Source organism: Triticum urartu, chromosome 5 (assembly GCF_003073215.2).
Source record: "Triticum urartu cultivar G1812 chromosome 5, Tu2.1, whole genome shotgun sequence".
NCBI classification, from domain to species: domain Eukaryota; kingdom Viridiplantae; phylum Streptophyta; class Magnoliopsida; order Poales; family Poaceae; genus Triticum; species Triticum urartu.
Genome location: NC_053026.1, coordinates 157,714,408 through 157,786,496, shown reverse-complemented (window position 1 = coordinate 157,786,496; position 72,089 = coordinate 157,714,408).

The following is a 72,089-nucleotide window of genomic DNA, read 5'->3' as shown; positions in this document are numbered from 1 at the left end:
ACTATATTATCTTGTTATATTAATGCATCTATATACTTGGTAAAGGGTGGAAGGCTAGGCCTTTTCCCTAGTGTTTTGTTCCACTCTTGCTGCCCTAGTTTCCATCATATCGGTGTTATGTTCCCGGATTTTGCTTTCCTTACGCGGTTGGGTAATAATGGGAACCCCTTGACAGTTCGCCTTGAATAAAACTCATCCAGCAATGCCCAACCTTGGTTTTACCATTTGCCACCTAGCCTCTTTTTCCCTTGGGTTTCCGAAGCCCAAGGGTCATCTTATTTTAAACCCCCCTGGGCCAGTGCTCCTCTGAGTGTTGGTCCGACTGAGCTGCCTGCGGGGCCACCTCGGGGCAACTTGAGGTTTGGTTTTACTCGTAGCTAGCCTCATCTGAGTGTCCCCTGAGAACGCGATATGTGTAGCTCCTATCGGGATTTGTCGGCACATTCAGGTGGTGTTGCTGGTTTTGTTTTAACTTGTCGAAGTTGTCTTGTAGAACCGGGATACCGAGTCTGATCGGAATGTCTCGGGAGAAGGTTTATCCTTCGTTGACCGTGAGAGCTTGTCATGGGCTAAGTTGGGACTCCCCTGCAGGGATTTGAACTTTAGAAAGCCGTGCCCGCGGTTATGAGTAGATGGGAATTTGTTAATATCCGGTTGTAGATAACTTGAACCTTAACTTAACTAAAATGAATCAACCGTGTGTGTAACCGTGATGGTCTCTTCTCGGCGGAGTCCGGGAAGTGAACACAGTGTTGGAGTAATGTTTGTCGTAGTTGGTTCTCTAGTTCTTCGTTCGTGCTTTGCCTTCTCTTCTCACTCTCATTTGCGAACAGGTTAGCCACCATATATGCTAGTCGCTTGCTGCAGCTCCACATATTACCTTGCTTTTCCTATAAGCTTAAATAGTCTTGATCGCGAGGGTGCGAGATTGCTGAGTCCCTGTGGCTCACAGATTACTTCCAAACCAGATGCAGGGCCTGATGACTCCGTTCCAGATGAGGCACTTGAGCTCAAGTGGGAGTTCGATGAGGACTCACGCCGTTACTATGTGTCTTTCCCTGATGATCAGTAGTGGCGCCCAGTTGGGGCGATCGGGACCGTGTCGCATGTTGGGTTGATCTTTTATTTTGGCACCATAGTCGGGCCATGAGTGATTGGATGATGTTATGCTATTTATGTACTTTGTTTGACATGGCGAGTGTAAGCCAACTATGTACCTTCCCTTTTATTATCTATTTACATGGGATGTTGTGAAGATTGCCTTACTTGTGACATTGCTTTCAATGCGGTTATGCCTCTAAGTCGTGCTTCGACACGTAGGAGATATAGCCGCATCGAGGGCGTTACAAGTTGGTAATCAGAGCCTTCCTCGACCTTAGGAGCCCTAATTGCTTGATCGTTTTTAACAGCCATTGTTGAGTCTACAAAAATGTTTTGAGTCATTTAGGAATTGTATATCGGAGAGTTTAGGAATTCTTTTTACTCCCCAGTCCCTTCATCGCTCTGGTAAGGCATCCTGACGTAGAGTTTTGACTCTTCTCTTGTCAAATTTCACAAAAAAAAATTAGGATCACGCGGGTATCTTGGAGTCGTTCCGATGGTTTTGTGAAGAGAACATTATTCTTGGTGCCTCCTGTCATTTAGGGGTTGTGGCAGTGTCCCGGGGAGTTGAGCTCCGAGGTGTTGTCGTCACAATTTTATCGTTGCAGTTCCGGAATACCTGAGTTTAGTTCGCCGACATCGAAAATCTCTTTTATGCAGTTGTTGGTGAGATAACCTCGACGCCACCCAGTACTGGGGCGGGAGTTCGGGAGTATTGCCATAACTTGTATAACGGATGCTTTTCGAAGGTTGAGGTAGATGGTTTCCGAAGTTTTTCTCGGTTATGCGTTGAAGGATGGATACAGCTGGATGTAGGATTTGCTAGATTGGGTGAGATATTATGCTTCCCCTGTATCCCCAACACCTGATTGCATAACCGGAAAGGTTCGAGAGTTTCATAGGTGGGAATTCTTGTAGCTCTAGCTTTTCTTCCATGGATATTTGGTTTGAGATTGGGATTTCTGACCGAGTATTCGTTCTTTCTCTGTACCTTGTTGATTTATTCCTCTACCTAAATTCTAAGTGGCTTCTCAATTTATGGATATGTGACCATTTTAATTGGAATGCATTCGTTCATTTTGTTTGGATGTGAAGACTATATGTTGCAATTTCATCCCGTTTATTCAGCTTCAATTTGTCTATCAATGTGCTAATGGATGTCAACCTCTTCAGGATGGCTCCTCCAACGCGCACGACTCCGAATCCTGATCCACCACCACCTCCTCCTCCTCCGGAGGCATGGCAAGCTGTGATGGCCGCTACCAATGCAAACACGCAGTTGATCAAGAAAATTCTTCAAGAGCGCAACCAAGCGAACCAAGGCAACCAAGGCAACCAGGGCAACAATCAGAATCACTTTGCTACACTCAACCAGTTCCTTGCTAACCAGCCAAAGACCTTCAGCAATTGTGTTGAGGCAACTGATGCTGGCGATTGGCTTGTGGACTTGTGCAACCATTTTGAGTGCAGTAACATCAGGCCTGACGACTTTGTCAAGTTCGCTTCCTCCCAACTCAAAGACCAAGCTGCAGAATGGTTCCAGCAGTACAAAGATTCCAGAGGAGGCCGTGTGATTACCTGGGATGAATTCCGTCAAGACTTCAAAGCTCATCATATTCCTCAGAGCGTGGTTGAAAGCAAGCGTGAGGAATTCCGCAACCTGAAGCAAGGCTCTTTGTCTGTCTATGACTACAACAAGGTGTTTCAGAAGCTCGCCCGCTTTGCTAAGCAGGACGTCCCTGACGAGAAGAGCATGATATACCAGTTCAGGGGTGGTCTCAAAGAGGAAATCCAGCTAGCTCTTGTTCTCTTTGAGCCCTTGAGGTACGATGAGTTCTACAACATCGCATTGAAGCAAGAGGCTGCTCAACTGAAGTGTGATGCTTCCAAGAAGCGAGTTAGAGATGCTACTCCTTCTTCCTCTACTCAAGTGGCTAAGTAGCAGAAGTATTGGCTTCCTCCTCCTCCGTTCCGTCAGCCGTATCAGCAGAAGAGCAAAGGTGGCAGTGGATCTTCCCACCCACCTAACCCTGGCTTTCAGAACAAGACTTTGTCTCAAGCTCCAAGATCAAGTGCTCCGTATCACCGTCCGCTTTCAGAGGTCACGTGCAACAAGTGCCAACAGAAGGGTCACTATGCCAACAAATGCTTCAATCAGAGGTGTCTCCCTCCTCCTCCTGTGAGATCGGCAAGTACAACTATGGTCAAGCATAACCCCAAGCACGCCAAGGTCAACATGGTGAATGCAGCTCAAGCAAAGGACTCGTCAGATGTCATCATGGGTAACCTTCCTGTTAACGATGTTCCTGCAAAAGTACTTTTTAACTCTGGTGCATCGCATTCCTTCATGTCATTCCCATTTGCATCGGAGAACAGTTTTAGTACTAAGGCATTACCTAGAGCCATGCAAGTCGTCTCTCTGGCTAAGCGTCTGAGTTCTAGCATGATGGTTCCGGATATTTCTATCATGATGGGTGATTTCAAGTTTCTGGCTTCTCCAATGGTTCTTGGTAACTCGGATATTGATCTTATTCTCGGGATGGATTGGCTTTCTAAGCACAACGCTCAGCTTGATTGTGCAGCCAGGCAGATTCAATTGACTCATTCATCTGAGGATGTTATTGTCTTTGCCGCTCGGGATAATACAATCCGTCTATTTTCTCTCAATGAGAAGGGTGAACTAGATGCCATCTCGCAAATTCCAGTCGTTTGCGAATATCAAGACGTCTTTCTAGAAGAGCTTCCAGGAATGCCTCCGCACCGGCCAGTTGAATTCGTCATCGATCTTGAGCCTGGCACGGAACCGGTTTGCAAGCGTCCTTACAAGCTCGGACCTGAAGAGTTGAAGGAGCTGAAGAAGCAACTCGATATTCAAGAGCAAATGTGTCTCATCCGACCTAGTTCCTCTCCGTGGGGTTGTGGAGTACTTTTTGTGAAGAAGAAGGATGGAACGGACCGACTTTGTGTTGACTGCCATCCATTGAACAAGAAGACTATCAAGAACAAATACCCACTTCCCAACACCAACGAGCTGTTCGAACAACTCAAAGGTGCCCAAGTATTCTCCAAGCTTGATCTCCATATGGGCTATCACCAGATTCTAATCCGTGAGCAAGATATTCCCAAGACGGCTTTCAGGACAAGCTATGGTTCATATGAATACACTGTCATGTGTTTTGGCCTCGTCAACGCTCCTCCGACTTTCTCTTGCATGATGAACTTCATCTTCAACGCCTACAATAATGACTTTGTTTTGGTCTATCTCGACGACATTCTGGTCTTTTCGACGAACAAGGAAGATCATGCCAAGCACTTGCGTTTGGTGCTCGATAAGCTCAGGGAACATCAATTCTACGCCAAGTTTTCAAAGTGCGAGTTTTGTCTCGATGAGGTTCTTTATCTTGGGCATATCATCTCTGCCAAGGGCATTGCGGTGAATCCTGAGAAGGTGTCTGCAATTGTGAATTGGGAACCACCTCAGAACGTGAAGCAACTCCGTAGCTTCCTCGGTCTCGCAAGCTACTGTCGAAGGTTCGTTGAGAACTTTTCAAAGATCGTGAAGCCTCTTTCAAACCTTCTCCAGAAGCACGTCAAGTACGTTTGGTCTCCGGAATGTGACATCACTTTCAACACTTTGAAAGAGAAATTAGTCACTGCTCCAGTTCTGACTCCTCCTGATGAATCCAAACCGTTCGAGGTCTTCTGCGATGCCTCTCTTCAAGGTCTTGGTGCAGTGTTGATGTAAGAGAAGAAAGTTGTGGCTTATACCTCTCGCCAATTGAAGCCCAACGAGAAAAACTACCCACTCATGACCTCGAGTTGGCGGCAGTTGTGCATGCTCTTTTGACTTGGAGACATCTCTTCTTGGGAAGAAAAGTGGACATCTTCACTGACCACAAGAGTCTCAAGTACATCTTCACTCAGCCTAATCTCAACCTCAGGCAGACTCGCTGGGTCTAAATGATTCAAGAGTATAATCTGAGTATCAAGTATACTTCAGGCAAGGCCAATGTGATTGCTGACGCTTTGAGCAGGAAGGCTTATTGCAACAGTCTGATTCTCAAGCCTTACCAACCCGAGCTTTGTGAAGCTTTCCACAAACTCAATCTGCAAGTTGTTCCTCAAGGTTTCCTCGCCAACCTTCAAGTCTCTCCTACCTTGGAAGACCAGATTCGCCAGGCTCAGCTTCTTGATGCTATGGTGAAGAAGGTGATGATTGGGATTGCCAAGAGTCAACCCAAGTACAAGTGCTACCGCCTTGATGACAAGGATACTTTCTTCTTCGAGGATCGTAACATTGTGCCCAAAGGTGACCTTCGTAAAGTGATCATGAACGAGGCTCACAATTCACTCCTCTCCATCCACCCTGGGAGTACGAAGATGTATCAGGACCTCAAGCAGGCTTATTGGTGGACTCGAATGAAGCGCGAGATTGCTCAGTTCGTGAATGAGTGTGATGTCTGCAGAAGAGTGAAGGCAGAACACCAAAGGCCAGCTGGTCTCCTCCAACCTCTTGCCATTCCAGAATGGAAGTTTGACCACATTGAGATGGACTTCGTGACTGGGTTTCCAAAGTCCAAGCGTGGTAATGATGCTATATTCGTTGTCATCGACAAACTCACTAAAGTGGCTCGCTTTCTTCGTATCAAAGAGTCTATCAATGCAGCTCAATTGGTGGAGCTTTATACCTCTCATATTGTCTCACTGCACGACATTCCACAGGTCATCTCTTCAGACTGTGGCAGCATCTTTACCTCCAAGTTTTGGGATTCTTTTCAGAAGGCCATGGGCACCAACATCCGCTTCAGCACAGCTTTCCATCCTCAAACTAGCGGTCAAGTCGAGCGTGTCAATCAGATTCTTGAAGATATGCTCAGGGCTTGTGTGATCTCCATCGGCATGAAGTGGGAAGATTGTCTTCCATATGCTGAATTCTCCTACAACAACAGTTTTCAAGCCAGTTCGGGCAAGGCCCCATTCGAAATTCTGTATGGCAGGAAGTGTCGTACTCCACACAACTGGTCTGAGACCGGTGAATGTCAACTTCTTGGGAATGACTTAATCACAGAGGCAGAGGAAATGTGTAAAGTCATTCGAGATAACCTCAAAGCAGAGCAATCGCGCCAGAAGAGCTACTATGATAGTAAGCACCGTGATTTGGCTTTCGAGATCGGAGATCATGTGTACCTCCGTGTCTCTCCAATGAAAGGTACTCATCGCTTCGGTATCAAAGGGAAGCTTGCCCCTAGATACGTGGGACCTTTCAAGATCGTCAGCAAGAGAGGCGATCTCGCCTATCAACTCGAGCTTCCTCCAAACTTTGCAAATGTGCATGACGTGTTCCATGTTTCTCAGCTCCGCAAATGCTTCAAGACTCCTGACCGCACCATTAACTTCGAAGACATTGATCTCCAAGAAGATCTCTCTTATCGTGAGCACTCCGTCGCTATTCTTGAAGAGACTGAACACAAGACTTGCAATAAGTCAATCAAATTCCTCAAAGTCAAGTGGTCACACCATTCCGATCGTGAAGCCACCTGGGAATGCGAGGATCACCTCCGTTCTGAGTACCCGGCGTTCTTCCAGTCCTAGATCTCAGGACGAGATCCCTTCGTAGTGGTGGAGTGTTGTAACACCCCAGATGTAATTTACCTAATATGTACTCCAACTCTTGTCGTTTCCGGCACTAAGTTATTTTATTTCCTCGGGTTCGGGTTTTTGTCTCCGTGTGTTGTTGTCGTTGTCATGCATCTCATATCATGTCATCATGTGCATTGCATTTGCATACGTGTTCGTCTCATGCATCCGAGCATTTTCCCCGTTGTCCGTTTTGCATTCCGGTGCTCCGTTCTGCTCCGGTGGTCATTTCTACCTTCTTTTCATGTGTGGGGATTAAACTTTTCCGGATTGGACCGAGACTTGCCAAGCGGCCTTGGTTTACTACCGGTAGACCGCCTGTCAAGTTCCGTACCATTTGGACTTCGTTTGATGCTCCAACGGTTAACCGAGGGACCGAGAAGGCCTCGTGTGTGTTGCAGCCCAACACCCCTCCAATTTGGCCCAAAACCCACCAAAACCTTCTCCATCATCTAGAGCGTTCGATCACGATCGCGTGGCCGAAAACCGCACCTCATTTGGACACTCCTAACTCCCTCTATGCCTATAAATACCACCCCCTCCGAAATCCGCGGGTTCTTCTCCCCCGAAACCCTAATTTCCCCGCTCCTCGCCACACCGGACACGTCCGGCCCGGCCGGATAGTGTCCGCCGCCGCCTCTGGCCAACCGGGGCTTGCCACGTGGCCCCGATCCCCACTTCGCCGCCACCACACCGCCGGCCCGCCCGGGCCCAACGCGGGCCCTCTCCTCCCGCGATCCGGGCCGGCCCCTCCTGCCGTTCGTCGCCCCGCGCGCCTGGGAACGCCGCCGCCTGAAGCTCCGCCACCGGACACCAGCCGCACAGCCGCACCGGCCTCCCATTCCGGCGAGCTCCGCCACCGGTCGCCTCGCCGCCAACCACCTCACCTCGCCGCCTCTCCGTCCGGCGCCGCCCCAAGACCTCGTCGCCGGCCCCCTCCTCCGCGACAAGTCCAGCTCCGGCGAGCTCTTCCTCGAGCTCCGGCGAGCTCCCCGACGAACCTCGGTTTCCGCGCGTGAACAGTGCCCCGGCCAGATCTGGATCTGAAAATATCTCCTCGGTTGACTTTCTCCCAAAACCCTAACTTAATTGCATTCTTCATCGTGCCGTAACTTTGCATCCGTAGATCCTTTTTGGGCGTGTAGCATATCAAAACATTCGGCTCAGAGAGTACATCATTTCATTTCATTGCATCATTTTCATTTGAGATCATCTTGATACCCTAAATGCTGTTGGAAGAGTGCTATTTGAGTTAGTTGTCAGATCTGCTGCACCAAATAGCTATTTGTCATTTTTGCCATGATTAATGTGTGCATGATATGCTCATGAGCTCTACATGTATTTTGTTATATGCTTTGCCATCTTTCTAGAGGTGCTATCCATGTATTTTTGTGATATGTGTGGTGACTAGCACAAGCTTACAAAGTAGTGCACTCGTTAATGCTGATTTCAGGGACTTAGGAATTTCACTAAGTCATTGATCTGTTTTTATCAATATGCCATATGTCCATGTTGTTTCCTAGTGATCCGTGCCTCTTTTGAGGATGATCAGTAAGGATAATTTGTTAATCTTGTAGTGTTTTATCCATCCATGTCTTTGTTTGCAATTATGGAGCACCCTAGCTTGAGTCAATCGAGCTCTACTTTTGCTATTTCGTGAATCTGGGCAGATTGTCTACTTGTTAGCGATTTTGCCGAGGATGTTGTAGTTGATCCGTGCATGCTATGTTGTTGTTATTGCCATGTCTAGCTTATATAATGTGTATGCTTGATGGGTGTATGCTTAGTTTGTCATGCCTTGCTCTGTAGTGAGTGCATCGAGCTCGTGAACATGCCTACTCGTTAAGATATTTGCATGCTCCAGTTTTTCTCCAAGTCTGTGATCTGATTGTGTTTTTGCCATGTTCACATGCTTGCAATTGTATTTTCTGATCCCTTTTGGCTCAAGGTCACTAAGGGACTTTTGTTAATCTCTTTGAGTAGCTCCATGTCATGCCCTGCTTTGCCATGTTAAGTCTGAGATCTGTTTACCAATTGCACTTTTGCCATGCTTGTTTGAACCTGTTAATGGATGAATTGGTTGTAGCTCAGTGTTCATCTTTTGTCAAGCATCATGAATGGATCCCTGCCATGTTTGAGTGCTGTAGCATAATTATCTTGTTGCATTTAGATGGCTACTTGTTGTTTATCGCAGACCGGTGCCATATTTGTTTCGCTTGCCATTTCCAAACCGTGCATCCAATTCCGGTGTTATTTATATCGATTTCAACCAAAATCACATCACCTCTCCAGTTGCACTATTGGATTTCCAAGTTGAGGCCAGGTTCTTTCATTCCTTGTCAAATCTTGCATATGCATCACATACCGCATCCCGCATAGCATACCATGTTTGCATCATGTTGTTTGAGCTTTGCACATGGTTGATTGTGTTCCTCTTGCTTGTTTGTCTTGTTTGGGTAGAGCCGGGAGACAAGTTCGCTAATGAGGAGCCCGTTGAGTTTGCTTTCGAGGATCCAGTCAACTCTGACAACTTTGTAGGCAAGATGATCATACCCTCGAAATCACTTCTATCTTTGCTTTGCTAGATGCTCGCTCTTTTGCTATGTCTATGCTACGATGCCTACCACTTGCTTATCATGCCTCCCAAATTGCCATGTCAAACCTCTAACCCATCATGTCCTAGCAAACCATTGATTGGCTATGTTACCGCTTTGCTCAGCCCCTCTTAGAGCGTTGCTAGTTGCAGGTGAAGATTGGAGACCGTTCCTTGTTGGAACATTATTTTCTTGTTGGGATATCGCTATATTATCTTGTTATCTTAATGCATCTATATACTTGGTAAAGGGTGGAAGGCTCGGCCTTTTTCCTAGTGTTTTGTTCCACTCTTGCCGCCCTAGTTTCCATCATATCGGTGTTATGTTCCCGGATTTTGCATTCCTTACGCGGTTGGGTAATAATGGGAACCCCTTGACAGTTTGCCTTGAATAAAACTCTTCCAGCAATGCCCAACCTTGGTTTTACCATTTGCCACCTAGCCTCTTTTTCCCTTGGGTTTCCGGAGCCCAAGGGTCATCTTATTTTAAACCCCCCTGGGCCAGTGCTCCTCTGAGTGTTGGTCCGACTGAGCTGCCTGCAGGGCCACCTCGGGGCAACTGAGGTTTGGTTTTACTCGTAGCTAGTCTCATCTGAGTGTGCCCTGAGAACGAGATATGTGCAGCTCCTATCGGAATTTGTTGGCACATTCGGGCGGTGTTGCTAGTTTTGTTTTAACTTGTCGAAGTTGTCTTATAGAACCGGGATACCGAGTCTGATCGGAATGTCTTGGGAGAAGGTTTATCCTTCATTGACCGTGAGAGCTTCTCATGGGCTAAGTTGGGACTCCCCTGCAGGGATTTGAACTTTTGAAAGCCGTGCCCGCGGTTATGGGCAGATGGGAATTTGTTAATATCCGGTTGTAGATAACTTGAACCTTAACTTAACTAAAATGAATCAACCATGTGTGTAACCGTGATGGTCTCTTCTCGGCGGAGTCCGGGAAGTGAACACGGTGTTGGAGTAATGTTTGCCGTAGTTGGTTCTCTAGTTATTCGTTCGTGCTTTGCCTTCTCTTCTCACTCTCATTTGCGAACAGGTTAGCCACCATATATGCTAGTCGCTTGCTGCAGCTCCACATATTACCTTGCTTTTCCTATAAGCTTAAATAGTCTTGATCGCGAGGGTGCGAGATTGCTGAGTCCCTGTGGCTCACAGATTACTTCCAAACCAAATGCAGGGCCTGATGACTCCGTTTCGGATGAGGCGCTTGAGCTCAAGTGGGAGTTCGACGAGGACTCACGCCGTTACTATGTGTCTTTCCCTGATGATCAGTAGTGGTGCCCAGTTGGGGCGATCGGGACCGTGTCGCATGTTGGGTTGATCTTTTATTTTGGCACCGTAGTCGGGCCATGAGTGATTGGATGATGTAATGCTATTTATGTACTTTGTTTGACGTGGCGAGTGTAAGCCAACTATGTACCTTCCCTTTTATTATCTATTTACATGGGATGTTGTGAAGATTGCCTTACTTGCGACATTGCTTTCAATGCGGTTATGCCTCTAAGTCGTGCTTCGACACGTAGGAGATATAGCCGCATCGAGGGCGTTACAATTTTGCTACTCAATTTTAAAACCGTTGATGTGCCTTTGCCAGCTGTCCCAAAATATCTACCCACCTAACGGTCATATCATTGAAGGGCATTGATGTCTTATCATGTCGGGCTGCTTCCTAGGCTATAAATAGCCACCCCCTACAACCACTAGCTGGTTGGCTGCTCCGAGAGAAACTGACACTTGTCATTTGAGAGCATCCCATCCTCCGAGGACTTTGAGCGAAAATCATCAAGTGAGGAAAACCCAAACCCAAACACCTAAAAACCCCAAGTGATTGAGCATCACTGAAGAGATTGATCCTGCGTGGATCCGATGCTTGTTACCTTTGAAGAATGTGCTTCTTCCAGACGGTTAGGCATCAATGTCTTGAGCATCCAAGAGGAATTGTGGATCGCCGAGTGACCAAGTTTGTGAAGGTTCGGAAGTCACCTGAAGACTTACCACGAGTGATTGGGCGAGGTCTGTGTGACCTTAGCTCAAGGAGAATACGGTGAGGACTGTGTGTCCGGGACTGTGTGTCCTCAGGTTTAAATACCTAGCCGCTCCAACCAGATGTACAACTGAGACATCAGTTGGAACTGGTCTACCAAATCATTGTCTTCACGAAGCTCACTGGTTCTATTTCCTCAACTCTTTCATTTCCTCATAACTGTGTTGAGTGCTTGTTCGTATATGTGTTTGAAGACTTTGACTGAAGACTTTCTCAATTTCCTCAGTTCAATTTCTTCAGTCTGTTTGTCTTCATCCTATGTTGTCATGTGTTTACGCTTTATGTACTCAGTGCTTGTCTTCAGTTCATCATGATGACTATGATCGTGTTCTGTTATGTTTACTTTTGAGTACCTACTCCGCTGCTAGTAGCTCTTCACTAAGGAATTTCCTCACCTGCAAATTCCTCAGTGAAGAATTCATAAAATCGCCTATTCACCCCCCTCTAGTCGATATAACGCATTTTCAATTACTTAAGAACTCCCACTTAGATAGCCATCCCTCTAGTCATCTAAATGATCACGTGATCCATATCAACTAAACCATGTTTGATCATCACGTGAGATGGAGAAGTTTTCAATGGTAAACATCACTATGTTGATCATGTCTACTATATGATTCACGCTGGACCTTTCGGTCCCAGTGTTCCAAGGCCATATTTGCATATGCTAGTCACGTCAAGTTTAACCTAAGTATTGTGCTTGTGCAAAACTAGCTTGCACCCATTGTATGTGAACTTAGAGCTTATCACACCCGATCATCACGTGGTGTCTCAGCACGAAGAACTGTCGCAACGGTGCATACTCAGGGAGAACACTTATACCTTGAAATTTTAGTAAGGGATCATCTCATAATGCTACCGTCGTACTAAGCAAAATAAGATGCATAAAAGATAAACATCACATGCAATGAAAAATGTGACATGATATGGCCATCATCATATTGTGCCTTTGATCTCCATCTCCAAAGTACTTTCATGATCTCCATGGTCACCGGCATGACACCATGATCTCCATCATCTTGATCTCTATCAACATGTCGTCACATGGTCGTCTCGCCAACTATTGCTTTGAAACTATTGCTATCTAATACGTCTCCGTCGTATCTATAATTTTTATTGTTCCATGCCAATATTATACAACTTTCATATACTTTTGGTAACTTTTTATACTATTTTTGGGACTAACATATTGATCCAGTGCCCAGTTCTAGTTCCTGTTTGTTGCATGTTTTTTGTTTCCAGAAAATCCATAACAAATGGAGTCCAAACAGGATAAAAACTGACGGAGATTTTTTTGCAATATATGTGATTTTTGGGAAGAAGAATCAACGCGAGACGATGCCCGAGGGGGCCATGAGGCAGGGGGGCGCGCCCTGGGCCCTCGTGGCCACCCCGTAAGGCAGTTGGTGCCCTTCTTTCGCCGCCAGAAATCCAATATCCGGATAGAAATCATGCTAAAATTTCAGCCCAATCGCAGTTACGGATCTTCGGGAATATAAGAAACGGTGAAATGCCAGAATCTGGAATGCAGAAACAGAGAGAGACAGAGAGACATATCCGATCTCGGAGGGGCTCTCACCCCTCTCCCACGCCATGGAGGCCATGGACCAGAGGGGAAAACCTTATCCCATCTGGGGAGAAGGTCTAGGAAGAAGAAGAAGAAGGGGGGCTGTCTCCCCGTCTCTCCCGGTGGCGCGGGAATGCCGCGGGGCCATCATCGTGTGACGCGATCTACATCAACACCTCCATCATCTTCACCAACATCTGCATCACCTTCCCCCATCTATCTACAGAGGTCCACTCTCCCGCAACCCTCTGTACCGTCTACTTGAACATGGTGCTTTATGCTTCATATTATTATCCAATGATGTGTTACCACCCTATGATGTGTGAGTAGATTTTTGTTGTCCTACCGGTAATTGGTGAATTGCTATGATTGGTTTAATTTGCTTGTGGTTATGTTGTTGTCCTTTGGTGCCCATCATATGAGCGCGCGCGTGGATCACACCGTAGGGTTAGTTGTATGTTTATAGGACTATGTATTGGAGGGAAAGACTGACAGAAGCTTCAACCTAGCATAGAACTTGATGCATATGGGATTGAAGGGGGACCAATATATCTTAATGCTATGGTTGGGTTTTACCTTAATGAACGTTAGTAGTTGGAGATGCTTGCTAATAGTTCCAATCATAAGTGCATAGAATTCCAAGTCAGGGATGACATGCTAGGTGTCGCCTCTCCCACATAAAACTTGCTATCGGTCTAGTAAAGTAGTCAATTGCTTAGGGAAAATTACGCAACTCCTACCACCACTTTTCCTCACTTGCTATACTAACTTTATTGCTTCTTTACTTAAAATAGCCTGATAACCCACAAGTATAGGGGATCGGAACAGTTTTCGAGGGTAGAGTATTCAACCCAAATTTATTGGTTCGACACAAGGGGAGCCAAAGAATATTATCAAGTATTAGCAGCATAGTTGTCAATTCAACCACACCTGCAAACTTAATATCTGCAGCAAGGTATTTAGTAGCAAAGTAATATGATAGTAGTGGTAACGACAGCAAAAGTAACGGTAGCAAAAGTAATATTTTTGCGTTTTATAGTGATTGTAACAGTAGTAGCGGAAAAGTAAATAAGCGAAGAACAATATATGAAAAGCTCGTAGGCAATGGATCGATGATGGAGAATTATGCCGGATGCGATCAATCATCTAACAGTTATAACTTAGGGTGACACAGAACTAGCCCCAGTTCATCAATGTAATGTATGCATGTATTCCGAATGTAGTCATACGTGCTTATGGAAAAGAACTTGCATGACATCTTTTGTCCTACCCTCTCGTGGCAGCAGGGTCCTATTGGAAACTAAGGGATATTAAGGCCTCCTTTTAATAGAGTACCGGACCAAAGCATTAACACATAGTGAATACATGAACTCCTCAAACTACAGTAATCACCGGTAAGTATCCTGATTATTGTCACTCCGGGGTTAACGTATCATAACACATAATAGGTGACTATAGACTTGCAAGATAGGATCAAGAACTCTCATATATTGATGAAAACATAATAGGTTCAGATCCGAAATCATGGCACTCGGGCCCTAGTGACAAGCATTAAGCATAGCAAAGTCATAACAACATCAATCTCAGAACATAGTGAATACTAGGGATCAAACCCTAACAAAACTAACTCGATTACATGATAAATCTCATCCAACCCATCACCGTCCAGCAAGCCTGCGATGGAATTACCCACCCACGGTGGTGAGCATCATGAAACTGGTGATGGAGGAAGGTTGATGATGACGATGGCGACGGATTCCCCTCCCCGAAGCCCCAAATGGACTCCAGATTAGCCCTCCCGAGAGAGTTTAGGGCTTGGCGGCGGCTCCGTGTCGTAAAACGCAATGAATCCTTCTCTCTGATTTTTTTCTCCCCGAACACGAATATATAGAGTTGGAGTTGAGGTCGGTGGAGCATCAGGGGGCCGATGAGGTAGGGGGCGCGCCCAGGGGGTAGGGCGCGCCCCCACCCTCGTGGAGAGGTGGAGGCCCCCCTAACGTGGATTCTTCTTCCAGTATTTTTTATATATTCCAAAATAATTCTCCGTTGATTTTCAGGTCATTCCGAGAACTTTTATTTCTGCACAAAAATAACACGAACTTTTATTTCTGCTGAAAACATCGTCAGTCCGGGTTATTTCCATTGAAATCATGCAAGTTAGAGTCCAAAACAAGAGCAAAAGTGTAACGCCCCGATAGTTAAGTGATAGTAAAACTCTGCTAATGATGCCACATCACCTCCGTCACTGTTTGATCTCGCGTCGGTTCGAAACTTCTCAAATTCAAAATTTAAATAATGTCAAACAACAAATGGATTCAAACATTGAAACAAAAATGTTCGGTGGGTGCCAAATTTTGCACTGGTAATTATTATGGAGAAAACTCATTTTTAGAAAATGCTTGAATATTTTAAAATGTTTTAAAATAGAAAATAAAATAAATAGAAAGAAAGAAAAACAGAAACAAAACTAAGAAGAAAAAAGGCCCCCTAGCCAACCAGGCCAGACGGCCCAGATCACAGGCCAGGCCGGCCCACCTGGCCTAGCCAGCCGACCCACCCCCCTCCATATCCCCACCAGGGGAAACCCTAAGCCACTACCGCACTCCCACTTCCCCCCACAACGCCACTCCCTCTCCCCCCTCTCCTCTTGATCCCAACTGGAACGGGGAGGGGCCCGACCCCGGCGCCGCCGCCGAATGCCGTCGCCACCTTGTCGGCCTGCACCTCGTCACTGCGTCGCCGTCATCCCCGTCTCTTCCCCGCGCCCCATTGCCACGTTCCCTACGCCCGCAGTGAGGGCCCCTCCTCTCTCCTTCGCTCCCGCGCGCCCCACACTGCCCCATGGCCGCGCCCCCGACCAACCCCATGCGTGCCCCTCCATTTCCCCTGCGCGCCGCTGCTCCCACCGGCTACGGCCCGCGCACGTGCCTCGCTCGCCCTGCCCGTGCTCACCACGTCGTGGCCACACCCCGTGCCCGCCGCTGCGCTGCTGCCGGCCGCCCGTTGCGCCCTGGTCGTGGGGCCTGCGCGCCCGGCCATGCCACGTGCCCGTCGCGCCCATCTTGGCCTCCCCCGCACCCACTCTCGCGCCCTGATACGTCTCCAACGTATCTATAATTTTTGATTGCTCCATGCTATATTATCTACTGTTTTGAATGTTTATGGGCTTTATTATACACTTTTATATCATTTTTCGGGACTAACCTATTAACCCAGATCCCAATGCCAGTTTCTGTTTTTACCCTGTTTTAGGGTTTCGAAGAAAAGGAAAATCAAACGGAGTCCAATTGACCTGAAACTTCACAGAACTCATTTTTGGAAGGAAAGAAGGCCAAAAGACTTGGAGTGCACGTTGGGGGATCTGCAAGGAGGTCACGAGGCAGGGGGGCGCGGCCACCACCCTGGGGGCGCCCTCCACCCTCATGGGCCCCTCGTGGCCCCCCTGACGTACTTCTTCCACCTATATATCTCCATATACCCTAAAAACATCGGGGAGCACAATAGATTGGGAGTTCCGCCGCCAGAAGCCTCCGTAGCATCGAAAGCCAATCTAGACCCGTTCCGGCACCCTGCCGGAGGGGGCAATCCCTCTCCAGTGACCATCTTCATCATCCCGGTGCTCTCCATGATGAGGAGGGAGTAGTTCTCCCTCGGCGCTGAGGGTATGTACCAGTAGCTATGTCTTTGATCTCTCTCTCTCGTGTTCTTGATTTGGCACGATCTTGATGTATCGCGAGCTTTGCTATTATAGTTGGATCTTATGTTTCTCCTCCTCCTCTACTCTCTTGTAATGAATTAAGTTTCCCCTTTGAAGTAATCTTATCGGATTGAGTCTTTAAAGATTTGAGAACACTTGATGTATGTCTTGCCATGGATATCTGTGGTGACAATGGGATATCACGTGGTTCACTAGATGTATGTTTTGGTGATCAACTTGCGGGTTCTGCCCATGAACCTATGCATAGGGGTTGGCACACGTTTTCATCGTGATTCTCTGGTAGAAACTTTGGGGCACTCTTTGAGGTCCTTTGCGTTGGTTGAATAGATGAATCTGAGATTGTGTGACACATATCGTATAATCATACCCACGGATACTTGAGGTGACATTGGAGTATCTAGGTGACATTAGGGTTTTGGTTGATTTGTGTCTTAAGGTGTTATTCTAGTACGAACACTAGGGCTGTGTGTGACACTTATAGGAATAGCCCAATGGATTGATTGGAAAGAATAACTTTGAGGTGGTTTCGTACCCTACCATAATCTCTTCGTTCGTTCTCCGCTATTAGTGACATTGGAGTGACTCTTTGTTGCATGTTGAGGGATAGTTATGTGATCCAATTGTGTTAGTATTGTTGAGGGAACTTACACTAGTGAAAGTATGAACCCTAGGCCTTGTTTCAACACATTGCAATATTGTTTACGCTCACTTTTATCATTAGTTACCTTGCTGTTTTTATATTTTCAGATTACAAATACCTTTATCTACCATCCATATACCGCTTGTATCACCATCTCTTTGCCGAACTAGAGCACTTATACAATTTACCATTGTATTGGGTGTGTTGGGGACACAAGAGACTCTTTGTAATTTGGTTGCAGGGTTGCTTGAGAGAGACCATCTTCATCCTACGCCTCCTACGGATTGATAAACCTTAGGTCATCCACTTGAGGGAAATTTGCTACTGTCCTACAAACCTCTGCACTTGGAGGCCCAACAACGTCTACAAGAAGAAGGTTGTGTAGTAGACATCAAGCTCTTTTCTGGCGCCGTTGCCGGGGAGGTGAGTTCTTGAAGGTATATCTTTAGATCTTGCAATCGGGTCTTTTAGTTTCTTGTTTTATCACTAGTTTAGTTTATAAAAGAAAATTACAAAAAATGGAATTGAGTTTGTCTCATACACTTCACCTTTTTAATATCTTTCGTGAGTATGATGGAAAGGATAATTGTGCTCAAGTGCTAGAAGAAGAAATCTATAAAATGTTTGGCACTAAATATTTGAATGATGAGCATGATTGCAATGTTGTTAGTATGAATTCCTTGAATATCTGTGATGCTAATGATATGCAAAGCCACAAGCTTGGGGAAGCTATGTTTGATGAAGATGATATTTTTTGTCCCCCAAGCTTTGATGAGCAAATTTATTATGATGAAAGCATGCCTCCTATCTATGATGATTATTGTGATGACATGTATGCTTTAAAGAACAATGATAACCATGAAACTTGTCCTCTTGATCTTAATTTTCAATCACATGATAGTTATTTTGTTGAGTTTTCTCCCACTATTATTCATGAGAAGAAATTTGCTTATGTGGAGAGTAATAAATTTTCTATGCTTGTAGATCATGAAAAGAATGCTTTAGGTGCTGGTTATATTGTTGAATTCATTCATGATGCTACTGAAAATTATTATGAGGGAGGAACATATGCTTGTAGGAATTGCAATAATATCAAGTTTCCTCTCTATGTGCTTAAAATGTTGAAGTTATGCTTGTTTTACTTTCCTATGCAAGTTTATTCTTGTTCCCATAAGTTGTTAGCTCACAAAATCCCTATGCATAGGAGGTGGGTTAGGCTTAAATGTGCTAGTCATATTCTTCAAGGTGCTCTCTTTATGTTTCAATTCTTATCTTTTATGTGAGCATCATTGACATCATTTATTTGAGAATTTTATGAGTTCCAGAAGTATACGTTTGATCCAGATTACTACAGACTGTTCTGTTTTTGACAGATTCTGTTTTCGATGTGTTGTTTGCTTATTTTGATGAATCTATGGCTAGTAAAATAGTTTATAAACCATAGAGAAGTTGGAATACAGTAGTTTTAACACCAATATAAATAAATAATGAGTTAATTACAGTACCTTGAAGTGGTGATTTATTTTCTTATACTAACGGAGCTTACGAGTTTTCTGTTAAGTTTTGTGTTGTGAAGTTTTCAAATTTTGGGTAAGGATTTGATGGACTATGGAATAAGGAGTGGTAATAGCCTAATCTTGGGGATGCCCAAGGCACCCCAAGGTAATATTCAAGGACAACCAAGAGCCTAAGCTTGGGGATGCCCCGGAAGGCATCCCCTCTTTCGTCTTCGTCCATCGGTAACTTTACTTGTAGCTATATTTTTATTCACCACATGATATGTGTTTTGCTTGGAGCGTCAATTTATTTTGTTAGGATTTTCTTTCTGTTATTTAGAACAATGTTTTGCATCTTTTATTTCAATAAAAGTGGCATTGATAGCCTTTACTATGCCTATTTTAGAAGTCCACATGTGGCTGTTTGAAAACAGAAAGTTTACCGCTGTTGCAATAATTCCCTAGAAAAGTCAGAATGTGATAAAATGTTGAAACCTTTTGCATATTAAGCTCTGATAAATTTACTACAGTGGGAATTTTATTTCATAATTTTTGGAGCTAGGGAAGTATGGATGTTGCTGCATTCTTTACAGACTATCCTGTTTAGGCAGATTGCTGTTATGTTTGCATTGTTTGCATAAGTTTGCTTCTTTAATGATTCTATTTGAGGATAGGACTATTAAATATGAAGAGGAATTTTGTATGAAATGTTGAATAATAATTTTAGTGATTTGCTACAGTAGAGTATGATAAGGTTTTGGCAATGGTTTATACTAACTTATCTCACGAGTCCTTGTTGAGTTTTGTGTGGATGAAACTTTTGAGATTTAGGGAGACCGTGATATGAGAGGAATTAAGGAGACACAAAAGCTCAAGCTTGGGGATGCCCAAGGCACCCCAAGATAATATTTCAAGAAGTCTCTAGCGTCTAAGCTTGGGGATTCCCCGGTTGGCATCCCACCTTTCTTCTTCAACAACTATCGGTTAGTATCGGTTGATCCTAAGTTTTTGCTTCTTCACATGATGTTTGTCATTCTTAGAATGTCATTTTATTTTGCTTTGCTTGCTGTTTGAATAAAATACCAAGATCTGAAATTATCAGATGTTAGAGAGTCTTCACATAGTTGCATAATTATTCAACTACTCATTGATCTTCACTTATATCTTTCGGAGTAGTTTGTTGTTGCTCTAGTGCTTCACTTATATCTTTTAGAGGATGGTGGTAGTTTTATTTTCAAGAAATAGATGAACTCTCATGCTTCACTTAGATTATTTTGAGAGTCTTAAATAGCATGGTAATTTTCTTAAAATCCTAATATGCTAGGTATTCAAGAATAATAAAATTCTCTTATGAGTGTGTTGAATACTATGAGAAGTTTGATACTTGATAATTGTATTGAGATATGGAGATGGTGATATTAGAGTCATGCCAATTGAGTAGTTGTGAAGTTGAGAAATACTTGTGTTGAAGTTTGTGATTCTCGTAGCATGCACGTATGGTGAACCTTTATGTGATGAAGTCGGAGCATGATTTATTTATTGATTGTCTTCCTTATGAGTGGCGGTCGGGCACGAGCGATGGCCTTTTCCTACCAATCTATCCCCCTAGGAGCATGCACTTAATACTTTGCTTTGATAACTTGTAGATTTTTGCAATAAGTATATGAGTTCTTTATGGCTAATGTTGATTCCATGGATTATACACACTCTCATCCTTCCACCTTTGCTAGCCTCTCTAATACTGCGCACCTTTCGCCAGTATCATACACCCACCATATACCTTCCTCAAAACAGCCACCATACCTACCTATTATGGCATTTCCATAGCCATTCCAAGATATATTGCCATGCAACTTTCCACTGTTCCGTTATTATGACACGCTTCATCATTGTCATATTGCTTTGCATGATCATGTAGTTGACATCGTATTTGTGGCAAAGCCACCGTTCATAATTCTTTCATACATGTCGCTCATGAATCATTGCACATCCCGGTACACCGCCGGAGGCATTCATATAGAGTCATATCTTGTTCTAAGTATCGAGTTGTAATTATTGAGTTGTAAGAAAATAAAAGTGTGATGATCATCATTATTAGAGCATTGTCCCAGTGAGGAAAGGATGATGGAGACTATGATCCCCCCACAAGTCGGGATGAGACTCCGGACGAAAATAAATAAATAAAAGAGGCCAAAGAAGCCCAAAAAAGAGGCCATAAAAAAGAGAAAAGGCCCAAATAAAAAAATGAGAGAAAAAGAGAGAAGGGGCAATGCTACTATCCTTTTACCACACTTGTGCTTCAAAGTAGCACCATGATCTTCATGATAGAGAGTCTCTTATGTTGTCACTTTCATATACTAGTGGGAATCTTTCATTATAGAACTTGGCTTGTATATTCCAATGATGGGCTTCCTCAAAATTCCCTAGGTCTTCGTGAGCAAGCAAGTTGGATGCACACCCACTTAGTTTCTTTTGTTTAGCTTTCATACATTTATAGCTCTAGTGCATCCGTTGCATGGCAATCTCTACTCACTCACATTGATATCTATTAATGGGCATCTCCATAGCCCGTTGATACGCCTAGTTGATGTGAGACTATCTTCTACTTTTTGTCTTCTCCACAACCACCATTCTATTCCACCTATAGTGCTATATCCACGGCTCACGCTCATACATTGCGTGAAGATTGAAAAAGTTTGAGAACATCAAAAGTATGAAACAATTGCTTGGCTTGTGATCGGGGTTGTGCATGATTTAAATGTTTTGTGTGGTGAGGATGGAGCATAGCCAGACTATATGATTTTGTAGGGATAACTTTCTTTGGCCATGTTATTTTGAGAAGACATAATTGCTTAGTTAGTATGCTTGAAGTATTATTATTTTTATGTCAATATGAACTTTTGTCTTGAATCTTATGGATCTGAATATTCATACCACAATTAAGAAGAATTACATTGAAATTATGCCAAACAGCACTCCGCATCAAAAATTCTGTTTTTATCATTTACCTACTCGAGGACGAGCAGGAATTAAGCTTGGGGATGCTGATACGTCTCCAACGTATCTATAATTTTTGATTGCTCCATGCTATATTATCTACTATTTTGAATGTTTATGGGCTTTATTATACACTTTTATATCATTTTTTGGGACTAAACTATTAACCCAGAGCCCAGTGCCAGTTTCTGTTTTTACCCTGTTTTAGGGTTTCGAAGAAAAGGAAAATCAAACGGAGTCCAATTGACCTGAAACTTCACGGAACTCATTTTTGGAAGGAAAGAAGCCCAAAAGACTTGGAGTGCACGTGGGGGATCTGCGAGAAGGTCACGAGGTAGGGGGCGCGCCCACCCCCTTGGGCGCGCCCTCCACCCTCATGGGCCTCTCGTGGCCCCCCTGATGTACTTCTTCCGCCTATATATCTCCATATACCCTAGAAACATCGGGGAGCACAATAGATCGGGAGTTCCGCCGCCAGAAGCCTCCGTAGCCCCCGAAAGCCAATCTAGACCCGTTTCGGCACCCTGCCGGAGGGGGCAATCCCTCTCCGGTGACCATCTTCATCATCCCGGTGCTCTCCATGACGAGGAGGGAGTAGTTCTCCCTCGGGGCTGAGGGTATGTACTAGTAGCTATGTGTTTGATCTCTCTCTCTCGTGTTCTTGATTTGGCACGATCTTGATGTATCGTGAGCTTTGCTATTATAGTTGGATCTTATGTTTCTCCTCCCCCTCTACTCTCTTGTAATGAATTAAGTTTCCCCTTTGAAGTAATCTTATCGGACTGAGTCTTTAAAGATTTGAGAACACTTGATGTATGTCTTGCCATGGATATTTGTGGTGACAATGGGATATCACGTGATTCACTTGACGTATGTTTTGGTGATCAACTTGCGGGTTCCGCCCATGAACCTATGCATAGGGGTTGGCACACGTTTTCGTTGTGATTCTCCGGTAGAAACTTTGGGGCACTCTTTGAGGTCCTTTGTGTTGGTTGAATAGATGAACCTGAGATTGTGTGACGCATATCGTATAATCATACCCACGGATACTTGAGGTGACATTGGAGTATCTAGGTGACATTATGGTTTTGGTTGATTTGTGTCTTAAGGTGTTATTCTAGGATGAACTCTAGGGTTGTTTGTGACACTTATAGGAATAGCCCAACGGATTAATTGGAAAGAATAACTTTGAGGTGATTTCGTACCCTACCATAATCTCTTCACTCATTCTCCGCTATTAGTGACTTTGGAGTGACTCTTTGTTGCATGTTGAGGGACAGTTATGTGATCCAATTGTGTTAGTATTGTTGAGGGAACTTACACTAGTGAAAGTATGAACCCTAGGCCTTGTTTCAACACATTGCAATATCGTTTACGCTCACTTTTATCATTAGTTACCTTGCTGTTTTTATATTTTCAGATTACAAATACCTTTATCTACCATCCATATACCGCTTGTATCACCATCTCTTTGCCGAACTAGTGCACCTATACAATTTACCATTGTATTGGGTGTGTTGGGGACACAAGAGACTCTTTGTTATTTGGTTGCAGGGTTGCTTGAGAGAGACCATCTTCATCCTACGCCTCCTACGGATTGATAAACCTTAGGTCATCCACTTGAGGGAAATTTGCTACTGTCCTACAAACCTCTACACTTGGAGGCCCAACAACGTCTACAAGAAGAAGGTTGTGTAGTAGACATCACGCCCCCTGCTTCTCCTCCGTCGTCCACCCGCCACTGGCGCCCACGGCTAGTGCTCCGCCATCGTACTCCCCGCGTGTCCCTGGCCTCGCCCTCTCTCGCGCGCGCACACGCTTTTCGTGGCTGCCGCTCTTCTGTGGTTGCTCCGCCGCCGCCACGTGCCGGCCCTCGTCCGTCTGCGCCCACACCACCCCATCGCCTCCCACTGGCGAGGTCGTCGTCACTGTGACTGCAGTTGCCGCCTAGACCGCACGTGAGCCCCAATCGGGTGCACCCCGCCCCGACGACCGATAGGTCGTGCCCGCTAGGCCTCCCCAGGCCAATGACAGTGGGGCCCCACCCCCCAGAACATATAAAAAATGAAAAAGAATTTAAAAATAATAATAATAAATTAACTTAATTAATTTTTATTAATTAAGCTAATCAATTAACAAACTAATTAAACTTGTTTAGTTTAGTCTTGGTCAATGACAGTGGGACCCACATGTTCATTTGACTTAGTCAACTGACTGTTTGACTGCTAACGTCATGCTAACATCAGCAAGCACTATTCTGGATAATGTTGAATTAAAATAATTAAATAAATCCTAAAAATGATTTAAATCTTTTAAAATTAATATAAAATAAACCGTAGCTCGGATGAAAAAACTTTGTACATGAAAGTTGCTCAGAATGACAAGATGAATCGGGATACGCAACCCGTTCGTCCGCCACGCATCCCTAGCATAGCAAACATGTAAGTTTCCCCCTCTGATTCATCTGTCCGAAAACGCGAAACACCGGGGATATTTTCCTGGATGTTTCCCCCCTTCACCGGTATCACCTCCTGCTGCATTGGGGCACACCTAGCACCGTTACTGGTCATGTCATGCATCGTTATGCATCTGTTTGCATTGTATTCATTGTTTCTTCCCCCTCTACTCTCCGGCAGACTACGAGACTGATGCCGCTGCTGGTGCCTCGATCGACTACGTTGTTGATGACCCCTACTTGGCAGAGAAACTAGGCAAGCCCACCCCCCTTGATCACCAAATATCGCCTATCCTTCTCTCTACTGCTTGCATTAGAGTAGTGTAGCATGATACTACTTTCCGTTAGTCCTATTCTGATGCATAGCCTGTCATTGTTGCTATAGTTGTTGATACCTTACCTGCAATCCTAAATGCTTAGTATAGGATGCTAGTGTATCATCAGTGGCCCTACATTCTTGTTAGTCTGCCATGCTATACTATCAGGCCGTGATCACGTCGGGTGTTGATCACGGGTATATATTATACATATTACACATAATACATGTTGTGACTAAAGTCGGATCGGCTCATTGAGTACCCGCGGTTGATTCACGAATTGGGGGATGAAAGGACATACTTTCCCAACGGTCCTCTGTGTGGATCTTTGTGGCGGAGCGACAGGGCAGGTTGAGACCACCCAGGTGAGTGGTGGGCCTGACCTGGTCGGCGTTCATGGTTACTTCAAAATAACACGCTTAACGAGATCTTGGTATTTGATCTGAGTCTGGCCACTGGCCTATATGCACTAACCAACTACGCGGGAACAGTTATGGGCACTCGACGTCGTGGTATCAGCCAAAGCCTACGTGACGTCAGCGACTAAGCAGCGCGCGCCGGTTTGGACTATGTAACGCAACTTCCTTTGTAATGGAGGTTGCTAGGTCCGCTCACCAGCCGCGTACGCAACGTGCAAGTGTGCAATGGGCGATGGTCCCAGACCCCTACGCCATAGGATTTAGACCGGCGTGCTGACCTCTCTGTTGTGCCTAGGTGGGGCTGTGACGTGTTGATCTTCCGAGGCCGGGCATGACCCAGAAAAGTGTGTCTGGACAAAGGGGACCGAGCGTGTTGGGAAATGTGGTGCACCCCTATAGGGAAGTTAATCTATTCGAATAGTTGTGTCCCTCGGTAAAAGGATGACCCGGAGTTGTCTTTTACCTTATGACAACTAGAACCGGATACTCAATAAAACACACCCTTCCAAGTGCCAGATACAACCTGTGATCGCTCTCTCACAGGGCGACGAGGGGAGGATCACCGGGTAGGGTTATGCTATGCGATGTTACTTGGTGAACTTACCATCTACTCTCTTCTACATGCTGCAAGATGGGGGCGGCCAGAAGCATAGTCTTCGACGGGACTAGCTATCCCCCTCTTATTCCGGAATTCTGCAGTTTAGTCCACATATACTAACCCCTTTCATTGATACCAATGCATATGTAGTGTAGCTCCTTGCTTGCGAGTACTTTGGATGAGTACTCACGGTTGCTTTGCTCCCCTTTTCCCCTTTCTATATCTGATTGTTGCGACCAGACGTTGGAGTCCAGGAGCCAGACGCCACTGTCGATGGTGACTGCTACTACTCGGGAGGTGCCTACTACTACGTGCAGGCCGCTGACGACAACCAGGAGTAGTTTTGGAGGATCCCAGGCAGGAGGCATGCGCCTCTTTCGATCTGTATCCCAGTTTGTGCTAGCCTTCTTAAGGCAAACTTGTTTAATTTATGTTTGTACTCAGATATTGTTGCTTCCGCTGACTCGTCTATGATCGAGCTCTTGTATTCGAGCCCTCGAGGCCCTGGCTTGTAATATGATGCTTATATGACTTATTTTATTTGTAGAGTTGTGTTGTGATATCTTCCCGTGAGTCCCTGATCTTGATCATACACGTTTGTGTGTATGATTGAATCGGGGGCGTCACAAGTTGGTATCAAAGCTGATTGCCTGTAGGAATCCCCCTTCCTCACTCTTTGGCCAAAGTCGAGTCTAGACATTGCAAAACTTTTTACTAACATGGTTGTGTGTCTTACGGTCCCACATCACAATTTGGGTGGTATTAGGATCTTTTACTCCTTGATCTTTACTCTGGGACTCTAGACTCTCTTCTACTCGGGTTAAACGAATTTACTAACTCTAACACTAGGATCTCGTGACCATGTTCACCCCAAAGTTGGATAAGCCCTAGTTATTTCTTAGAATAGTACATTGAACAATATCCACATTGTCATTTGAGTCCTTTGAAACATCTTTGTTTTCAGATGGAACCCATGAGGCAGGTCGTGCGCCACACGGTGGCCATTGGTGTCTCGGGATCACCTTTTGTGTTAGTTGAGATGATCTATCTATGTTATCGCTGGCACCCTGAGTACACCGTCTATGAGGAGTACCAGGACTTTAACCAGGAGCAGTACTGTGCCATCGTCCACCTCTACTCTCGGGAGTATGACTCCACTACCGTGCTACACACTGCTCATGGTGTTGGAGTGACTATCGACATGGCAGTCCATGATGCTGCTTATGTTGCTTTGACACGTCTTTGTGGAGAGTATCGGGAGTTGGACAGCTCCCCTTTCAGACACATTGCTATCACATCCGATGTTGGTGGGGAGGGATACTACACTGCTGCCTACTCCACTATCACCCGAGAGCCCTTCTACCATCAGAACCTGGTTCTGCATGCTGATGGGCTGGATAGAGCTAATCGACCTCTTCGCCACGAGTTGTACACCACCCATCAGTACCCGTACCGTGCTCTTACGCTGTTGCACCCCCTTGTATGATCTAGTGATCTGTCGCGTTCTATGATCTACCCTGCCAGGACCGTGATGCCCCAGGGTCCACTTCTGCCTCCAGCGCGTCGGGTTCTAAACCAGAGTATCCGCGGACCCCAGGCTACTGACGTGGAGGACTTCCCATCGCGTCACTACCAGCTGTCAGGCTACACCTACCTCCACAGTTCCTCCTGGGACTGATGTAGGTTTGCTTATTAGTATTTGATGCATTCGTCGTGAGCCTGTGTGCTGCCTATGATCTTTAGTCTGTGTACCGAACTCTATGCATGATCCCTTTTGTAAGATATGCCAACTACTATGTAGTATCTATCGTGTTCCTTTCATTATGCATGCCTCATCGTGAATGATGCTTCACCTTGCAAATTTCTCAATGCTAAATTACCTCTGTTATATTTTAGCAGGATGGTTAGACCAGGTGGTCGTGGTCGTGGTGGTCATCCCTCACCATCGCCTAAGTACATGGCTGGGATGATGCAACAGTTCGAGCTGAATCGCCAGTTCATGGAGAATATTATGGCTCAGTTTCCTCGTCCCAATAGGAACCAGCAGCTAGCCCAAGTGACTCTGCAGGATTTCATGCGCCTCAACCCAACTGTGTGCCGCAGCTCAACTCAGCCTCTGGATGCTGATGACTGGCTCCATGACATCACCTATGAGATGGAGTCTGCTGATGTAGCCCCTGCCAGCTATGTCACCTTTGCTTCCTTCTTCTTGAAGGGACTCGCTGCTCAATGGTGGGACAGCCACAGGCGTACTCTGCCGGTTGGAAAAATCATCACCTGGCCAGACTTCCAAGCTGCTTTCCGTGCCCGCTTCATTCCTCAGGGAGTCATGGACTGGAAGAAGCGTGAGTTCCGTAGCCTCACCCAGGGCAACACAACTGTTGAAGCTTATCAACGGGAGTTTCTTGATTTATCCCGCTATACTGAAGAAGACATTGCAACTGATGCACACAGACATGAGAAGTTCCGTGATGGCCTTCAAGCTGACATTAAGCTCGCACTTCTAGTGCATGACTTTGCCGATTTCGCCACCTTGGTGAACAAGGCAACCAATGTCGAAACTAGTCTGCAGGAACACCAGAGCTCTCACAGGCGCAACCATGACACGGGCTCATCTTCGGGCCCATCCTGGCAGAAGCGTAGGATATGGATTCCCAATAGCATGTACCAGCCAACCGCACCTGCTCCAAGGCAGTCCTATGCTGCACCGCGTCTGCCTCCACCACCAACTAGGCAGCCAAGACTTCCAGCCCCACCACCCCGAGATCTTGTTCCCACTCCCAATAATGATCTGTGCTACAAGTGTGGTCAACCAGGTCAGCTCGCCAGGAACTGCTTTCAGAACCAAAATCAACTGGCCCTTCTCGTAGCTGGCCATGGAAACAACCATCCCCGCAACACCAATGCCAGGTCTTATGGTCGTGTTCATGCCAACCACGTTGATCTCAATGAAGCTCAAGACCAGCCTGCTACTGTGATGGGTACACTCCTCGTAAATTCAGTACCTGCGTCTATTTTATTCGATTCAGGAGCATCACATTCATTCATGTCAGAAGATTTTGCATACAAGCACGACATTAGATGTGAGGAGATGAACACTTCGGTAGTGGTAAAAAACCCCGTGGGACAATGTCAAACCTCCATGGTTGGCATCGATGTCCCCGTGGAAATCGAATGGCTGGAATTCTATGCCTCTCCCATTATCCTGAAGTCGTCTAACATCGACCTCATTCTGGGGATGTATTGGTTGAAAGCGCATACTGCTTCAATAGTTTGCGCCACTAAGACCGTCCATCTGCTACACCCTTCTGATGAAATAATTACTTACCAGGCTCATCTGGTTCAGAATGCCGAGGCATGGCTTTATGCCTCGAATGCATTGAACGCTGCACCACTCGAGGGCATTGAAAACATTCCCGTCGTTTGCGAATTCCAAGACGTCTTTCCTGAAGAACTTCCAGGGATTCCCCCTGCTAGAGCTGTCGAATTCATCATCGACTTGAAACCAGGCACCACTCTACTACGTCTTGAGCTTGCATTGGTTTTTCCCCAAAGAGGAAGGAATGATGCAGCAGAGTAGCGTAAGTATTTCCCTCAGTTTTTGGGAACCAAGGTATCAATCCAATAGGAGGCCACGCTCAAGTCCATTGTACCTGCACAAAACGATAGCTACTCACAACCAACGCGATTAGGGGTTGTCAATCCCTTCATGGTCACTTACGAGAGTGAGATCTGATAGATATAATATTTTTGGTATTTTTGGTATAAAGATGCAAAGTAAAAAGTAAGCAAAGTAAAAAGCAAAGCAAGATTAAAGTGATGGAGATTGATATGATGAGAATAGACCCGGGGGCCATAGGTTTTGTAGTGGCTTCTCTCAAGAGCATAAGTATTCTACGGTGGGTGAACAAATTACTGTTGAGCAATTGACGGAATTGAGCATAGTTATGAGGATATCTAGGCATGATCATGTATATAGGCATCACGTCCGTGACAAGTAGACCGAAACGATTCTGCATCTACTACTATTACTCCACTCATCGACCGCTATCCAGCATGCATCTAGAGTACTAAGTTAAAAACAGAGTAACGCCTTAAGCAAGATGACATGATGTAGAGAGATAAATTCATGCAATATGAAATAAACCCCATCTTGTTATCCTCGATGGCAACGATGCAATATGTGCCTTGCTGCCCCTTCTATCACTGGGAAAGGACACCGCAAGATCGAACCCAAAGCTAAGCACTTCTCCCATGGCAAGAACTACCAATCTAGTTGGCCAAACCAAACGGATAATTCGAAGAGACTTGCAAAGATAACCAATCATGCATAAAAGAATTCAGAGAAGATTCAAATATTATTCATAGATAGACTTGATCATAAACCCACAATTCATCGATCTCAACAAACACACCGCAAAAAGAAGATCACATCGAATAGATCTCCACAAGAGAGGGGGAGAACTTTGTATTGAGATTCAAAGAGAGAGAAGAAGCCATCTAGCTACTAACTATGGACCCGAAGGTCTGAGGTAAACTACTCACACTTCATCGGAGGGGCTATGATGATGTAGAAGCCCTCCGTGATGACGGCCCTCTTCCGGCGAAGCTCCGGAACAGGCCCCAAGATGGGATCTCCTGGATACAGAAAGTTGCGGCGCTGGAATTAGGTTTTTGGCTCCTCTTCTGATCGTTTGGGGGTACCTAGGTATATATAGGAGGAAGGAGTACGTCGGTGGAGCACCGAGGGGCCCACGAGCCAGGGGGCGCACCCTAGGGGGGCGCCCCCACCCTCGTGACCTCCTCTTTGATCCCTTGCAGTAGGGTCCATGTCTCCTGGATCACGTTCGGTGAGAAAATCATGTTCCCAAAGATTTTATTCCGTTTGGACTCCGTTTGATATTCTGTTTCTCCGAAACACGGAAATAGGCAAAAAAACAGCAATTTTGGGCTGGGCCTCCGGTTAATAGGTTAGTCCCAAAAATAATATAAAAGTGGAAATAAAGCCCAATATAGTCCAAAATAGTAGATAATATAGCATGGAGCAATCAAAAATTATAGATACGTTGGAGATGTATGAGGCATCCCCAAGCTTAATTCTTGCTCGTCCTCGAGTAGGTAAATGATAAAAAGAGAATTTTTGATGCGGAGTGCTACTTGGCATAATTTCAATGCAAATCTTCTTAATTGTGGTATGAATATTCAGATTAGAAAGATTCAAGACAAAAGTTTATATTGACATAAAAATAATAATACGTCAAGCATACTAACAAAGCAATTATGTCTTCTCAAAATAACATGGCCAAAGAAAGTCATCCCTACAAAATCATATAGTCTGGCTATGCTCTATCTTCACCACACAAAATATTTAAATCATGCACAACCCCGATGACCAGCCAAGCAATTTTTTCATACTCTAACTTTTTCAAAACTTTTTCAATCTTCACACAATACATGAGCGTGAGCCATGGACATAGCACTATAGGTGGAACAGAATGGTGGTTGTGGAGAAGACAAAAAGGAGAAGATAGTCTCACATCAACTAGGCGTATCAATGGGCTATGGAGATGCCCATCAATAGATATCAATGTGAGTGAGTAGGGATTGCCATGCAACGGATGCACTAGAGCTATAAATGTATGAAAGCTCAACAAAAGAAACTAGTGGGTGTGCATCCAACTTGCTTGCTCACGAAGACCTAGGGCAATTTGAGGAAGCCCATCATTGGAATATACAAGCCAATTTCTATAATGTAAAATTCCCACTAGTATATGAAAGTGACAACATATGAGACTCTCCATATGAAGAACATGGTGCTACTTTGAAGCACAATATATGAGACTCTCTATATCATGGTGCTACTTTGAAGAACAAGTGTGGAAAAGGATAGTAGTATTGCCCCTTTTTATTTTTTTTATTTTTTTTGGGCCTTCATTTTTTCTTTGGCCTTTCTTTTTTTATTTTTTTATTTGGGACAATGCTCTATTAAATGATAATCATCACACTTCTATTTATTTACAACTCATTGATTACAAATCGATACTAAAACAAAGTATGACTCTATATGGATGCCTCGGCGGTGTACCAGGATATGCAATGAATCAAGAGTGACAAGTATGAAAAAATTATGAACGGTGGCTTTGCCACAAATAATATTTCAACTACATGATCATGCTAAGCAATATGACAATGATGAATGTGTCATGATGAACTAGATGTGGAAAGTTGCATGGCAATATATGTCGGAATGGCTATGGAAATGCCATAATAGGTAGGTATGGTGGCTGTTTTGAGGAAGGTATATGGTAGGTGTATGATACCGGCGAAAGGTGCGCGGTATTAGAGAGGCTAGCAAAGGTGGAATGGTGAGAGTGCGTATGATCCATGGACTCAACATTAGTCATAAAGAAATCAAATACTTATTGCAAAAATCTAGAAGTTATCAAAGCAAAGTACTACGGCATGCTCCTAGGGGGATAGATTGGTAGGAAAATATCATCGCTCGTCCCCAACCACCACTCATAAGGAAGACAATCAATAAATAAATCATGCTCCGACTTCATCACATAACGATTCACCATACGTGCATGCTACGGGAATCACAAACTTCAACACAAGTATTCTTTAAATTCACAACTACTCAACTAGCATGACTTTAATATTATCACCTCCATATCTCAAAACAATTATCATGCTTCAATCTTTTCTTAGTATTCAACACACTCAAAAGAAAGTTTCACAAATCTTGAATACGAAGCATATTATTATTAAGCAAATTACCATGCTATTAAGAGACTCTAAAAATAATTTAAAAGAAGCATGAGAGATCAATAGTTTCTTTAAAAACAAATCCACCACCGTGCTCTAAAAGATCTAAGTGAAGCACACAGAGCAAAACTACTTAGCTTAAAAGATATAAGTGAAGCATATAGAGTATTCTATCAAATTTTAATTCATGTATGGCTCTCTCAAAAGGTGTGTACAGAAAGGATTATTGTGTCATACTAACAAACAAAGACACAAATAATACAAGACGCTCCAAGCAAAACACATATCATGTTGGTGAATAAAAATATAGCTCCAAGTAAATTACCGATGGAAGTGGACGAAAAGAGGGGATGCCTTCCGGGGCATCCCCATGCTTTGACTTTTTGGTGTCCTTGGATTATCTTGGGGGTACCATGGGCATCCCCAATCTTAGGCTCTTGCACTCCTTGTTCCATAATCCATCACAAGAATGCACCCAAAACTTGAAAACTTCACAACACAAAACTCAAAATAGAAAACTCGTGAGCTCCGTTAGCGAAAGAAAAACAAAAGAACACTTCAAGGTACTGCAATTAACTCATTATTTATTTATATTGGTGTTAAACCTACTGTATTCCAACTTCTCTATGGATTATAAACTATTTTACTAGCCATAGATTCATCAAAATAAGCAAACAACACACGAAAAACAGAATCTGTCAAAAACAGAACAGTTTGTAGTAATCTGTAGCTAGCGCAAGATCTGGAACCCCAAAAATTCTAAAATAAACTGATGGGCGTGAGGCATTTATCTATTAATCATATGAAAAAAGAATTAACTAAATAGCACTCTTCAAGTAAAAATGACAGCAGTTCTCGTGAGCGCTAAAGTTTCTGTTTTTTACAGCAAGTTCTACAAGACTTTCCCCAAGTCTTCCCAATGGTTATACTTGGGACAAACACTAATTAAACACAAAAAACACAACCAAAACAGAGTCTAGATAATTTATTTATTACTAAACAGGATAAAAAAGCAAGGAATAAAAATAAAATTGGGTTGCCTCCCAACAAGCGCTATCGTTTAACGCCCCTAGCTAGGCATAAAAGCGAGGATAGATCTAGGTATTGCTATCTTTGGTAGGCAATGCATAAGTGGCTCTCATGATAGTTTCATATGGTAATTTTATTTTCTTTCTTGGAAAGTGTTCCATGCCCTTTTTTAATGGAAATTGGAATCTAATATTCCCTTCCTTCATATCAATAATCGCACCAACCGTTCTAAGGAAAGGTCTACCAAGAATAATAGGGCAAGAAGGATTGCAATCTATATCAAGAACAATGAAATCTATGGCACATAATTCCTATTTGCAACAATAAGAACATCATTAATTCTTCCCATAGGTTTCTTAATAGTGGAATCCGCAAGATGCAAGTTTAGAGAGCAATCATCAAAATCGCGGAAATCTAGTAAATCACACAAAGTCTTGGGAATAGTAGAGACACTAGCACCCAAATCACACAAAGCATAAAACTCATGATCTTTAATTTTAATTTTAATAGTTGGTTCCCACCCATCATAGATTTTTTTAGGGATAGAAACTTTCAACTCAAGTTTTTCTTCATAAGATTGCATCAAGGCATCAACAATATGTTCGGTAAAGGCTTTATTTCGGCTATAAGCATGTGGAGAATTTAGCACGGATTGCAACAAGGAAATACAATCAATTAAAGAGCAACTTTCATAATTAAATTCCTTGAAATCCAATATAGTGGGTTTAGCAACATCTAGATTTTTATTTCTTTCAATCCCACTTTCATCAATTTCATCATTAAGATCTAAATACTCCGAATTTTTAGAACGTCTTCTAGGTAAAGGAAGATCATATTCAGTTTCATCAAGATTAATATTGCAAAACAAAGATTTAATAGGGGACACATCAATAACTTTTAGATCTTCATCTTGATTTTCATAGGAATTGGAAGAACGCGCTTTAATAAAGGCATCTTTGAAAGCACGCATCCTAGCGGTTCTTTCCTTACACTCATCAATCGAAATTCTCACGGCTTTTAGAGATTCATTGATATCATGCTTAGGCGGAATAGATCTAAGTTTCAAATAATCAACATCAAGAGCAATTCTATCAATGTTCCTAGCCAAATCATCAATCTTAAGCAATTTTTCTTCAAACATAGCAATAAAATTCTTTTGCGAAGAAATAAATTCTTTGATATTAGATTCAAAATCAGAGGGCATCTTATTATAATTTCCATAAGATTTGTTGTAGGAATTCCCATAATTATTAGAAGGATTACTAGGATATGGCCTAGGATTAAAATTCCCTCTATAAGCGTTGTTACCAAAATTATTCCTACCAACAAAATTCACATCCATAGATTCATTGTTATTCTCAATCAAAGTACGGAAAGAAATATCATTAGGATCAGAAGAAACACTCTTAGTAGTAAATAATTTCATAAGGTCATCCATCTTTCCACTCAACACATTAATTTCTTCTATCGCATGCACTTTTTTATTAGATGATCTTTCAGTGTGCCATTGAGAATAATTAACCATAATATTATCTAGGAGTTTAGTAGCATCTCCTAAAGTGATTTCCATAAAAGTGCCTCCCGCAGCCTGATCTAAAAGATTTCTAGAAGCAAAATTCAATCCAGCATAAAAATTCTGTATAATCATCCACAAATTCAAACCATGAGTAGGGCAATTACGTATCATTAATTTCATTCTCTCCCAAGCTTGTGCAACATGTTCATGATCAAATTGTTTAAAGTTCATAATATTGTTTCTAAGAGAGATGATCTTAGCGGGAGGAAAATACTTAGAGATAAAAGCATCTTTGTACTTGTTCCATGAATCAATACTATTTTTAGGCAAAGACGAAAACCAAGCTTTAGCACGATCTCTAAGCGAAAAAGGAAATAGCTTCAATTTAACGACATCATTATCGACATCTTTTTTCTTTTGCATATCACATAAATCAACGAAGCTATTCATATGAGTAGCGGCACCTTCACTAGGAAGGCCGGCGAATTGATCTTTCATAACAAGATTCAACAAAGCAGTATTAATTTCACAGAATTCAGCATCGGTAAGAGGAGCAATCGGAGTGCTAAGGAAATAATTATTATTGGTATTGGTGAAATCACACAATTTAGTATTATCTTGAGCCATCACGACAAACAAGCAAACTAAGACATGAGCAAACAAGAGCAAACGGGCAAAAGAGGAAAACAGAGAGGGAGGATAGAGAGAGAGGGCGAATAAAACGGCAAGGGTGAATTGGGGGGAGAGGAAAACGAGAGGATATGGCAAATAATGTAATGCGAGAGATAGGGATTGTGATGGGTACTTGGTATGTTGACTTTTTGCGTAGACTCCCCGGCAACGGCGCCAGAAATCCTTCTTGCTACGTCTTGAGCTTGCGTTGGTTTTCCCCGAAGACGAAGGGATGATGCAGCAGAATAGCGTAAGTATTTCCCTCAGTTTTTGAGAACCAAGGTATCAATCCAGTAGGAGGCCACGCTCAAGTCCCTCGTACCTGCACAAAACGATAGCTACTCGCAACCAACGCGATTAGGGGTTGTCAATCCCTTCACGGTCACCTACGAGAGTGAGATCTGATAGATATAATATTTTTGGTATCTTTGGTATAAAGATGCAAAGTAAAAAAGTAAAGCAAAGTAAAAAAAGCAAAGCAAGATTAAAGTGATGGAGATTGATATGATGAGAATAGAACGGGGGGGCATAGGTTTCACTAGTGGCTTCTCTCAAGAGCATAAGTATTCTACGGTGGGTGAACAAATTACTGTTGAGCAATTGACAGAATTGAGAATAGTTATGAGAATATCTAGGCATGATCATGTATATAGGCATCACGTCCGTGACAAGTAGACCGAAATGATTCTGCATCTACTACTATTACTCCACTCATCGACCGCTATCCAGCATGCATCTAGAGTATTAAGTTAAAAACGGAGTAACGCCTTAAGCAAGATGACATGATGTAGAGAGATAAATTCATGCAATATGAAATAAACCCCATCTTGTTATCCTCGATGGCAACGATGCAATACGTGCCTTGCTGCCCCTTCTGTCACTGGGAAAGGACACCGCAAGATCGAACCCAAAGCTAAGCACTTCTCCCATGGCAAGAACTACCAATCTAGTTGGCCAAACCAAACGGATAATTCGAAGAGACTTGCAAAGATAACGAATCATGCATAAAAGAATTCAGAGAAGATTCAAATATTATTCATAGATAGACTTGATCATAAACCCACAATTCATCGATCTCAACAAACACACCGCAAAAAGAAGATTACATCGAATAGATCTCCACAAGAGAGGGGTAGAACTTTGTATTGAGATTCAAAGAGAGAGAAGAAGCCATCTAGCTACTAACTTTGGACCCGAAGGTCTGAGGTAAACTACTCACACTTCATCGGAGGGGCTATGATGATGTAGAAGCCCTCCGTGATGACGGCCGTCTTCCGGCGGGGCTCCGGAACAGGCCCCAAGATGGGATCTCGTGGATACAGAAAGTTGCGGCGGTGGAATTAGGTTTTTAGCTCCTCTTCTGATCATTTGGGGGTACGTAGGTATATATAGGAGGAAGGAGTACGTCGGTGGAGCACCGAGGGGCCCACGAGGCAGGGGGCGCACCCTAGGGGGGTGCGCCCCCCACCCTCGTGACCTCCTCTTTGATCCCTTGCAGTAGGGTCCAAGTCTCCTGGATCACGTTCGGTGAGAAAATCACGTTCCCGAAGATTTTATTCCGTTTGGACTCCGTTTGATATTCTGTTTCTCCGGAACACTGAAATAGGAAAAAAAACAGCAATTCTGGGCTGGGCCTCCGGTTAATAGGTTAGTACCAAAAATAATATAAAAGTGGAAAATAAAGCCCAATATAGTCCAAAACAGTAGATAATATAGCATGGAGCAATCAAAAATTATGGATACGTTGGAGACGTATCACACTCCTATAGCCAAACGACCTTACAAGATGCTTCCGCATGAACTCATTGAGCTTAAGGAGGAAATCGACAAATCTATTCGCAAAGGTTTCATTCGCCCTAGTTACTCTCCTTCTGGAGCACCTTCTCTCTTTGTTAAGAAGAAGGATGGGACAAACCGGTTAGTCCAAGATTATCGTCCTATTAACCAATCCACTATACAGAACAAATATCCCCTCCCTCGGATCAATGATATTTATGATCAACTGGCTGGTTCATCAGTGTTCTCCAAACTCGACTTGAGGTTGGGTTACCACCAGATCTGTGTTCGTGAAGAGGATATCCCAAAGACCGCCTTCGTGACTCTATATGGATCATACGAATACACCGTCATGTCATTCAGCTTAATGAATGCTCTAGCCACCTTCTCTCGTCTGATGAACTATATATTCATGGATTACCTCGACAAGTTCGTCGTGGTTTATCTGGATGATATCCTTGTATTTTCCAAGAACATGCTGAACATCTTTACCTTGTGTTGGAAAAGCTTCTAGAGCATCAACTCTTCGCTAAGTATTCCAAGTGTGAATTCTGGCTTCCCGAAGTAACCTATCTCGGGCATGTCATCTCCAAGGATGGTATTGCCATCAACCCTGAACGAGTCCAGGATATTCTCGATTGGACTCCTCCGAAGAATGTGAAGCAAGTCCAAAGTTTTCTCAATCTCGCCAGCTATTGTTGTCGATTCGTTGAGAACTTCTCCAAGATCGCCAGGCCTCTGACTAACCTGTTGCATAAGGGCGTCAACTTCCAATGGACCGACAAGTGCCAGGAAAGTTTCCAGGCGCTCAAAGACAAGTTGACTTCTGCCCCAGTGCTAGCTCCACCTGATACTAAGGACTTCGTCATTTACTGCGACGCTTCCCGTCAAGGATTAGGCTGTGTCCTAATGCAAGAGCGCAGGGTGATTGCTTATGCCTCTCGTCAACTGCGCCCTCACGAAGAAAACTACCCAGTTCACGACCTCGAGCTTATTGTTGTCATTCATGCTCTGAAACAGTGGTGACATTACCTTCTCAGTTATCGTTGCGAGATCTTCACCGACCACCAATGTTTGAAGTATCTATTTACTCAAGCAGACTTGAACCTCCGTCAGCAAAGATGGATGGAGACTGTTGCAGACTTTGACATTGGTATATCCTATACCCCAGGCAAGGCTAATGTAATGGCTGATGCCTTGAGCCGCAAGTATTACTACACCCACTGATGACCCACAAGTATAGGGGATCTATCGTAGTCCTTTCGATAAGTAAGAGTGTCGAACCCAACGAGGAGCAGAAGGAAATGATAAGCGGTTTTCAGCAAGGTATTCTCTGCAAGCACTGAAATTATCTGTAACAGATAGTTTTGTGATAAGGTAATTGGTAACGAGTAGCAAGTAATAAAAGTAAATAAGGTGCAGCAAGATGGCCCAATCCTTTTGTAGCAAATGACAAGCCTGGACAAACTCTTATATGAACGAAAGCGCTCCCGAGGACACATGGGAATTATCGTCAAGCTAGTTTTCATCATGATCATATGATTCGCGTTCGGTACTTTGATAATTTGATATGTGGGTGGACCGGTGCTTGGGTACTGTCCTTACTTGGACAAGCATCCCACTTATGATTAACCCCTATTGCAAGCATCCGCAACTACAACAGAAGTATTAAGGTAAACCAAACCATAGCATGAAACATATGGATCCAAATCAGCCCCTTACGAAGCAACACATAAGCTAGGGTTTAAGGTTCTGTCACTCTAGCAACCCATCATCTACTTATTACTTCCCAATTCCTCCCTCTAGAACCAAACAATGGTGAAGTGTCATGCAGTTGACGTTCACATGAAACCACTAGAGGGATGACAACATACATCTCATCAAAATATCGAACGAATACCAAATTCACATGACTACTAATAGCAAGACTTCTCCCCTGTCCTCGGGAACAAATGTAACTACTCACAAAGCATATTCATGTTCATAATAAGAGGGGTATTAATATGCATATTGGATCTGACCATATGATCTTCCACCAAGTAAACCAACTAGCATCAACTACAAGGAGTAATCAACACTACTAGCAACCCACAGGTACCAATCTGAGGTTTGGATACAAAGATTGGATACAAGAGATGAACTAGGGTTTGATATGAGATGGTGCTGGTGAAGATGTCGATGGAGATTGACCCCCTCCCAATGAGAGGATCGTTGGTGATGACGATGGTGATGATTTCCCCCTCCCGGAGGGAAGTTTCCCCGGCAGAACAGCTCTGCCGGAGCCCTAGATTGGTTCCGCCAAGGTTCTGCCTCGTGGCGGCGGAGTTTCATCCCGAAAGCTTGCTTATGATTTTTTTCTCAGACGAAAGACTCCATATAGCCAAAGATGGGCATCAGAGGGCCACCAGGGGGCCCACGAGGCAGGGGGCGCGCCAGGGGGGTAGAGCGCGCCCCCACCCTCATGGCTGGTGGGTGCCCCCCCTCTGGTGCTTTCTTCGCTCAGTATTTTTTATATATTCTGAAAATAACTTCCGTGAAGTTTCAGGACTTTTGGAGATGTGCAGAATAGGTCTCTAATATTTGCTCCTTTTCCAGCCCAGAATTCCAGCTGCCGGCATTGTCCCTCTTCATGTAAACCTTGTAAAATAAGAGAGAATAAGCATATGTATTGTGCCATAATGTGTAATGACATCCCATAATGCAATAAATATCGATATAAAAGTATGATGCAAAATGGACGTATCAACCACCTCCAGGTTCACAAAGTTCAGCCCTCACTTGTCGAAGAATTTAGAAAGGTGAACCTTCATATTGTCCCCCCTGGTGCACTCACTACCCCTCCCCCAGAGTTCCAAAAGATGAATCTTTGTCTTGTTACTAAGGGTTCTCTAAATACCCTGGCTGTCGTACCAGATCTCGTAGATGGTATAAAGACTATTCAAGGTTATGACTCTGATGTCCAGAAGATTAAACACCATCTCGGAGAAGGAAAGCCCTCATTCTTCACTATCATCGATGAAGGCGCCTTGTACTTCAAAGGCTGCCTAGTGGTACCATGTTCGAGGAAAAACCTGGATCGGACTAAAAAGGTTATGAAAGAAGCTCATGATATGCCTCTGTCCATCCATCCTGGTAGTACAAAGATGTACCAGGATATTCGTCAGAGATTCTGGTGGTCTAATATGAAGCAAGACATTGCTCGATATCTTGCTGAGTGTGACGTTCGCTGCCGCATCAAAGCAGAGCATCAAAGGCCTGCTCGGACTCTTCAACCTATCACTATTCCTCAATGGAAATGGGACCATGTTGAGATGGACTTCGTCACTGGGTTTCCCAAATCGCAGAAAGGTAATGTTGCTATTCTTGTCGTCATTGACCGGCTTTCTAAAGTTGCAAATTTTCTGGCGGTCAAAAAATTATCACTGCTAGTCAGCTTGCAACCCTCTACATGTCCAGAATTGTTTCACTTCACGGTATTCCACTGGTTATCAGTTTAGACCGTGGCAGCTTGTTTACTTCAAGGTTCTGGGAATGTTTCCAAGAAGCTATGGGAACTCATCTGTCGTTCAGTACTGCGTTTCATCCTCAGTCACAAGGACAGGTTGAACGTGTCAACCAAGTTCTTGAAGACATGCTTCGAGCTTGTGTAATTTCCTTCGGCAAGAAATAGGAAGAATCTCTTCCATATGCCGAGTTCTCTTGTAATAATAGATATCAAGCTAGTTTGAAGATGGCCCCCTTCGAAGTGTTATATGGACGAAAGTGTCGGACCCCTCTGAACTGGTCAGAAACTGGGGAACATCCACTCTTCGGTCCGGATATCATCCAACAGGCCGAAGAACAAGTCCGCGTTATTCGTGAGAATCTGAAGACTGCTCAGTCACTCAGAAAAGACAGTATGACCGTCATCACAAAGACATGGTCTATCAACCCGGCGAAAAGGCTTATCTTCGAGTTACACCAATGAAGGGTGCTCACCGCTTCGGGATCAAGGGCAAGCTAGCTTCTCGCTATATTGGCCCATTCACTATTCTCGAAAGGCATGGAAAAGTGGCATATCAACTGGAGCTTCTGCTGGACCTTTCTCAGGTTCACGATGTGTTCCATGCGTCACAGCTCCATCGTTGCTTCAAGGACCCAATCCGAGCAGTGGATCATGAAGTGCTCGAATTGCGACAGGACCTCTCCTATAAAGAGCATCCGGTCCGCATTCTCGACCAAGATGAATGCCGTACACGTCAAAAGGCGATCAAATTCCTCAAGGTCCAGTGGTCGCATCACTCTAAACAAGAAGCCACTTGGGAACGCGAGGATCGTCTGCGTGATGAATACCCAACATTGTTTCCTTCTACCTCCTAAATCTCGGGACGAGATTTCTTGTAGTGGAGGAGTTATGTAGCGCCCTGATAGTTAACCGACAGTAAAACTCTGCTAATGATGCCACGTCACCTTCGTCACTGTTTGATCTCGCGTCGGTTCGAAACTTTTCAAATTCAAAATTTAAATAATGTCAAACAACAAATGGTTTCAAACATTGAAACAAAAATGTTCGGTGGGTGCCAAATTTTGCACTGATAATTATTATGGAGAAAACTCATCTTTAGAAAATGCCTGAATATTTTAAAATGTTTTAAAACAGAAAAGAAAATAAATAAAAAGAAAAACAGAAAAAAAAAAGTAATAGAAAAAAGGCCCCCTGGCCAACTGGGCCAGACGGCCCAGCTCATAGGTCAGGCCGGCCCACCTGGCCCAGCCAGCCGGCCCACCCCCCCCATATCCCCACCAGGGGAAACCCTAACCCACTACCGCTCTCCCACTCCCACCCCCACGACACCACTCCCTCTCCCCCCTCTCCTCTCGACCCCATCTGGATCGGGCAGGTGCCCGACCCCGACGCCACCCGAGGACCGCGCTGCCGCCGCCGAACGCCATCGCCACCTCACCGGCCTGCCTCCTCCTCCTCCTCGGCCCGCACCTCGTCACCGCGTCGTCGTCGTTCCTATCTCCTCCCAGTGCCCCATTGCCCCGTTCCCTACGCCCGCAGTGAGCGCCCCTCCTCTCTCCTTCGCTCCCGCGCGCGCCCCCATTGCCCCATGGCCACGCCCCGACCAACCCCATGCGTGCCTCTCCCTTTCCCCTGCGCGCCCTGCGCCGCTGCTACCGCCGGCTACGGCCCGCGCCCGTGCCTCGCTCGCCCCGCCTGCGCTCACCTCGTCGTGGCCACGCCCCGTGCCCGCCGCTGCATTGCTGTCGGCCGCCTGTTGCGCCCTGGCCGCGGGGCCTGCGTGCCCGGCCATGCCCCGTGCCCGTCGCGCCTGTCTTGGCCTCCCCCGCACCCACTCTCGCGCCCCCTGCTTCTCCTCCCTCGACCCCCCGCCACTAGCGCCTTCGGCCAGTGCTCCACCGCCATGCTCCCCGCGTGTCCCTGGCCTCGCCCTCTCTCGCACGCGCTCACACTTTTCGCGGCTGCCGCTCTGCTGTGGTTGCTCCGCCGCAGCCACGCGCCGGCCCATGTCCGTCTGCGCCCGCACCACCCCGTCGCCTCCCACCGGCGAGGTCGTCGTCACCATGCCTGGAGCCGCCGCCTAGACCGCCCGTGAGCCCAAATAGGGTGCACCCCGCTCCGACGCCCGATAGGCCATGCCCACTAGGCCTCCCCAGGCCAATGATAGTGGGGCCCCACCCCTAGAACATATAAAAAAAGAAAAAGATTTTTTTCAATAATAATATTAATTAATTAACTTAACTTAACTTAATTAATTTTGATTAATTAAACAAATCAATTAACAGAACTAATTAAACTTGTTTAGTTTAGTCTTAGTCAATGACAGTGGGACCCACATATCAGTTTGACTTAGTCAACGGACTGTTTGATTGCTCACGTCATGCTGACATCAGCAAGCACTATTCTGGATAATGTTGAATTAAAATAATTAAATAAGTCCTAAAAATGATTTAAACATTTTAAAACTAATATAAAATAAACAGTAGCTCGGATGGAAAAACTTTGTACATGAAAGTTGCTCAGAATGATGAGACATCTGAATACGCAGTCCGTTCGTCTCGCATGCATCCCTAGCATTGCAAACACGTAACTTTCCCCCTCTGATTCATCTGTCCGAAAATGCAAAACACCGGGGATATTTTCCCGGATGTTCCCCCCTTCGCCGGTATCACCTCCTACTGCGTTGGGGCACACCTAGCACCGTTACTTGTCATGTCATGCATCGTTATGCATCTGTTTGCATTGTATTCATTGTTTCTTCCCCCTCTTCTCTCCGGTACACTATGAGACTAACGCTGTTGTTGCTGCCCCGATCGACTATGTTGTTGACGACCCCTACTTGCCAAAGCAACCAGGCAAGCCCCCCCCCCTTGATCACCAGATATCGCCTATTCTTCTCTCTACTGGTTGCATTAGAGTAGTGTAGCATGATACTGCTTTCCGTTAATCCTATTCTGATGCATAGCCTGTCATTGTTGCTACAGTTGTTGATACCTTACCTGCAATCCTAAATTCTTAGTATAGGATGCTAGTTTATCATCAGTGGCCCTACATTCTTGTTAGTATGCCATGCTATACTATCGGGCCGTGATCACGTCGGGTGTTGATCACGGGTATATATTATACATATTACACATGATACACGTTGTGACTAAAGTCGGGTCGGCTCGTTGAGTACCCGCGGTTGATTCATGAATTGGGGGCTGAAAGGACATACTTTCCCGACGGCCCTCTGTGTGGATCTTTGTGGCGGAGCGACAAGGCAGGTTGAGACCACCCAGGTGAGTGGTGGGCATGGCCCTGGTCAGCGTTTGCGGTTACTTCAAAATGACACGCTTAACGAGATTTTGGTATTTGATCTGAGTCTGGCCACAGGCCTATACGCACTAACCAACTACGCGGGAACAGTTATGGGCACTCGACGTCGTGGTATCAGCCGAAGCCTTCATGACGTTAGCGACTGAGCGGCGCGCACCGGACTGGACCGTGTAACCCAACTTCCTTTGTAATGGAGGTTGCTAGGTCTGCTCACCGGCCGCGTACGCAACGTGCAGGTGTGTAATGGGCGATGGGCCCAGACCCCTACACCATAGGATTTAGACCGGCGTGCTGACCTCTCTGTTGTGCCTAGGTGGGGCTGCGACGTGTTGATCTTCCGAGGCCGGGCATGACCCAGAAAAGTGTGTCCGGACAAAGGGGATCGAGCGTGTTGGGAAATGTGGTGCACCCCTGCAGGGAAGTTGGTCTATTCGAATAGTCGTGTCCCTCTGTAAAAGGACGACCCGGAGTTGTACCTTGACCTTATGACAACTAGAACCGGGTACTTAATAAAACACACCCTTCCAAGTGCCAGATACAGCCAGGGATCGCTCTCTCATAGGGCGACGAGGGGAGGATCGCCGGGTAGGGTTATGCTATGCGATGTTACTTGGTGAACTTACCACCTACTCTCTTCTACATGCTGCAAGATGGAGGTGGCCAGAAGCGTAGTCTTCGACAGGACTAGCTATCTCCCTATTATTCCGGCATTCTGCAGTTCAGTCCACATATACTACCGTCTTTCAATGATACCAATGCATATGTAGTGTAGCTCCTTGCTTCCAAGTACTTTGGATGAGTACTCACGGTTGCTTTGCTCCCCTTTTTACCCCTTTCTATATCCGATTGTTGCAACCAGACATTGGAATCCAGGAGCCAGACGCCACTGTCGATGACGACTGCTACTACTCAGGAGGTGCCTACTACTACGTGCAGGCCGCTGACGACGACCAGGAGTAGTTTAGGAGGATCCTAGGCAGGAGGCCTGCGCCTCTTTCGATCTGTATCACAGTTTGTGCTAGACTTCTTAAGGCAAACTTGTTTAACTTATGTCTGTACTCAGATATTGTTGCTTTCGCTGACTCAACTATGATCAAGCTGTTGTATTCGAGCCCTCGAGGCCCCTGGCTTGTAATATGATGCTTGTATGACTTATTTTATTTGTAGAGTTGTGTTGTGATATCTTCCCGTGAGTCCCTGATCTTGATCATACACGTTTGCGTGTATGATTAGTGTACGATTGAATCGGGGGCGTCACAAACAGTGTTTGGAAAAGTAGATACGACGGAGACGTATCAACTCCCCCAAGCTTAAACCTTTGCTTGTCCTCAAGCAATTCAGTTGATAAACTGAAAGTGATAAACAAAAACTTTTACAAACTCTGTTTGCTCTTGTTGTTGTAAATATGTAAAGCCAACATTCAAGTTTTCAGTAAAGATTATGAACTAACCATATTCACAATAACACTTAGGTCTCATATTTACACATATCAATGGCATAATCAACTAGCGAGCAATAATAATAAATCTCGGATGACAACACTTTCTCAAAACAATCATGATATGATATAACAAGATGGTATCTCGCTAGCCCTTTCTGAGACCGCAAAACATAAATGCAGAGCACCTTTAAAGATCAAGAACTAACTAGACATTGTAATTTATGGTAAAAGAGATCCAGTCAAGTCATACTCAATGTAAACTAACAGTAATGAATGCAAATGACAGCGGTGCTCTCCAACTCGTGCTTTTTAATAAGAGGATGATGACTCAACATAAAAGTAAATGGATAGGCCCTTCGCAGAGGGAAGCAGGGATTTGGAGAGGTGCCAGAGCTCAGTTTTGAAATAGATATGAATAATATTTTGAGCGGTATACTTTCATTGTCAACATAACAACCGAGAGATCTCGATATCTTCCATGCTACACACATTATAGGCGGTTCCCAAACAGAATGGAAAGTTTATACTCCCCTCCACCAACAAGCTTCAATCATGGCTTGCTCGAAACAACGAGTGCCTCCAACTAACAAGAGTCCCAGGGGAGTTTTGTTTGCAGCTATTTTGATTTGATTTGCATAAAGCATGGGACTGGGCATCCCGGTGACCAGCCCTTTTATAGTGAGTGAGGAGCGGAGTCCACTCCTCTTGAGAATAACCCGCCTAGCATGGAAGATATAGACATCCCTAGTTGATACATGAGCTATTCGATCATACAAAACAGAATGTTTATTTGAAGGTTTAGAGTTTGGCACATACAAATTTACTTGGACGGCAGGTAGATACTGTATATAGGTAGGTATGGTGGACTCATCTAGAACAACTTTGCGGTTTATGGAATTGGATGCACAACAGTATTCCTGCTTAGTACAAGTGAAAGCTAGAAAAAGACTGGGAAGCGACCAGCTAGAGAGCGACAACAGTCATGAACATGCATTAAAATTAATCAACACCGAATGCAAGCATGAGTAGGATATAATGCACCATGAACATAAATATCGTAGAGGCTATGTTGAGTTTGTTTCAACTACATGCATGAACATGTGCCAATTCAAGCCACTCGAATCATTCAAAAGAGGATACCACCCTATCATACCACATCACAACCATTTTAATAGCATGTTGGCATGCAAGGTAAACCATTATAAGCTCCTAGCTAATTAAGCATGGCATAAGCAACTACACTCTCTAATTGCCATTGCAAGCATGTTTCTTTCATAATAGGCTGAATCAGGAACGATGAACTAATCATATTTACAAAAACAAGAGAGGTCGAGTTCATACCAGCTTTTCTCATCTCAATAAGTTCATCATATAATCATCATTATTGCCTTTCACTTGCATGACCGAATAGGGTGGATAATAATAATAGTGCACGTGCATTGGACTAAGCTAGAATCTGCAAGCATTCAATTCAAGAGAGAAGACAAGGTAATGTGGGCTCTTTGTTAGATCGACAATAATGCATATAAGAGCCACTCAACATTTTCATCATGGTCTTCTCCTCTCGGCCCCCAAAGAAAAGAAACAAAAATATTTACACGGGAAAGCTCCAAACAAGCAAAAGAAGAACAGGAGATCTTTTTGGGTTTTCTTTTTAATTACTAACACTACATGCATGGAAAGTAAACTAGCTAAAAAGCTACAACTAACTTTTTGTTTTTTCTTATGGCTTATCAAACACACAAGAAGAAAGTATAAAAAGGGAAAATAAACTAGCATGGATTATACAATGAAAAAGTATGAGCACCGACAACTATCATGAGTGTGTGAACAAAAATGTAATGTCGGTGAGAAATACGTACTCCCCCAAGCTTAGGCTTTTGGCCTAAGTTGGTCTATGTCCACAGCTGGCCTGGCAGATATCCAAAGTTGTAGCTGGGGTCGTACTAAGATGCAGCGGCAATTGCCTGATGAGTTGTAGCTTGGAGGCGAGCTATCTCGGCCCTCCTCTCGTACTCGGTCGCCTCCTCCCTGGTTATAACATATCTCCCCCTTGCCTGAATGTCAAAGAAAGTAGGAGCAGGGAGAGCGACGTGATAGGTGCGTCGTCTGTCAAAGATTACTCGGTACTGGATGAACTGATCATTCCTCTCAACAAACTGATGATGAACATAGCATCATAATCTAGATAAGAAGGGGGCAACTCAATATCATCTCCACGTATGGGTATCTCAAGAAAGTTAGCTATATGAGTTGCATAAATTCCACCAAAGAAATCTCCATGAATACGATTATTATGCAACCTACGTGCAAATATGGCCCCCAAGTTGTATTGTTTATCTCCTAAAAACAGCGCTCCTGAGAATGCTAAGATCAGGTACACACATGTGACATGCTTCATATTTACCATTTATGCACCTTCCTATGAAGAGAGCAAACTAATGTATAACAAGAAAATGAATGCTCCCTATGGTAGCTTGTGTTACATCTCTAGATACCCCCACGGTTATACTAGCATGAAAATCTCTAAATTCAGATTTGCGAGGTTCACTAACATCACCCCACTGAGGGAGTTTACATGCAGTGTTAAAATCTTCTAAGTCCATGGTATAAGATTTATCATAAAGATCAAAAAGGACAGTTTGAGAATTGCGTGATGATGAGAATTTAAACCTTCTCACAAATGAATCAGTTAAATAGAGGTATTGGCGGCACTTATCTACCTCGAAGCTCTCCAGATCAACATTACGCACATATGCATCAAATTCCTCTTAAATTCCTGCTTGGATCATGAAGTCCTCTGACGGCCATTCACAAGGCCGCACTTGAGCGCCTCTTGGTGGTTCCTCATCCGCATCGCGTATTGCAGGCCTGGGTCCTTGCTTCCTTGAAGAACCACCTTGGTACATTTTCCTAAACATATTTCTTCCTCTGAAAAATTTCTAAAATTTTTAGTAACTTCAAAATAAAAGTGAACCAAATGCAACAAAATTGACAGCAACTACTCCTACAAGTGCCTAGAGGCAATATTCTGTATCAAAACTACTTTTGACCACATAAATTTGACATGCAAGCTCAAGAATAGGGTCACCTAAGCAGCAAAAATTTGCAATGAATAAAGCACTAGAACAAAAACTAATTGGACCATTGGAGAAGTGACATACCAAAGAACAACCCCCCAAAGCAGTTTTGTGAATGGAGCTTTGAGCTAGGAGATCAAAAATAGCAGCAAGATGAGCTTGGACTCGGGTTTGAGCTGGTTGGTGATTTTTGTGGGAGGAAGAAAGAGTGTGTGGTAGCTAGAATAAGTGGAGGGGAGCCACCGTGGGCCCACGAGGCAGGGGGCGCGCCCAGGGGGTGGGCGCGCCCTGGACCCTCATGGCCAGGTGCTTGCTCCCCCAGCTGTGTTCTCAGTGCTAGATATTCTCAAATATTTCATAAAAAATCATATTTAAATTCCAGGGCATTTGGAGAACTTTTATTTTCGGGGTATTTTTATTGCATGGATAATTCAGGAAACAGACAGAAAAATACTATTTTTGCTTTATTTAATATAAATAACAGAAAGTAAAAAGAGGGTACAGAGAGTTGTGTTTTCTAAATTCATCCATCTCATGCTCATCAAAAGGAATCCACTAACAAGATTGATCAGGTCTTGTTAACAAACTCATTTCGAGTAACATGGAACCGGAGAATTTTCGAATAACACTAGGTTACCTCAACGGGGATATGCATATCCCCAACAATAAGAATATCATATTTCTTCTTGACAGTAGGGAGAGGAAATTCAAAACCTCCAATAGTAATTGTTGAAATTTTTCCAATAGAGTTTATACTATGGACTTGAGGTTGTTTCCTCGGAAAGTGTAAAGTATGCTCATTACCATTAACATGAAAAGTGACATTGCCTTTGGTGCAATCAATAACAGCCCCTGCAGTATTCAAAAAGGGTCTTCCAAGAATAATAGACATACTATCGTCCTTGGGAATATCAAGAATAACAAAGTCCGTTAAAATAGTAACATTTGCAACCACAACAGGCACATCCTCACAAATACCCATAGGTATAGCAGTTGATTTATCAGCCATTTGCAAAGATATTTCAGTAGGTGTCAACTTATTCAAATCAAGTCTACGATATAAATAGAGAGGCATAACACTAACACCGGCTCTAAGATCACATAAAGCAGTTTTAACATAGTTTCTTTTAATGGAGCATGGTATAGTTGGTATTCCTGGATCTCCAAGTTTCCTTGGTATTCCACCCTTAAAAGTATAATTAGCAAGCATGGTGGAAATTTCAGCTTCCGGTATCTTTCTTTTATTAGTAACAATATCCTTCATATACTTAGCATAAGGATTCATTTTAAGCATACCAGTCAAACGCATACGCAAAAAGATAGGTCTAATCATTTCAGCAAAGCGCTCAAAATCCTCATCATCCTTTTTCTTGGATGGTTTAGGAGGAAAAGGCATGGGTTTCTGAACCCATGGTTCTCTTTCTTTACCGTGCTTCCTAGCAACAAAGTCTCTCTTATCCTAACGTTGATTCTTTGATTGTGGGTTATCAAGATCAACAGCAGGTTCAAGCTCTACATCATTGTTATTGCTAGGTTGAGCATCAACATGAACATCATCATTAACATTATCACTAGGTTCATGTTCATTACAATATTGTGTTTCAGCATCAGAGATAGAAATATTATTGGGATTCTCGGGTGTGTCAATAACAGGTTCACTAGAAGCATGCAAAGTCCTATCATTTTTCTTTCTCTTCCTTTTATAAGGACTTGGTACATCTATATTAGCTCTCTGAGAATCTTGCTAAATTCTCTTAGGGTGGCCTTTAGGATACAAAGGTTCCTGAGTCACTTTACCTCCTCTAGTTGCAACTCTAACAGCAAAGTCATTATTCTTACTATTCAATTCATTGAGCAAATCATTCTGAGCTTTAAGCACTTGATCTACTTGAGTGGTAACCATAGAAGCATGTTTACTAATAAGTTTAAGTTCACCTTTAACATTAGCCATATGATCACTCAAGTGTTCAATCATGTAAGCATTATGTTTCAATTGTCCACCAACATAAGCATTCAAATCTTCTTGCTTAACCATAAAGTTATCAAACTCATCTAAGCATTGGCTAGGAAACTTAGTAGGAGGGATTTCAGCTTTATCATATCTATAGAGAGAATTTACCTTTACTACCTATGTCGGGTTATCAAGACCGTGTGTTTCTTCAACAAGTGGCAAATTAAGACCATGTATTTCTTCAATAGGAGGTAAATTCTTAACGTCCTCAGCTTTAATACCATTTCCTTTCATAGATTTCTTTGCCTCTTGCATATCTTCAGGACTGAGAAATAGAATACCCCTTTTCTTCGGAGTTGGCTCAGGAGTTGGTTTAGGAAGTGTCCAATTTTCATTAGTAAACATATTATTCAATAGAATCTCATCTTGATCAATAGTTCTTTCCCTGAAAACACAACCAGCACAACTATCCAGGTAATCTCTGGAAGCATCGGTTAGTCCATTACAAAAGATATCAAGTATTTCATTTTTCTTGAGGGGGATGATCAAGCAAAGAATTAAGTAATTGGAGAAGCCTCCCCCAAGCTTGTGGGAGATTCTCTTCTTCAATTTGCACAAAAATATATATTTCCCTTAAAGCAGCTTGTTTCTTATGAGCGGGGAAATATTTAGCAGAGAAGTAGTAAATCATATCCTAGGGACTACGCACACAACCAGGATCAAGAGAATTAAACCATATCTTAGCATCACCCTATAATGAGAACGGAAATAATTGAAGGATATATAGTAGTGAGTTTTCTCATCATTAGTAAACAGGGTAGCTATATCATTTAATTTAGTAAGATGTGCCACAACAGTTTCAGATTCATAGCCATAGAAAGGATCAGATTCAACCAAAGTAATTAACTCAGGATCAACAGAGAAATTGTAATCCTTATTAGTAATAAAGATAGGTGAAGTAGCATAAGCAGGATCATATTTCATTCTAGCATTCAGAGTTTTTTCTTTAAGCTTAGCTAATAGTTTCTTAAGATCACTTCTATCATTGTAGGCAAGAAAGTCCCTACCAGTTTCTTCATCCATAACACAACCCTCAGGAACAACAGGCAATTCATATCTAGGGGGAGAATCTTCATCATCACTTTCATCAATTATCAGTTTCAATAATTTCATTCTCCCTAGCCCTAGCAAGTTGTTCATCAAGAAGTTGACCTAGTGGCAAAGTATTATCAAGCATAGAAGTAGTTTCATCATAAGTATCATGCAAAGCAGAAGTGGCATCATCAATAACATGCGACCTATCAGAATGAATAGCAGAAGCAGGTTTAGGTGTCGCAAGTTTACTCAAAACAGAAGGTGAATCAAGTGTAGAGCTAGATGGCAGTTCCTTACCTCCCCTCGTAGTTCAGGGAAAAATCTTGGTTCTTTGATCTTTCAAGGTCTTAATAATGATAAGCAGATACAAATCCCAAGTGACTCAAAGAATAGAGCTATGCTCCCCGGCAACGGCGCCAGAAAATAGTCTTGATAACCCACAAGTATAGGGGATCGCGACAGTTTTCGAGGGTAGATTATTCAACCCAAATTTATTGATTCGACACAAGGGGAGCCAAAGAATATTCTCAAGTATTAGCAGCTGAGTTGTCAATTCAACAACACCTAGAAACTTAATATCTGCAGCAAGGTATTTAGTAGCAAAGTAATATGATAGTAGTGGTAACGATAGCAAAAGTAACGGTAGCAAAAGTAACAGTAGTAGCGGAAAAGTAAATAAGCGAAGAACAATATATGAAAAGCTCGTAGGCAATGGATTGGTGATGGATAATTATGCCGGATGCGATCGATTATGTAATAGTTATAACATAGGGTGACACATAACTAGCTCCAGTTCATAAATGTAATGTAGGCGTGTATTCTGAATATAATCATACGTGCTTATGGAAAAGAACTTGCATGACATCTTTTGTCCTACCCTCCCGTGGCAGCGGGGTCCTATTGGAAACTAAGGGATATTAAGGCCTCCTTTTAATAGAGTACCGGACCAAAGCATTAACACATAGTGAATACATGAACTCCTCAAACTACGGTCATCACCGGTAAGTATCCCGATTATTGTCACTTCGGGGTTAACGGATCATAACACATAATAGGTGACTATAGACTTGCAAGATAGGATCAAGAACTCTCATATATTGATGAAAAAATAATAGGTTCATATCTGAAATCATGGCACTCGGGCCCTAGTGACAAGCATTAAGCATAGCAAAGTCATAGCAACATCAATCTCAAAACATAGTGAATACTAGGGATCAAATCCTAACAAAACTAACTTGATTACATGACAAATCTCATCCAACCCATCACCGTCCAGCAAGCCTACGATGGAATTACTCATGCATGGAAGTGAGCATCATGAAATTGGTGATGGAGGAAGGTTGATGATGACTTTGGCGACGGATTCCCCTCTCCGGAGCCCCGAACGAACTCTAGATCAGCCCTCCCGAGAGAGTTTAGGGCTTGGCGGTGGCTCCGTGTCGTAAAACGCGATGAATCCTTCTCTCTGATTTTTTTCTCCCCGAGCACGAATATATAGAGTTGGAGTTGAGGTCGGTGGAGCAACAGGAGGCCCACAAGGTGGGGGCGCGCCACCACCCTCATGGACAGGTGGAGGCCCCTTGACGTGGATTCTTCTTCTAGTATTTTTTATATATTCCAAAATAATTCTCCGTTAATTTTTAGGTCATCTTGAGAACTTTTATTTCTGCACAAAAATAACACCATGGCAATTCTACTGAAAACAGCGTCAGTCCGGGTTAGTTCCATTCAAATCATGCAAGTTAGAGTCCAAAACAAGAGCAAAAGTGTTTGGAAAAGTAGATACGATGGAGACGTATCACAGCCCCTAGTTTTTATTTACGTGCTTTTTACTATCTTGCAAACATATCCCGTTACTCCTACAAAGTACTTCTAGTTTCATACTTGTTCTAGGTAAAGTGAACGTTAAGCGTGCGTAGAGTTGTATCGGTGGTCGATAGAACTTGAGGGAATATTTGTTCTACGTTTAGCTCCTCGTTGGGTTCGACACTCTTACTTATCGAAAGAGGCTACAATTGATCCCCTATACTTGTGGGTTATCACTATCGCATAGCGATAAAGTAAAGTAATTATATAGCGCTTGCATCTTATGCAATAAAGAGACAGCCATAAGGCTCCTGCCAGTTGCCGGTAACTTTAACAAAACTTGATCACCTCATAAAACAATTTATATCCCGTCATGTCTTGACCATATCACATCACAACATGCCCTGCAAAAACAAGTTAGACGTCCTCTACTTTGTTGTTGCAAGTTACGTGGCTGCTATGGGCTTAGCAAGAACCGTTCTTACCGATGCATCAAAAACCACAACGATCTTTCGTCAAGTGTGATGGTCTAACCTTCATCAAGGACCGGGCGTAGTCGCACTCGATTCAACTAAAGTTGGAGAAACAGACACCCACTAGCCACCTGTGTGCGAAGCACGTCGGTAGAACCAGTCTCATAACGCAGTCATGTAATGTAGGTATGGGCCGCTTCATCCAATAATACCGCAGAATCAAAGTATGACATGCTGGAAAGCAGTATGACTATTATCGCCCACAACTATTTGTGTTCTACTCGTGCATATAACATCTACGCATAGACCTGGTTCGGATGCCACTGTTGGGGAACGTTGTATTTAAAAAAAATCCTACGATCACACAAGATCTATCTAGGAGAAGCATATAGCAACGACCGGGGAGAGTGTGTCCACATACCCTCGTAGACCGAAAGCAGAAGCGTTTAGTAACGCGGTTGATGTAGTCAAACGTCTTTGCGATCCAACCGATCAAGTACCGAAGGCACGGCACCTCCGTGATCTGCACACGTTCAGCTCGGTGACGTCCCTCGAATTCTAGATCCAGCTGAGGCCGAGGGAGAGTTTCGTCAGCACAACGGCATGGTGACGGTGATGATGAAGTTACCGACGCAGGGCTTCTCCTAAGCACTACGATAATATGACTGAGGTCGAAATCTGTGGAGGGGCGCACCGCACACGGCTAAGAAATCAACTTGTGTGTCTATGGGGTGCCCCCTCCCCCATATATAAAGGAGGGGAGGAGGAGGGCCGGCCTCAAGTGGCACGCCCAAAGAGGGGATTCCTACACCTAGTAGTAGGTTTCCCCCTTTCCTAGTCCAAGTAGGAGAAGAAGGAAGGATAGGGAGAGGGAGAAGGAAAGAGCGGGGCGACGCCCCCTCCTAGTCCAATTCGGACCAGCCCATGGGGGGCGCGCTGCCTCCCCTTGTGGCCCTTCTCCCCTTTCCACTAAAGCCCAATAAGGCCCAATACTTCCCCCGGTGAATTCCCGTAACTCCCCGGTTCTCCAAAAAATACTCGAATCAGTCGAAACCTTTCCGATGTTTGAATATAGCCTTCCAATATATGAATCTTTACCTTTCAGCCATTTCGAGACTCCTCGTCATGTCTGTGGTCTCATACAGGACTCTGAACAAACTTCGGTCATCAAATCACATAACTCATAATACAAATCATCATCGAACGTTGAGCGTGCGGACCCTACGGGTTCGAGAACTATGTAGAGATGACCGAGACACATCTCTGGTAAATAACCAATAGAGGAACCTAGATGCTCATATTGGTTCCTACATATTCTATGAGGATCTTTATCGGTCAAACCGCACAACAATATATGTTGTTCCCTTTGTCATCGGTATGTTACTTGCCCGAGATTCGATCGTCGGTATCATCATACCTAGTTCAATCTCATCACCGGCAAGTCTCTTTACTCGTTCTGTAATTCTTCATCCCGTAACCAACTCATTAGTCACATTGCTTGCAAGGCTTATAGTGATGTGCATTACCGAGAGGGCCCAGCGGTACCTCTCCGGCAATCAGAGTGACAAATCCTAATCTTAATCTATGCCAACTCAACAAACACCATCGGAGACACCTGTAGAACATCTTTATAATCACCCAGTAATGTTGTGACGTTTGATAGCACACTAAGTGTTCCTCCTATATTCGGGAGTTGCGTAATCTCATAGACATATGAACATGTATAAGTCATGAAGAAAGAAATAAAAATAAACTAAACAATCATAGTGCTAAGCTAGCGGATGGGTCTAGTCCATCACATCATTCTCTAATCATGTGATCCTATTCATCAAATGACAACACATGTCCATGGCTAGGAAACTTAACCATCTTTGATTAACGAGCTAGTCAAGTAGAGGCATACTAGGGACACTCTGTTTGTCTATGTATTCACACATGTACTAAGTTTACGGTTAATACAATTCTAGCATGAATAATAAACATTTATCATGATATAAGTAAATATAAATAACAACTTTATTATTGCCTCTAGGGCATATTTCCATCAAGCCCCGCAACAGAGCGAGCCGGAGCCCCTCCTACACAACCTCGCGCACGAGCGGCTCGGCCTCCTCGTCTCCTCGCCGGATCTCGCCCTCGCCGCCGCCGGCCGGTCAACCAGCAGCACCAGGCAGCAACCCTGCGCGCCCGCAGTGCGCCTGCCCGAGGTCCCAAGCAGGAGCACTTGGCCTCGTCTCCTCACGGCCGTGGGCCTCTCCGCGCTCGCGCCTTCGTGTCTCCTCGCACTTCCTCCTCCTCCCGTGCGCCTCGTCAGACCGGCTGCCGTGGCGACCCAACACCAGGGCAATGCCGCCGCTCACCCTACCTTCTTCTCCTCCCCCCGCAGTCCCCTTTTCCCTCCGGTCTCTAATCGCTTGGACCTCTCTCCTTTCTTGAACAGGATACAGTGACGCCACCTGGAGCTTCTCCTCCGCTGACTCCCTCTGTCTCTGGATCTGCCCGGCCCCGCTGCCTTGCCGGAGACCCTCAGACGCTGCCTCGCCAGCAGGTCTTGTCGACGAGCCCCTACTCCTTTCCTCTCCTCCACTTGCCTTCACGGAGTTTCTCTGACCCCGCCGCGATGATCTCTGCAGGTCGACATCGCCGCCTTGGATCCGCGCCATGCTCCACCGTTCCCGCGCTCCTGCCGTCTCGCCAGATCCGGTAGGTCCTTGTCACATCCCTAGCTTCTGGCATTGCACTAGGGTAACTTCATGTGTGCATCATGTTTAAACTTTGAAAGAAACTTGAAATGGGAATTGCCTAAACCCTAGCATTAAAGGAATTCACTAGGTTCAACCAAAATATTTCCAGTAAATCCAAATGGCTTTAAGAAAATGTTCATCATTCTTGGAAAAAGCTGGAAACAGTAACCAGAGGTGATGCACATTTTTGCATGACATATTTGGGCTCTGGATTAAATCATACTCTATTTGCATTTGGGCATTTAAATGCTATTAAATATTTTAAATGCTCAAATAATCATAAACTAAAATGTTTACTGTAGGATATATTCCCAACAGTGATCATGAGTAGTTTCATGATTTTTGGAAGTGTCTAAGTATTTTTAATAAAGCCCTAAAGACTACGGAATAATAGAAAACCAAATTAAAACAGAAATCAGAGAGGGAGAGAGAACTACCTGGGCCAACTTACCTGGCCTTCCAGCCCACCTAGTGGCCCAGCTGGCGGCCCAACCCACCAGGGGCTCCCGTGTCTTCTCCTTCCTCTGCCAGAAGGACCAGGCGCGTGGTCACCGCACACCGGCACGCGCACGGCCACCTCCTGCCTGCTTGCCGCTGCTGGAGTCGTCCCCGAGCGCCACGCACTTCCCCTCAACCGCCTGCACCTCTCCTCTCTCCCCCTCGAGCACTCTTCCCTCCTCTGCCTCTTTCCCACGCGACCACCGAGCGCTGTCATCGCCAACGAGTGCAACCGCGGCCATCGCCTCCCCCTCGCTTCTCTGTGCTGTCCAGAGGCTCCGCCTCGACGCCACGGAGCCCCAAGATGAAGCACGTGCCCGTGGAGCGCCCTAAGCGACGCCATCATCCTCATCCTCGCCGTCGGACGCCGGAGATCCGTCTCACCGCCCCGCTCGCTCTGGCGCCTCCCCGAGCTCGCTGACCTTCCCTATATGATCGTCGTCAGCTCCCGGTTCTTTCCCTCTTAACAACGTCGTCGTTTTCGTCCCGTAGCCACTGCCCCGTGAGTAACCGGAGCCGCCGTCCGCCATGGACGTTGAGCCACGCGCTCCCGAGCTTCGCTTGCTCGCGCTAGTAGCACAGACGTGCTCCTGGTGACCCCACGACGCCGTCTATGCCTTTGGTTGAGCTCCCCGTGCTCCGCCATGCCGCGCCCGTGCAAACCCGTAGCTGCGCCACCGCCAAAGCTCGTCGCCGGCGAGATTCCGGCCGCCCCGCGACCCCCTGTCTGGCCCATTGGATGCACCCGAGCAAGGGCTTCTCCCTGATGCTTTCTACACGACAAACTGCGGCCCTGGTGTTGGGGAACGTAGTAATTTCAAAAAAATTCCTATGCACACGCAAGATCATGGTGATGCATAGCAATGAGAGGGGAGAGTGTGATCTACGTACCCATGTAGATCGACAGCGGAAGCGTTAGCACAACGCGGTTGATGTAGTCGTATGTCTTCACGGCCCGACCGATCAAGCACCGAAACTACGGCACCTTCGAGTTCTACCACACGTTCAGCTTGATGACGATCCCCGGACTCCGATCCAGCAAAGTTTCGGGGAAGAGTTCCGTCAGCACAACGGTGTGGTGACGATCTTGATGTACTACCGTCGCAGGGCTTCGCCTAAGCACTGCAACAATATTATCGAGGATTATGGTGGAAGGGGGCACCGCACATGGCTAAGAATATGATCACGTGGATCAACTTGTGTGTCTAGGGGTGCCCCCTGCCCTCGTATATAAAGGAGCAGGGGGAGGTGCGGCCGGCCAGGAGGAGGGCGCGCCAGGAGGAGTCCTACTCCCACCGGGAGTAGGATTCCCCCCTTTTCCTAATTGGAATAGGATTCGGGAGGGGGAAAGAGGAGAGAGAGAAGGAAGGGGGGGCGCCGCCCCCCTCTCCTTGTCCTATTCGGACTAGGGGGAGGGGCGCGCGGCCCAGCCCTGGCCACCTCTCCTCTCTTCCACTAAAGCCCACTAAGGCCCATATACCTCCCGGGGGGTTCCAGTAACCTCCCGGTACTCCGGTAAAATCCCGATTTCACTCGGAACACTTCCGATATCCAAATATAGGCTTCCAATATATCAATCTTTATGTCTCGACCATTTCGAGACTCCTCGTCATGTCCGTGATCACATCCGGGACTCCGAACAAACTTCGGTACATCAAAATGCATAAACTCATAATATAACTGTCATCAAAACCTTAAGCGTGCGGACCCTACGGGTTCGAGAACAATGTAGACATGACCGAGACACGTCTCCGATCAATAACCAATAGCGGAACCTGGATGCTCATATTGTCTCCCACATATTCTACGAAGATCTTTATCGGTCAGACCGCATAACAACATATGTTGTTCCCTTTGTCATCGGTATGTTACATGACCAAGATTTGATCGTCGGTATCTCAATACCTAGTTCAATCTCGTTACCGGCAAGTCTCTTTACTTGTTTGGTAATACATCATCATGCAACTAACTCATTAGTTGTAATGCTTGCAAGGCTTATGTGATGTGCATTACCGAGAGGGCCCAGAGATACCTCTCCGACAATCGGAGTGACAAATCCTAATCTCGAAATACGCCAACCCAACATGTACCTTTGGAGACACCCGTAGAGCTCCTTTATAATCACCCAGTTACGTTGTGACGTTTGGTAGCACACAAAGTGTTCCTCTGGCAAACGGGAGTTGCATAATCTCATAGTCATAGGAACATGTATAAGTCATGAAGAAAGCAATAGCAACATACTAAACGATCGGGTGCTAAGCTAATGGAATGGGTCATGTCAATCATATCATTCTCCTAATGATGTGATCCCATTAATCAAATGACAACACATGTCTATGGTTAGGAAACATAACCATCTTCAATTAACGAGCTAGTCAAGTAGAGGCATACTAGTGACATTTGGTTTGTCTATGTATTCACACAAGTATTATGTTTCCGGATAATACAATTCTAGCATGAATAATAAACATTTATCATGATATAAGGAAATAAAATAATAACATTATTATTGCCTCTATGGCATATTTCCTTCAGTCTCCCACTTGCACTAGAGTCAATAATCTAGATTACACAGTAATGATTCTAACACCCATGGAGCTTTGGTGCTGATCATGTTTTGCTCGTGGAAGAGGCTTAGTCAACGGGTCTGCTATATTCAGATCCGTATGTATCTTGCAAATCTCTATGTCTCCCACCTGGACTAGATCCCGGATGGAATTGAAGCGTCTCTTGATGTGCTTGGTTCTCTTGTGAAATCTGGATTCCTTTGCCAAGGCAATTGCACCAGTATTGTCACAAAAGATTTTCATTAGACCCAATGCACTAGGCATGACACCTAGATCGGATATGAACTCCTTCATCCAGACTCCTTCGTTTGCTGCTTCCGAAGCAGCTATGTACTCCGCTTCACATGTAGATCCCGCCACAACGCTTTGTTTAGAACTGCACCAACTGACAGCTCCACCGTTTAATGTAAACACGTATCCGGTTTGCGATTTAGAATCGTCCGGATCAGTGTCAAAGCTTGCATCAACGTAACCATTTACGATGAGCTCTTTGTCACCTCCATATATGAGAAACATATCCTTAGTCCTTTTCAGGTATTTTAGGATGTTCTTGACCGCTGTCCAGTGATCCACTCCTGGATTACTTTGGTACCTCCCTGCTAGACTTATAGCAAGACACACATTAGGTCTGGTACACAGCATTGCATACATGATAGAGCCTATGGCTGAAGCATAGGGAACATCTTTCATTTTATCTCTATCTTCTGCATTGGTCGGGGATTGAGTCTTACTCAATTTCACACCTTGTAACACAGGCAAGATTCCTTTCTTTGCTTGATCCATTTTGAACTTCTTCAAAACTTTGTCAAGGTATGTGCTTTGTGAAAGTCCAATTAAGCATCTTGATCTATCTCTATAGATCTTAATGCCTAATATGTAAGCAGCTTCACCGAGGTCTTTCATTGAAAAACTCTTATTCAAGTATCCTTTTATGCTATCCAGAAATTCTATATCATTTCCGATTAGTAATATGTCATCTACATATAATATCAGAAATGCTACAGAGCTCCCACTCACTTTCTTGTAAATACAGGCTTCTCCAAAAGTCTGTACAAAACCAAATGCTTTGATCACACTATCAAAGCGTTTATTCCAACTCCGAGAGGCTTGCACCAGTCCATAAATGGATCGCTGAAGCTTGCACACTTTGTTAGCTCCCTTTGGATCGACAAAACCTTCCGGCTGCATCATATACAACTCTTCTTGCAGAAATCCATTCAGGAATGCAGTTTTGACATCCATTTGTCAAATTTCATAATCATAAAATGCGGCAATTGCTAACATGATTCGGACAGACTTAAGCATCGCTACGGGTGAGAAGGTCTCATCGTAGTCAATCCCTTGAACTTGTCGAAAACCTTTTGCAACAAGTCGAGCTTTGTAGACAGTAATATTACCGTCAGCGTCAGTCTTCTTCTTGAAGATCCATTTGTTCTCAATTTCTTGCCGATCATTGGGCAAGTCAACCAAAGTCCATACTTTGTTCTCATACATGGATCCCATCTCAGATTTCATGGCTTCAAGCCATTTTGCGGAATCTGGGCTCACCATCGCTTCTTCATAGTTCGTAGGTTCATCATGATCTAGTAGCATGACTTCCAGAACAGGATTATCGTACCACTCTGGCGCGGATCTTACTCTGGTTGATCTACAAGGTTCAGTAGTATCCTGTTCTGAAGCTTCATGATCATTATCATTAGCTTCCTCACTAATTGGTGTAGGTGTCACAGAAGCTGGTTTCTGTGATGTACTACTTTCCAATAAGGGAGCAGGTACAATTACCTCGTCAAGTTTTACTTTCCTCCGACTCGCTTCTTTCGAGAGAAACTCCTTCTCTAGAAAGTTTCCGAATTTAGCAACAAAAGTCTTGCCTTTGGATCTGTGATAGAAGGTGTATCCAATAGTTTCCTTTGGATATCCTATGAAGACACATTTCTCCGATTTGGGTTCGAGCTTATCAGGTTGAGGTTTTTTTCACATAAGCATCGCAGCCCCAAACTTTCAGAAACGACAACTTGGGTTTCTTGCCAAACCACAGTTCATATGGCGTCGTCTCAACGGATTTTGATGGTGCCCTATTTAACGTGAATGCGGCCGTCTCTAGAGCATATCCCCAAAACGATAGCGATAAATCAGTAAGAGACATCATAGATCGCACCATATCTAGTAAAGTACGATTACGACGTTCGGACACACCATTACGCTGTGGTGTTCCACGTGGCGTGAGTTGCGAAACTATTCCACATTGTTTTAAATGTACACCAAACTCGTAACTCAAATATTCTCCTCCACGATCAGATCGTAGGAATTTTATTTTCTTGTTACGATGATTTTCAAGTTCACTCTGAAATTCTTTGAACTTTTCAAATGTTTAAGACTTATGTTTCATTAAGTAGATATACCCATATCTGCTTAAGTCATCTGTGAAGGTGAGAAAATAACGATATCCGCCACGAGCCTCAACATTCATCGGACCACATACATCTGTATGTATGATTTCCAATAAATCTGTTGCTCTCTCCATAGTATCGGAGAATGGTGTTTTTTTCATCTTACCCATAAGGCACGGTTCACAAGTACCAAGTGATTCATAATCAAGTGGTTCCAAAAGCCCATCAGTATGGAGTTTCTTCATGCGCTTTATACCGATATGACCCAAACGGCAGTGCCACAAATAAGTTGCACTATCATTATCAACTCTGCATCTTTTGGTTTCAACACTATGAATATGTGTGTCACTACTATCGAGATTTAATAAGAATAGACCACTCTTTAAGGGTGCATGACCATAAAAGATATTACTCATGTAAATAGAACAACCATTATTCTTTGATTTCAATGAATAACCGTCTCGCATCGAACAAGATCCAGATATAATGTTCATGCTTAACGCTGGCACCAAATAACAATTATTTAGGTCTAATACTAATCCCAAAGGTAGATGTAGAGGTAGCGTGCCGACTGCGATCACATCGACTTTGGAACCATTTCCCACGCGCATCGTCACCTCATCCTTAGCCAATCTTCGCTTAATCCGTAGTCCATGTTTCGAGTTGTAAATATTAGCAACAGAACCAGTATCAAATACCCAGGTGCTACTGCGAGCATTAGTAAGGTACACATCAATAACATGTATATCACGTATACCTTTGTTCACCTTGCCATCCTTCTTATCCGCCAAATACTTGGGGCAGTTCCGCTTCCAGTGACCAGTCTGCTTGCAGTAGAAGCACTCAGTTTCAGGCTTAGGTCCAGGTTTGGGTTTCTTCTCTTGAGTAGCAACTTGCTTGCTGTTCTTTTTGAAGTTCCCCTTCTTCTTCCCTTTGCCCTTTTCTTGAAACTAGTGGTCTTGTTGACCATCAACACTTGATGCTCCTTCTTGATTTCTACCTCCGCAGCTTTCAGCATTGCGAAGAGCTCGGGAATAGTCTTATTCATCCCTTGCATATTATAGTTCATCAGGAAGCTTTTGTAGCTTGGTGGCAGTGATTGGAGAATTCTGTCAATGACGCAATCATCTGGAAGATTAACTCCCAATTGAATCAAGTGATTATTATACCCAGACATTTTGAGTATATGCTCACTGACAGAACTGTTCTCCTCCATCTTGCAGCTATAGAACTTATTGGAGACTTCATATCTCTCAATCCGGTCATTTGCTTGAAATATTAACTTCAACTCCTGGAACATCTCATATGCTCCATGATGTTCAAAACGTCGTTGAAGTACCGATTCTAAGCCATAAATCATGGCACACTGAACTATCAAGTAGTCATCAGCTTTGCTCTGCCAGACGTTCATAACATCTAGTGTTGCTCCAGCAGCAGGCCTGGCACCTAGTGGTCCTTCCAGGACGTAATTCTTCTGTGCAGCAATGAGGATAATCCTCAAGTTATGGACCCAGTCCGTGTAATTGCTACCATCATCTTTCAACTTTGCTTTCTCAAGGAACGCATTAAAATTCAACGGAACAATAGCACGGGCCATCTATCTACAATCAAACATATACAAGCAAGATACTATCAGGTACTAAGTTTCATGATAAATTTATGTTCAATTAATCATATTACTTAAAGAACTCCCACTTAGATAGACATCCCTCTAATCCTCTAAGTGATTACGTGATCCAAATCAACTAAACCATGTCCGATCATCACGTGAGATGGAGTAGTTTCATTGGTGAACATCACTATGTTGATCATATCTACTATATGATTCACGCTCGACCTTTCGGTCTCCGTGTTCCGAGGCCATATCTGTATATGCTTGGCTCGTCAAGTATAACCTGAGTATTCCGCGTGTGCAACTGTTTTGCACCCGTTGTATTTGAACGTAGAGCCTATCACACCCGATCATCACGTGGTGTCTCAGCACGAAGAACTTTCGCAACGGTGCATACTCAGGGAGAACACTTCTTGATAATTAGTGAGAGATCATCTTATAATGCTACTGTCAATCAAAGCAAGATAAGATGCATAAAAGATAAACATCACATGCAATCAATATAAGTGATATGATATGGCCATCATCATCTTGTGCTTGTGATCTCCATCTTCGAAGCACCGTCGTGATCACCATCGTCACCGGCGCGACACCTTGATCTCCATCATAGCATCGTTGTCGTCTCGCCAATTTTATGCTTCCACGACTATCGCTACCGCTTAGTGATAAAGTAAAGCATTACAGCGCGATTGCATTGCATACAATAAAGCGACAACCATATGGCTCCTGCCAGTTGCCGATAACTCGGTTACAAAACATGATCATCTCATACAATAAAATTTAGCATCATGTCTTGACCATATCACATCACAACATGCCCTACAAAAACAAGTTAGACGTCCTCTACTTTGTTGTTGCAAGTTTTACGTGGCTGCTACGGGCTTAAGCAAGAACCAATCTTACCTACGCATCAAAACCACAACGATAGTTTGTCAAGTTGGTGCTGTTTTAACCTTCGCAAGGACAGGGCGTAGCCACACTCGGTTCAACTAAAGTTGGAGAAACTGTCACCCGCTAGCCACCTTTGTGCAAAGCACGTCGGGAGAACCGGTCTCGCGTAAGCGTACGCGTAATGTCGGTCCGGGCCGCTTCGTCCAACAATACCGCCGAACCAAAGTATGACATGCTGGTAAGAAGTATGACTTATATCGCCCACAACTCACTTGTGTTCTACTCGTGCATATAACATCAACACATAAAACCTAGGCTCGGATGCCACTGTTGGGGAACGTAGTAATTTCAAAAAAAATCCTACGCACACGCAAGATCACGGTGATGCATAGCAACGAGAGGGGAGAGTGTGATCTACGTACCCTTGTAGATCGACAGCGGAAGCATTAGCACAACGCGGTTGATGTAGTCGTACGTCTTCACGGCCCGACCGATCAAGCACCGAAACTACGGCACCTCCGAGTTCTAGCACACGTTCAACTCGATGACGATCCCCGGACTCCGATCCAGCAAAGTGTCGGGGAAGAGTTCCATCAGCACGACGGCGTGGTGACGATCTTGATGTACTACTGTCGCAGGGCTTCGCCTAAGCACCGCTACAATATTATCGAGGATTATGGTGGAAGGGGGCACCGCACACGGCTAAGAATATGATCACGTGGATCAACTTGTGTGTCTAGGGGTGCCCCCTGCCCCCGTATATAAAGGAGCAGGGGGAGGTGCGGCCGGCCAGGAGGAGGGCGCGCCAGGAGGAGTCCTACTCCCACCGGGAGTAGGATTCCCCCCTTTTCCTAATTGGAATAGTATTCGGGAGGGGGAAAGAGGAGAGAGAGAAGGAAGGGAGGGGCGCCGCCCCCCTCTCCTTGTCCTATTCGGACTAGGGGGGAGGGGCGCGCGGCCCAGCCCTGGCCACCTCTCCTCTCTTCCACTAAAGCCCACTAAGGCCCATATACCTCCCGGGGGGTTCCGGTAACCTCCCGGTACTCCGGTAAAATCCCAATTTCACTCGGAACACTTCCGATATCCAAATATAGGCTTCCAATATATCAACCTTTATGTCTCGACCATTTCGAGACTCCTCGTCATGTCCGTGATCACATCCGGGACTCCGAACAAACTTCGGTACATCAAAATGCATAAACTCATAATATAACTGTCATCAAAACCTTAAGCGTGCGGACCCTACGGGTTCGAGAACAATGTAGACATGACCGAGACACGTCTCTGATCAATAACCAATAGCGGAACCTGGATGCTCATATTGGCTCCCACATATTCTACGAAGATCTTTATCGGTCAGACCGCATAACAACATACGTTGTTCCCTTTGTCATCGGTATGTTACTTGCCCGAGATTCGATCGTCGGTATCTCAATACCTAGTTCAATCTTGTTACCGGCAAGTCTCTTTACTCGTTTCGTAATACATCATCTTGCAACTAACTCATTAGTTGTAATGCTTGCAAGGCTTATGTAATGTGCATTACCGAGAGGGCCCAGAGATACCTCTCCAACAATCGGAGCGACAAATCCTAGTCTCGAAATACGCCAACCCAACATGTACCTTTGGAGACACCTGTAGAGCTCCATTATAATCACCTAGTTACGTTGTGACGTTTGGTAGCACACAAAGTGTTCCTCCGGCAAACGGGAGTTGCATAATCTCATAGTCATAGGAACATGTATAAGTCATGAAGAAAGCAATAGCAACATACTAAACGATCGGGTGGTAAGCTAATGGAATGGGTCATGTCAATCATATCATTATAATAATGATGTGATCCCATTAATCAAATGACAACACATGTCTATGGTTAGGAAACATAACCATCTTCGATTAACGAGCTAGTCAAGTAGAGGCATACTAGTGACGTTTGGTTTGTCTATGTATTCACACAAGTATTATGTTTCCGGATAATACAATTCTAGCATGAATAATAAACATTTATCATGATATAAGGAAATAAAATAATAACATTATTATTTCCTCTAGGGCATATTTCCTTCACCTGGCGCTTTTCCGACGCACGTCCGCCGCGGCAAATGGTCGCCGGCGGCTGAACACCGGCGAGCCGACGTGGCAACATCGTTAACTGCTAATGACGGGGCTAACTAACCCCCTCTCTCACTGACTACTGGGCCCCACACCCTTAACTAACAACAGTTTAATTTCTGCTTAGTTTTATTTAAACACAGTGGACCCCGCACGTCAGTTGACCCGCTGACATCACCGTTGACTGGCCCCACCTATCTGTGAGACAAACTGGCACCGGGTCACTAGTGGGCCCCACTGGTAAGGTTTGACCTGGACCAGCCCCTGTTGACCTGCTGACATCGTCATGATGTGATGCTGATGCAGTAATTGATTTTCTAGATTTAAAATAAATCAGGAAATTCCAGAAAACAGTTTAAACTTCTAAAAATCATATAAATTCAACTGTAACTCCAAATGAAATGATTTATATATGAAAAATTATCAGAAAAATTCAAGGAATCCATCTGTACCATTTTCATGCATGTTTGAGAAAGTTAACCTCACTGTTTAGGATGAAACATGATTAGGGCAAATTTCATAATAGGTTTGGAGTTGGGATTTGATATAGTTTTGAATTCCACTTCAATTTAAATGACTTTCTGTTGCATTAGCCCAAATCACAACATATTTCCATGTCATGATCATGCATCATATTGTTGCATTGCATTGATTGTATTCTTCCTTGTTTGCCGGTAATTGCCCCCTCTCATTAGACGTTGTTTCCGACGACATGATCGATGACACCGATGAAGAGCTATTATATCTTCAGAAGTGCTAGGCAAGCACAACCCCCTTGTTCATTCCGATACAAGCCCACTCTCTCGCTCCTTCTCTCTTTTACTGCATTAGGACAACAACGATTCATCTGTTACTTGTGGCGGTAGTTGAACCCCTTATCCTCTGCATGACCTGTCATTGCCACAGTAAATAGATGAAACCCACTACCATGAGTAGGAGTTGTTTGAGCCCAGATGTGCCTACTCATTCATGCTTGTTTGTCATGCCTGCTATTGCTTAGAGTTGTGTCAGGTCTGATTCATCGGAGATGAATTGGAACAGTGATGAACATGTCCTACTGTGTGTGAGCTAAGTGTGTGAACACGATTTGGTAAAGGTAGCGGTGAGAGGCCATGTAGGAGTGCATGGTGGGTTGTCTCATTGAAACTGTTCTTAGGAACTGAGTTCCGTGTTTGTGATCCATGACCAGCTACTACCACGCATTGGGCCCGAAACCAATGGACCCTCTCGACTTATTAACTACCCTTGTCCTCTGTCCAGGAGTTGCAACTAGTTTCTGGTGTTTGTAGGATATGTGTTGGCGGCCGTGCATAGCGCTGACCCTAGGAGTGGGCTATGATGCGGTAGATACACCGTGGCACGGTGTACCGGGAACCCGTTTGGTGTCTCGGGAACCCTGCACACATCGTTTGGGGCTGTGAGCGAAACTCCGGCCGGATCTCCTCGCGGATGGAACCCGAATAGGCGATAAACCTAGACTAGAGACTTGTGTGGTTAGTCAGGTCGTGGCCGACTCCCTCGCCAGACTTTCGCTTGAAGGTTGCCGAGATACACGACGTGTACATGGATACCCTGAGCTAGTTGGTTAAGCTGAACAACAACTTGGAGAGTTGGAAAATGAAAGCTTGTCCGGCTCAGTTCATTCCAAGGGATATCCTTGTGTGTGTGTGTGTGTGTGTGTTGAAGAAAGATGATATTTTCATCGATTGTTCCTCGGGATCGGTTGTTGAATCTATCGTCTTGTCCAAACCTTGATTTGAGTGTGGGCTATCGTCAAGTCAAATGAGAACCAACGATGTTCAAAATGTTGTCTTACTCGTGGGTTTCCTCGAGCATACACCGTTATATCTTTTTGGGTCTGACCAATGTTATCACCTTGTTCACATAATTATGGAATTCCATCTTCATGGAAATCTGGATGACCTGTTGTTGAGCCCATCGACAATATTTTCATCTTATCCATGATTCATGTTGAACATTAAGCTAGTGTTGGAAACTTTGAAAGCATTTCTTCATGCTAGCTCATGAAGCATATGTTTGGTATAAGAAGTGACTTCCTCTAGTTCATGTGCATTTGAAGCAAGTTGCCGCCATGAATTTGGCAAAGTTTGTTTCGCTTTCTCTGGAGTCATCCCAAGTCAGTCATGCATACGTGCGAAGTATTCTGTGGTCTGGAGACTTGCAACCTTCATTCTATGTGAATCCCTAGCACACCAAGCCACTGATTGATTTGTTCAAGGAGAAGAAGTTTCTTCTTAAGAGCTAGACTTACGCAAGGACTTCGATATCCTCGATGATGGTTCCCCATCTGGACTCGGTAGGGTTTTATTATAAGACTACTATGTGGTCATGCTTGTCTGGGACAGCGTGTTCACAGGTTTGTAGCAAAACTGGCTCATGTTTTGGAGCTTACTATCGTAGTTCATTTTCTGAGAATCTCGCAACGTCATCTCGTCGGTTTGCGTTGCAAACTTTCTTTTCGAGACATGCTGTCTGAAATATCCTATTACCAACCAGATCTGAATCTCAGGCAGATATGATGGTTGGAACTTTTCCAGGATCTATGATGTAGGTCCCGACAGGGTTGATGTTCTGGCCGACACACCTAGCCGGAAGATTTGTCATTATAGTATCTTGCCCATTTTTCCATGAGGATTTCGTGCGACTTATTATAGAAGTTGTTCCTTAGGAATCCCTGTGCTCTCAGTTTCTTCGATGATTCTATAACCATTGAAACATTGGAAACACTCTCGACTGTTGAGTTTTGCCCCAGTTACCAGAATCATTCCCAGCATTTGCATTTTGTTCCCAGCTTGCACCTCAGTAGTAGTTGTTCAGGATCATCTTCAAAAGTGGACTTACCATGGGTCCCATCCGTCTCCGATGATAAGCAAATCATCCATTGCGTTGTCTCCAACAAGGTAGTCCACATCATTCATCCTAGTCCGAGTATGCCATTTCTTCGAGCTCTTTCAAACGATCAATTGAAAATTGCTTTAAGTTGGTATGAAGAGTTTCAATGATCTATGGATCAAAAGTAATTCTTTTGCCACTTAAGGGAACAATCCAACGAGTCACCTTTCCCAAGGTGTCCCATTACGGGATCATGGCAATTATTTCCTCGCCACCTTGACACCATCCACCATCTTTCTAAGCGTGGAATTGCTGCCCATAAATCAAACCCCGTCGTTTGTTCTTCCATCCCTCTCGATGTGTTCTGTGTCTCAACTCAAGATGTTTCAACATCTCATTCCACGAGTGGATCTTGTATAGCTCGATCTTCGAGAAGATCAATCTTAGTATAGTTTCTTTCTGTCGTCATCGTATGCAACGAATCGACAACCTTTTGAGGTGCAACCTGGATCGTGAAGATCGTGTTAGTCTTGTGCCCCCCCCCTTCCTTCTTACCTCACGTCTTGAATCTCGGGCCGAGATTCTTGTTTCGTGGGGGTGAGTTGTCACATCCCTAGCTTCTGGCATTGCACTAGGGTAACTTCATGTGTGCATCATGTTTAAACTTTGAAAGAAACTTGAAATGGGGATTGCCTAAACCATAGCATTAAAGGAATTCACTAGGTTCAACCAAAATATTTCCAGTAAATCCAAATGGCTTTAAAAAATGTTCATCATTCTTGGAAAAAGCTGGAAACAGTAACCAGAGGTGATGCACATTTTTGCATGACATATTTGGGCTCTGGATTAAATCATACTCTATTTGCATTTGGGCATTTAAATGCTATTAAATATTTTAAATGCTCAAATAATCATAAACTAAAATGTTTACTGTAGGATATATTCCCAACAGTGATCATGAGTAGTTTCATGATTTTTGGAAGTGTCTAAGTATTTTTAATAAAGCCCTAAAGACTACAGAATAATAGAAAACCAAATTAAAACAGAAATCAGAGAGGGAGAGAGAACTACCTGGGCCAACTTACCTGGCCTTCCAGCCCACCTAGTGGCCCAGCTGGCGGCCCAGCCCACCAGGGGCTCCCGTGTCTTCTCCTTCCTCTGCCAGAAGGACCGAGGCGCGTGGCCACCGCACACCGGCAGGCGCACGGCCACCTCCTGCCTGCTTGCCGCTGCTGGAGTCGTCCCCGAGCGCCACGCACTTCCCCTCGACCGCCTGCACCTCTCCTCTCTCCCCCTCGAGCACTCTTCCCTCCTTTGCCTCTTTCCCATGCGACCACCGAGCGTTGTCATCGCCGCCGACGAGCGCAACCGCGGCCATCGCCTCCCCCTCGCTTCTCTGTGATGTCCAGAGGATCCGCCTCGACGCCACGGAGCCCCAAGACGAAGCACGCGCCCGCGGAGCGCCCTAAGCGACGCCATCATCCTCATCCTCGTCGTCGGACACCGGAGATCCGTCTCGCCGCCCCGCTCGCTCCGGAGCCTCCCCGAGCTCGCTGACCTTCCCTACATGATCGTCGTGAGATCCCGGTTCTTTCCCCCTTAACCACGTCATCGTTTTCATCCCGTAGCCACTGCCCCGCGAGTAACCGGAGCCGCCGTCTGCCATGGACGTTGAGCCACGCGCTCCCGAGCTTCGCTTGCTCGCCGTAGTGGCACAGACGTGCTCCTGGTGACCCCACGACGCCGTCTATGCCTTTGGTTGAGCTCCCCGTGCTCCGGCACGCCGCGCCCGTGCAAACCCGTAGCTGCGCTGCCGCCAAAGCTCGTCGCTGGCGAGATTCCGGCCGCCCCGCGACCCCCTTTCTGGCCCATTGGATGCGCCCGAGCAAGGGCTTCTCCCCGATGCTTTCTGCATGACAAACCGCGGCCCCTGGCGCTTTTCCGACGCACGTCCGCCGCGGCAAATGGTCGCCGGCGGCTGAACACCGGCGAGCCGACGTGGCAACATCGTTAACTGCTAATGACGGGGCTAACTAACCCCCTCTCTCGCTGACTACTGGGCCCCACGCCCTTAACTAACACCAGTTTAATTTCTGCTTAGTTTTATTTAAACACAGTGGACCCCGCGTGTCAGTTGACCCGCTGATGTCACCGTTGACTGGCCCCACCTGTTTGTGAGACAAACTGGCACCGGGTCACTGACCAGTGGGCCCCACTGGTAAGGTTTGACCTGGACCAGCCCCTGTTGACCTGCTGACGTTGTCATGACATGATGCTGATGCAGTAATTGATTTTCTGGATTTAAAATAAATCAGGAAATTCCAGAAAATAGTTTAAACTTCTAAAAATCATAGAAATTGAACCGTAACTCCAAATGAAATAATTTATATATGAAAAATTATCAGAAA